Genomic DNA, 72,089 nt, shown 5'->3' on the forward strand with positions numbered 1-72,089 from the left:
GGACGTTTTCCTGCTGTTGTGAATTCGTCTGACCCAGAAAATCAGTTAATGTCTGTAAACCCCTTTAGTCACCAGGCTTACAATTCTGCCTCTGTACGTCGCTAATGGTGAAAAGAAATTAGACGTTTTATTTTGTAGATAGAATCTGCAATTTTGAGTCATATTAAAACAATATCATTTTAGAGTTTAAATGTCAAGGTGACAGAAATTGATCCCTGTGGGACACCACACAGAGCATTCACTGAAAAGGAGGAGTTCCTTACCCAAACAGACAAAAGTCTTTTATCCAAGAAAATAAATATCCGCACGATTCTGAAAGAAATCGTATAAACCGCCTTGTTGGATACGTGGCTTCAGCTGAACTGGGCCGTGTCCGTACCTCGTTTGCTGAGGGAAACCCTCCACGCTGCTGGCACCGGCCTGTGATTAGTGAGTGTTGGAGCATCTTAAGTGAGTGACAACGGTCCCGCATGTTGTCAGCAGGAGTGAGTCATCCTCAGGCGGTGATTTACAGCCGGTCAGACGCAGCTGAGCCCGGCGCCATGGAGATACAGAGCTATTCCTGGGAGAGGGAGGAAGAGCGATCCCTGCTCGGGAACGACTAACACCCCCTCACATTGTTGGCTATAAAAAGGAAAGTCCCTCTGCACCTTATCAGCCAGTCAGCTTAGTGCAGATATTCCAATATGCAATTAATGTGCATTTAATTTAAGAAAAAAGGAAAATACTTGAGTTTAAACGTTTAAGATGTTCTGCTGAATCTTAGCTCTCTGCTACTGGTCTGGTAACTGGTCGATGTGGTAACTTGTGCAGGTTGCTGGAGGCGCAGATGTTAAATCTCACTTCTAACGTGATGATGGTGAATGTACAGAACAGAAGTGGAGCAGCAGGTGATGAAACGATGATAAATAACATGAAGAGAAAGAGAGAGGCCTCTGCTGTGAAAGGCATGTCAGCTATTTGTGGAAGAGGGACGGACAGGTTGTCACTGCATGAAGACGCAGTGAGAAGCACTGACAAGTGCGCTGGCCGAGCTCCAGTGAATGTGACGAATCTGCGTTCCGTCACGTTCGCTAGAGCAAACTGTAAAGTTGTGGACGAGCTGGTGTTGAGGCGTCGGTGTCCAAGGGGAATTCTGATTTAGCTACTTGAAGTAAAAGGTAGTATTTTCTGTTTTTCTTATTTTCAGACTACAACCATTAAAAGCAGTGATTTGATTTTACTCTGTTATCTTTGTATTTAAAGTCTGAAACTGTGAAGCTCGTTCCTCTTCGTCCCGGAGTCTTCATCGTTGTCAGGAGAACCTTGACCAGTGAAGCAGTGTCGGCTCTGAGAGGCACGTTCCTTCATGGCCGTGAACTTATTTCCAGCTAATCCCATGAACACAGGAACTAAAGGCTGGAAATAGGTTGTTAAAAATATAGTGACAATGAAAAGTATGTGAGCTCTGAGGAGTCACCTGGTTTTCTGATTGGTTGATTTAGGGAAACTTTACTGCTCACAGATTTTATTTCTGCAGCTCAGGAGACAAAAGTCTGATTCTCACTTCAGCCTCAGTTTAGTTTCTACTTAGATTTTTCCCCTAAAAGTCTCTAGAAAACCAGAAACTGTCTTGTGTCCAGACATTTTCCTGAGTTTTTCTTTCACAGTCCAGGTCCGACTCGTTCACAACAACAGAAACATGTTGGGAACGTTCAGGTGTTTTCTCACAGGGACTCACGCAGACATTTTACTTCAGGGCTGCAGGAAAAGTTCTGGAAAACATCCGAAGCAACTGACTCGAACATTTACATTCTCACAGATACAGCCGCTCTGGAAAATGTCAGGAAAACACCCAAATTCAAGATTAATAACTATAATTTAATTCTAAGAGATGTGAAAATGATGAAGATAAAATGTTTACATTGTGCAGTAAAATCTTAGATTAAAAGTAGGTTATTAAAGGGAAAACAATTCAGAGAAAGGAAATAAAGTAAATGATTGAATAGAAGAATCAGACAAATAAATGAATGAAATTCAATTGAAAGTCTGGACCAAATTAAACCTGAACTCTTCAGGTGCAAAAACCTGCTAATAAGTAATCATAATAACCTTTAAACATATATTTCTGCTGTGTTTTTAAGTGTTAGAACCCAACAGACACTTCTTCACTCGTGCATTTCTTTGTTTATATATTTGACTTTTCTATTCTTGTTTCTGCGCTTTTTAATTAAATAAAAAAATGCCACTAAAACCTAATATCCCCACAGAGATCGTTATGGTTTCATGTTTTCTTCTCACCCTTGTGGACGCTGCTCCGCTAAATGTGGGGTCGTAACTCAAGCTTCTCAAAAGGCCAGGGGAAGCCCTGGAGATAGAGACCAATGGGTTTGGGCCGGAGGGGTCGGACACTATGTTTAGCTCTGAAAACAGAGAAGATGGCTTCAGGGGCTGGACGGACGGGGAAACCTTCGACCCCTGTGGTGAAGGTCCGTGGAGGACGGAGGGTTTGAATACCAGGCGGAGCTCAGAGGACGAGCTGTGAAGTTTCTCTCAGGCGCAACGTGACGGATCAGTTTTGTGTTTATATTTTAGAAATATCCACCTTTGCAGAGTGTGACGGAGCCGCAGAGAAGAGGAGGAGGACGACGCTGAAGAGTTTGTGACTCAGGAGCCAGATTCTTCAATCAGGTGCTGCAGCAGATCTCGTGAGTTAAATGTTTTTGCTGTCACTTTACCTGCACCAGGACAGAACAACAGGTTAATAGACATTTAATATTCGATGAATGCATCTTTCAGTCTTGTAAACTTGTGTCTTTCTGTCCAATTTGATCCAGAATGAAATGTCTTGATTAATCTCTGCTTGACTTCCATGATATTTGGTCCAGATGGATGAGCAGACTGAATCCTAATGTCCTTTATGTTGCTGGGGGGGAAAAGACCAAATTCTAGTACAGATTACACACTAGTGGTAATTTTAGACTGTAAATAAAGATGGAGGACGCGTCTCCACTTCCTCCCTCTGTACAAAATGAGGCCAAATTTGACTGTGACTCTTGAATCACCAGAACACTTGAACATACGTCGTATGATGAGATCTTTCTAAAATGACAGAAACCATAGATTGGTCCCATCTGTTAACATATAGATTATATTCAACCCAACATGAGCCAACATTTGCATAATAATACACAAACATACATAATGCCAATGGGATGAATATTTAATAAATAACGTTGTGGACACATTATGTACACATCCAGAAGTACTACTACTTCATGAAGCCTACGAATAAGATCCCAAAAGATCTTGAATACTACATGATCTATATAAATATATACATAAATACCTATAAGTGCAGAGAAATATAGATAAATTGTAAGCAAAACAGATTCCAGAGCCGAGCCTGAGGAGCTGAGTCTGAGTAGCGGAGGATAAATCAGCCTGATTTCCTGTCGTGCTGCTCTCAGGCCAAACTTTCTTTTTTTACCTCCCTCATGTCTAAACCCTCTGTCCCTGTGATTGTGTTTCCTTCGTGTCCAGTCCTCAGCAGACGTCCAGGGTCTGGAGACGTGGGAGCAGAGAGAGGTGGCACAGCCGGGCGTGGAGATCTGCACCATGGGAATCAAAGATGACGACGGTTGTTACAAGAGAGGTAGAATCGCTTCCTCTTAAAGATTCAACATGATTTTACTTCTTCTTAGTGGAGGACACTTTGAGAAGACGTATGAGAGGAGAAGAGGTTTTCGTCGTCTTGGTATAAATAGTGTTTAGTCAGTTATCCTGAAAGAAAATCTGACTCCTGTAACAGCTGTAAATGTATTTATACATCAGGAACTTCTTCTTCTTCTCTCTCCGCTGGTAGATGGCGATGAACCCAAATCCGACCTCCTGCAAACTGAAGGAAAGAGCGGAAGCTTCAACACACTCCTCGCCACCTCGGAAACAGAAACCTCGGTACGAGAGTCTTCTTCTTCTTCTTCATCCTCCTCCTCGTCTCTGATTGTGTACATAATAATAAATCTCAGGATCCATCATTCACTCTGAGGGTCCGAACATCCATCATGTCAATGTCCAATAAATGCGTCGTCCCTCACATGAAACATGGGATGTTTATATAAATTGTTCTTTTGCTTTCACTATTGAAATTATGAATATGAAATTATTTGGTTTTATCTTAAAACACAAGAGGACAAAACTTGTCTTCCTCATTTTCTCACACAAACCGATGTTAGACTTATGTTTACGGTTCTTTCACTTAATTCCAACATTGCTTTAACGCTTTTTAAAGTGTCTTGTCTTTGTCCACATGTCGACCTGAATGTCTCTAATGTCGACCGCCACCACAAACACCAACACGCGCCGTCGTCACTTCACCACCGACTCAGCCGGACGACACCTCGCTCTGCCTGGAATCTGCTTCTCTTGGTGACAGCGCTGTCAGTGCCGGCGGTGATGGATTGAAGAAGAGTCAGGAGGTGCAGAGCTGCGAGGAGGACGAAGAAGAGGGACACCTGGTCTATCACGTCGGCCTCGTGATGAACGGAAGATGTATTCAACGCCTTCATTTGTCTCTAAGTGTCTTTTTGTCCTTGTTGTGACTTCGTTGTGTCGAGTTTACGTCGGATTTGTATTCACACCAGCAGCGGAGAAGTTGACATTACTCTCACGTCCTAAGATTTCTACAGGAAGTTAGTTCTCAAGTGAATTGTCCAGTAGCAGTAGTTTGCTGGTGGTGTGAACACAGAGCTATAATATAATATACTACAGTAAATATAATAGTAAATTGGACGAAAGTGCCTGAACCTTAATTATCTTGACTTGTTTCTATAGAAGTCTGTGAGAAAGTGACTCTACTTCTCACTTTATAACATCAGTGAACATTCAGGAGTTTATGTCTCAATCTCGAGTTTCAAGTCTTCTTCAAACATCTGATGTTCATTTAGTGAATTCTGATCATTTAGAGTCAAACAGACCATAAAGCACCAGATGTGTTGGGGGGTGGATACCACAGTGTGATTGACAGCTGGTACCGTCCAATGGGTGCAGGTCGAAATATGTTTATATCTGGGGTTTTTTTTTAAAACAGACAAAATGCCAAACTCACTGTCTAATGATTTTTTAAATACAAAGTAAAGTATAAAACCATAGACTCTATGTAAAGATGGATGACGTGTCTCCACTTCCCCCCCAATGTGCAAAAATGAAGCCAAAAAAGTCTCGGATATGGGCGTCGCCATCTTCCGCTGTTGACAACATTTGGAGCCACAGTCTGTGGTATCCAGGCCCCGCCTTTAACATGAGCTCGACCAATCCCCAGTCAGTCTCATCTGTCAATCATGACGTCTCAGCCCGTTTCAATAGCATCTTATAGAAACGTATAGAAACTACCTCAAATGACAGAAACCATCTATTGGAATAAAATAACATTTACTTTAGTTTGAGTTTCAACGTGGAGGAGGCGGGGTTTGTGACCTCTACTGGAGCCAGCCACCAGGGGGCGATCAAGATGATTGGGCTTCGTTTTTTGTTGTTTGTTTTCATGTCGTCCATCTTTATTCACAACAAATTAAACATTAAGTGCATTAATTTGGAATCAAGTTGCAGCCTGATGCTTGAAAATAAATTCCTGAGTGAAAATATTAAAGATAAATAAAACTGTAATTTTGTTTATTAAGATAAAGGGAAGAAACATGGACTTTTCAAGTAAATCCAGTTAATTGTTGTCTTCCAGATGAGGTGGTTTCTACGCTGGGAGCTGGAGCCTTTGGACAAGTGGTCGAGTGCATCGATAGAGACAAGTCAGAAGAGCAGATTTAATGGGTTTAGTCCTCGTGTAAACCGGATGCAACAGAAATAAACGTTTGTGTCTCCAACAGAGACGAGCACGTCGCTGTGAAGATCGTGAAGAGCATCGACTGTTACCGTGAGGTCGCCAGGTCGGAGATCGCAGTTCTGGAGGAGATCAACAGTCTGGATGACGAACACAGATTGTGAGTGAAGCTGCAGGCGAGTTAATCCTGAATCATAAGTCAATAAAATAAATAACCTATTTAATTCAATTTGCTGTAGTCAAGGAAAACTTGTTTTAAAATTGATAAATGTGCAAATAAAGTCGTCAGGATCAGTTTTGTATTTGAATTCGTCAGCGTCTTTTGTTATTTAAACGCCGCTGCTCACGTTGATGGATCACTTCCTGTCTCCAGTGCCTGCGTGCGGATGCTGAACTGGTTCGAGCACGAAGGTCACATCTGCATCGTGTTGGAGCTGCTCGGCCTCAGCACCTTCGAGTTCCTGCGACAGAACCGCTTCCTGCCGTTCAGCGTGGAGCAGATCCGCCACATGGCCTTCCAGATCTTCAGAGCCGTCTGCTGTAAGTCCAGTGTGTGTGAGTGTGTGTCTGTGTGTGTGTGTGTGTGTGCGTACGCACAATAACAATATGTGTGTGTTTCTTTGTGTGTTTCAGTTCTGCACCGTAACAAACTGACCCACACGGACCTGAAGCCAGAGAACATCCTGTTAGTTTCCTCCGACTACGAGTTCAACGACGAGAAGGTAAAACTCCTGTACATGGAGGTGTCAGCTGTTAGAAAATAAGAAAGTAGAAATAAGTATGTGTGTGTCCTCTGTGTGTGTGTGTCTGTGTGTGTGTGTGTGTGTGTCTGTGTGTGTGTGTTGAAGGAGAGGAAACTGAGGAGTCTGGATGTGAAGGTGGTGGATTTCGGCACCGCCACATTTGACCATGAACACCACGAATCCCTGGTGTCGACACGGCACTACCGAGCTCCAGAGGTCATACTGGGTACACACACAACTCTCTCACACACACACAACTCTCACACACACACACACACACACAACAACACACAACACACACACACACAACTCACACACACACTTTACCATTCCAGTTTAGCTGCATGTCAGTTTGTATTAGTAACTTTGTGTTTGTGCTCAGATCTGGGCTGGAACCAGTCGTGTGATGTTTGGAGTCTGGGCTGCGTCCTCATGGAGTTTTACCTGGGACGCACACTCTTCCAAGTACGCATGCACACACACACACACACGCACACACAGACACAGAGACACACACACACAAACACACACATACATACATATACAGCAATACATTGCTCTGATTATCTGTCATTTCAGACCCACGACAGTAAAGAACATTTGGCCATGATGGAGAAAGTCCTGGGGCCGATTCCCCCGCAACTGCTGAAACAGACCAAGTAACTTCACACACACACACACACACACACACACACACACACACACACACACACACACACACACACACACACACACACACACACACACACACACACACACACACACACACACACACACACACACACACACACACACGATCTAGGTCGGCCTCGGGGTCACTGCAGGGTCACTCACGCTCAGGGAGACAGATATTAGGTGTCCTGAGTCCTGACTTACAAACATAAGATATGTCTCCGAGTTTCCATTTACTTCTTGTCACTTAAACGTGAGGAGATGCCTTCCTTACTGACCTGTGTCTAACTATAACCCACGTGTTCTGTATTGTGAGTAGAAAGCAGCATTACGTTCACAACGAGCAGCTGAACTGGGACGAGAGAAGCTCCTCTGACGATTCCATCTGGAAACACTGCAAACCACTCAAGGTACATGTCACCTGTATCAGCCAATCAGCTGCTGTCCTGAGGCAGTGAGACCACACAGACGAGAGGTCGCAAATGTTTGAACCTTCGCCTCCCGTTCACTTCCAATATGTGCGAGAAAATCATGGGTCAAAGTTCCTCTTTCGTGCCTCGCCACAGGAAGCAAATGTTTTATTCGCCTCCTCTCTCACACATATTGGAAGTGAACAGGAAGTGAATGTTGGCCACTGGAACATCTACCTGTCGTTCATCTCTCAGCAGTTCATGCAGAGGAAGAGCGAGGAGGAGCGGCAGCTGTTCGACCTGCTCGGCTGCATGTTGGAGTACGACGTCTACAGGCGCATCACCCTGGAGGAGGCGCTGTGGCATCCGTTCTTCAGCCCAATGAGGACGCAGGAGCACCAGCGCAGTTAGCACACACACACACACACACACACACACACACACACACACACACACACACACACTCAGGATCTACCTCGGACTGTTATTTAATGTGATCACACTGTGTTTGGGTTTATTTTTCTGAATCGTTGATGTGAAGGATTTGATTATTTTGTGTTGTGGAGACCATTCCAGTTTATTAGAAATACACATTAACAGTCTGCGTGTCATTGTGAAGAAATCAGAGTGATTCCATGTTTCCCTTCATTGATTCTCAGTCTTCTGTGTCTGCAGCTTGTAAATAAATATTTCCCTTTTGATTTCTCTTAATTCTCTTTTAAACTCACCAACAGCATTTTTACACTGTTTTCCACATTTTGTTAAATTTACGAGCAGCTCGACGTGAGAGTGTTTGATGGTGAACGCAGACGAGCATCAGCAGAGTGTCCATATCAATGTTTATCACAGAAAATAATCAAATATGACTCATTGGTTAATTAAAACTAAACTCAACGTTTGTCCGCCTGGTTTGCAAATGGAGTTAGTGAGAGATCCTGGGCCGAGCAGTTTACTCATTCACGAAAAGCATCATAATTATTTTCTTTAACCTTTTTCAACAAGTTCCTTGACTTCTCAGAGAATATTTCACGAATCTTGGTGAAAAGATCTGATATATTTAGGGGACTGATATTAATGAGATTCATAAAATCTGGATCTTTGAACGTGGCTGCATAAGGGAACTGGTTTGAGCTCTACTGAGTGACATTCTAGTTTCTATTGGATGAAGACTACAGGCTTCCTCTTCTTTTTATTCTTCAATTGTTTGATGCCTTTCACACCTGATACTTTGGTTCACACTATAAATTCCGGTCGTCTGGACCAAACAAGGAAGGTGTGGAAAAAGTCCCTTACGTTTCACAAACTCAAAACCAAATGAAAAGTGACGACAAAGGTTGAACGAAAGCAGAAATGTCCTTTAATGTGTGTTACAGTGACAGAAGTGACGTTTCAGTCCACAAGTCTTTTCTCACTGTTTGCACAAGGTTAAACCGATAATGCAACACATGGCAAAACAAGCACAGATAAATCAGCTGCATTTTCCACTTCTGCTCCTCTGATTACACTTTATAGACTCTTCACGAGCTGAAGTAAATGTTTGCTGTGTGACCCCCACGTAGAAATCCCAGACCTCATCTGGTGTGAGTGCTTCGTCGATACACTCGTTAAGTGGACGGTAATCATTAGCCAGCGGCAAAACAAGTCCTGTGCAGACAAACCGCTCGTCTGTTATCTGACCAACATCGGCTCAAAGCTACTTAATCTCACGGATGTAATAAAGCAGCATAAAGCAAAGCGTCCGAGGGTCTGGGCTCGTCACTCGTGTGTAATGCTGCAGGTTCCAGTCTGTCTCGTGACCTTTTGATTCACTTGACTTTGCACAGACGAGGCTTCAGAAATCTTAAAAACTGATTCAGTAAACACTGGAGGATGAAGTTTTTCTTTTGGTTAGCCTGGAAATATCCATTGTTTTCTAGATTATGATCAAAACGATGCATCAGTGAAGCCCCTGCACATTTTCATTATTTCAGCTCCTCATTGTGTTTAAAGTCCTCGTTTGTTGTTGTTGTTGTTGTCATTGTTTTATGTTGTGTACTGTTTGCTGCTTGTTGCTCTGTAGTTTGTTTTGTGGGACGTGGTTTGTGGGACTGTATTTATTACATATTTCTTTAGTTATGTCCCTTTTTTCAAACTGTCTGCGTGTTTAGTATCTTGTAATTTAAAGGTGTTCTATGTGTTTAATGGTTTTCTATTCAGCAATCGAATCTTGAATTATTTATGATCAATGTATAATTTATGCAATAAATGTGTTTTAGATGATGTTACATTAAAGGTTTAAAATTAGTAGAGTAAGGCTCAAACCTGAACTAAGGCCAAACAGGCCCTGTAACAAAAACACATTTAAATTCATTAGATCCAGATTTGTATTTGGATCTGTCACCTCAATATGTTGATTGTTTTCATCAAGATCCATTAATTAATCTCTGGGAAATAAATCGTCAAACACTGTTTCAGGAATGAGTTCTTTCCGGATCATAACGAATCCTTAGTTTAGTTTGGGCGGAGTTAAAAACTCTGAGCTCCATCATTCTCATTCATTCTTGTTAGACGAGAGAAAAATGAATATGAATATCGTCTAATTCCTTTTTTAGTTTTGGTGGAAATTGCGCACATGATGAAAAGATTAGTAAACAGTGGCTCAGAAATCTGCCCAACCACAGCAACAGCCACCGGCTCAGAGGCTTTTATTAACGCTGGACTCCCACATTTACGACTTTTCATGTGCGTCATTGGTCACCTGAAGATGCAAAACTCAAGAGCCAGTAATGTGAAGGACATAAATACTTTTCATGGTTGGCATAGTGCGGCGCTCATTGAGTTACCACAAAAACAAACATGCAGTTCTCCATGTTTGTTTGTATTTTCAGATATTTGTATATTATTTCGCGCCAAATCGGATTCATTACAGCTGTTAGAAAAATGTGAGACCCGGCCGTTGACGTAGATGCACTGAAGCGTCAGTGTAAATGAGACGAGGTATCGGGGGGGGGGTTTCCTGTTTAAATTTATAAATAACATTCTGGGAAAGAAATGGCTCAAATCCGGCTGAGGCTCAGTGGCACTGTGAGATATTATGAACAGCGTAAAATTTAATTTCTTATTTTAAATTTATTTTAAATTAAAGAACTTAAAGGTTCAGTGTGTAGGATTTAGTGGCATCTAGTGGTGAAGTGTCATCTTGCAGCTGAACACCCCCTCACCTCACCCTCTCCTTCCAAACATGAAAGAGAACCTGTGGAAGCTTCAGTCGCCATAAAAACTCAAGGTTTAGTTTGTCCAGTCTGGGCTACTGTAAAAAAACATGGCGGCCTCCATCGAGAGGACCCCCCCTGATGTATATATAAAGTATTTAAATATAAATTATTTAAATATAAAGTATTTAAATATAAAGGGCCAATTCTAGGATAAAGAAAACAACAATTCGTACAATTTAGATGAAACACACTAGTGAAAACATCACTAGGGTTATTTTATATTCAGTTTCTGCCATTAGATCCTTTCACCTAAATCTGACACACTGGACCTTTAATATATTTTATGGTAATATTATTATTTTGTGCTAAGCATCGTACACATTAGCTGTGTCTTAATTCAGGGGCTTCATCCTTTGGAGGACGGCCCCTTCGTGGGCCGTGTAAACCGCGAAGGCCGAATCAAAACGAGACGTCCTGGTCTACAGAGACTTTCCGTGATCAGCGTCACCAACTCGTCCCGTATCTTATTTCTGTTGCATCAGAGTTGACAACGTTTTAATGCCCAATGGTTCCCTAACATGTGTACCAATGAATGTTGGGATAGGTTGGACCAGGAAGGTTCTGCCCTTTGGAAGGACACATTTGTCGGCTGCGTTTGAAGGAGCCCTCGAAATGGGAAAGTCGAGTTGCGCCACTGCGATGCAATCTGTCCCCAGAGGATACAGCCCCTGAATTGAGACACAGCCATGGACAACATTCAAGTTTTCTGGTTTCTTTTATAAACTGGTCGTGGCAGATCGTGCCGAAGCGTGAGCCTCATTGTTGCGGGTAATTTGCCGCAGCAGAATGGGGTTTACCGTATCTCCACCACAGACATAGGCTTGAGTCGGCACAGCTGCCTGAGAGTCGTGTCTTCCTGCGATTCCTGGAGGTCCGGCAGCCAGCGACCTGCCCTTAAAGCAGGAAAACATGGCGGTCAACTGCAGCCGCACCTCCCTCTGCCAGAAGGCGTACACCAGGGGGTTGATCAGTGAGTTGGTCAGTCCCAGGAGCCACAGATGATTCTCCAACACTTCGGTGAGCTCACAGCTTTGACACAGAATATGAACGATGCACACCACGAAGAAGGGGCACCAGAGCACCGAGAAGCAGCCAACGAGCAATGCCACCGTCCGCAGGGCCTTGACGTGAGTCCAGTAGCCACTTCTCAGCTGCTGATGATGCTGAGGATGTTGATGGCCGTGGCCGTGGCCGTGGTCGGTCGTCCGGGAGCCCGCTTGTCTGACCTGGAAGATCTGCTTCTGGTGGCTGCAGGCGATCTTCAGGATGTCCAGGTAGATGTAGATGAACATGGAGAGGATGGGGAAGAAGCACACGCTGAACAAGACGATCACACCCACCTCATGAATGACGGAGAAGAAGGCACAGAAGCCGTTGTAGCCCTCGGCCTGTAGCTGCCGCACCATGACTGGGTGGCAAGGGACACGAGTTACTTTACAGATCATCAAGTTCTCAGTTCTTTCAATCGTTCAGTTTGACATTTTTAAATCTCACCTGGCGAGAATCCCACAGTGAAGGAGCTGATCCACAGAGTCAGCAAGGACCCGACCGCCGTCCCCCTCCCCGACAGCAGGGAGTACCGCAGCGGCCTCTTGATGGCTGCGTACCGGTCCAGTGAGATCAGGAACATGGACATGATGGAAGCTGTGCAGGGCGACATCACAAACGCCATCCGCATCAAACAGCGGGTCCTACCCTGAGCAGGAGGCGTGGCGTTGGTGGGCGGGGCAGCAGGGACGTGGCTGTGTCGGCCCTGAGGGACTTTGTCGCTGTTGAAGTCCTCTGTGGCCAGGCCGGTGATGGCCACACCCACCAGGGCGTCGGCCAGTGCCAAGTTGAGGACGAAGCACCAGCTCTGGCTGTTCTTCTTCAGGAGCAGCTTCAGCAGAGCGACCGCCACCAGCAGGTTGGTGGAGATGATGAGGCAAGCGGCGAAGCTCAGGATCGAACCCATCACCCGGGGCCTCGTGTCGCTTTGGGCGTCGGGCTGGATGGAGTCCACGCAGTCTGGAGTCATCCTCACTGAAGACTCAGTGCTCACTTGACCAGTCAAATATGACATTCTATCAAAAAACTAAAGATTTTAAGGTGAAACTCTCAAAGCGCAAACAGGATTGTCTGTTTTAACCGTTACTGTCGTCCATCATAACCCGAAAAGTTGCAGTTGCACTTAAATTCCATCAGGTTTAAAACCGTGAAAACAATATATCCCAAAATATCAAATAACTTCCAGAAGTTTAACATGTAACTGCACTTGAGTAGAAAAGATTTAAAGCATCAAAGTGTTTTCATGAAGAAGTTTAGCAGCTAAAAATCCTCCTGTAACATTCTTCTCCTGCCTCATGTTCAGGTTTTAGAAAATGAGCTTGTTCCAGTCGATCTCATCCCAGAATAACAAACACAGGACAGAAACACTCACAAGACTATCAGCAGCTCTCGCTCGTCCCCTCCCCTCTCTCTCTCACACACACACACACACACACACACACACACACACACACACACACACACACACACACACACACACACACACACACACACACAGGACTGACCCTTGCCCCAACAATCCTCCTGCTGGCTCTCGTCCGGGAAGATTTCTATTTTTATACTCAATTAACTGTATTTATCATTTAAATAAAACTTTGGTTATAGTCTTGATACGTGTAGATAAATGAAATGCTGAATGAAAGGAAGCTTTTAATGAACGATGTTAGTCCTGTTTGAGGCTCAGTCTTTTCTCCTTTAAAACCAAACCATCAAATTGATTTTCCAACTTTTCCAGTTAAGCCAGAGGTAAAAGTTTTTGCAACTTCCTCTTTTTAATGCTAAACTTTCCTTTCAGATTTTTTACGTGCAGAATTTAAAACATGGACAAAACAGGTGGATGCAAATGCACCAGATAAAGACAAGGTAATAAAACCCTGAAACAAACAGACTCTCTTTGTGCATAAGCTCAAGAATGTATAGTTCATGTTCTTTTTCAGAGTCGTGTGTCTTCTATAAGGAAGTTTACATTTAAAATGACAGAATCAAAGACACAAACATTGTCATTTTTTTCTCTTTTTCTTTTTTATATCACTGTCATTTCTTGACAAACAAGATTTGTTGCATTGCGTTGATATTTGTATATTAAAATACTTTTCATTGATAGAATCACAAAGCTTTATGCTTTTAAATAAATCCATTTAACAGGTTTAGCTGCTGTAAATAATACTTTTAAAGAGTTGTTTTGTTTATTCAGCTTTTAAAACCTTAAAATAAATCAGTCAGGTATTGTCTTTTATAAGAACAGCATCCTGTAGTAGCACCTTATCACCGTGTGCATTGCAGAAAGCTGTGTGCAAGTTGCAGCTTTATTTGAATCCATACAGTCTATGTTGCATCATTATCATATTAAAATATAGTTTATATACAGTTTAACCACCAGCTCTAATATTTACATTAATTAGACTCTACACTATCTACCTGAGGAGCCTTGAACCTCTTGAGGGGCCCATCTGTAACATCCAGGACATTCATCCAGATGTTGATCGCTGATACAAACAGTGTCACATTAAAAACTCTTTGTTAAAAGTATAACAAACATGGAGCTGCAGATTGTGTGTGTGTGTGTGTGTGCAGATGTGAGTGGGTTTAGTTAAACTCTAACCCTGATGGCTGCCGTTCTGCTCAGGCCCCACGAGAGACATCTGGCACGATGGGACCATTTTCCACCAGGATTCACACACAAACACATCTGGCTAATGACGCTCTCTCACTGCACACGCTCAGAAAACATCGTCTGACACCGCACCAGCTTCTCAAAGTGCAGAGCAGCAGCCACAGGGAAGATCCAAAGATTAATCATTAAAATGTCTGAAAACAATGAGACCTATGTGATTATTTAGTTGTTCTTACATCATCCAAAATGTTTCCAACAGGGTTCAAACCCAGAGAAATTCACTAATTCAAGGTAACAAGAAGATATATGCCTCATATCCTCTTCACATGTGGCTTTGTCCATAACTTTAAAAGACATATGGACATAAAGACATAAGGAAAAACAAACTTAAGCACAAACAAACAGGGGAAGCAGACAACCCAAGAAGAAACTGGGACAAGAAGTGGTGGTGAAGACTACAACTCCCATGATCCCGCGCTGCTTCACGACATCATGGAACAAGGTGTTTTGTTCTGGTTCCTTGTCTTGTTTTGATTGAGCGAAGTTACGTGTTGTTCGTTTAACGATGGAGCGAGACGTCCCTGAACCTGAGATGTTTTATTTATCGTGTTTGATGATGAACTTTCAGCTTTAACTCATGTACTCAACATTTCAGTTTCACTTCCATATGAAGTCTAAAAACACAACTGAAGCTTGGGGGGAAATTTGCCGCAGAGATTTTTCTTTTAAACAATTGATCAGTGAGAATGTGGATGTGTTAAATCAATCTGATTCTTCGTCCTTCATCCTGAAACCTCAGCACTGAGCTCTAGGCCTGAGCAGCAGAGCCCAGTTTCACCAGGTTCAATACGAGTCCAGATCAACCTGAGAGGAAAGATCCTCTTTTTATTACCTCGCTCCCCCCCTCCCCCCCTCCCCCTCCCTCCCCTGAAAATAGCTCCAGCAGACACACAATGTCCGAATGTTGTTCACCCCTGCTAGACCTTTCAGGACCTTTCAAAACAAAGCCTGGGTCAGCAGTAATTGTGCCCAGTGCCCAGCAGCGCCCAGGGAGCCGGGGTCTTGTTTACACCTCTGCCAACGCCGTCCTCCACCGGCCGTGACGGGAAACTTGTGACTCCACCTCGGCTCCGGGGATCAGGTCTGAGGAACGTCTGAGAACCGAGGAGTTCTCCACTTTGGGAAGATCAAGCAGTCTGGAAGCAAAAGGTTCCTCAGGCAGGTTTGTTCAGGTAATGGTGAAGTTATGTGATGGGATGTTGTCATGGTGATGTGTGGTGGGCAACATTATCAGGGTTTGGCTGCTGGTGATGTTCCACATCAGGTCACAGTGGCCTGCTGCCCAGTTCAAGGTCTTTGGGTTGTTGTAAGATTACAAAGAAAATCCAAAGTGTTTTTTAACCCTGTTCATCTAAGGGATAAAACACCAAACCTGTAAAATAAGAAATCAGGAAAGGAGGTTATTTCTTTCTTTGTGTCTCTAATTAACTTAAATTGAATTGTTCCTAACTGTATGAGTGTTCCTGTCAGAGAGAAGATGTCTTTAAAGAGACGGCTGCTGTCCATGTTGTTGTGCTGTGTTTACTGCGTGGCCTCGCTCTTCTGCCTCCACCCCAACCGCAACAACTGCTTCTCTGTCGGAGCTCGGTGAGTCCGTGCGTTTTCTGTAACTTGCAAAAATGTTTAAGAACTTTCTTTGTGGAATTGACTGATGATGACTGAAGGAGACTTAGACCTTTGTCTTCATCGAGAATGGAGGAGTCTCTGTGGGATCCTGGGAGATTTATACAACTTCACCCAGACCAGAGAAACCAGGGCCCTCTGCTGACCCACATTTCTGAGGGCAGCTAGACAGTGGGAATCTGGTGACTGGGCCTGAACCCATGAGGCCCAGTCGGGTAACGGCATGAATAAAGTTGATGGAGGCCACATCCTGTAGGCCCACCCCTGGCAGGAATAGGATAGACAAGGCAAAGGCGAGGATATAGCCTGTCTGATCCCTGTGATCGTAGACCAGTCCTACGTGGAACACTGGCTTCGACTGGGAAGGAGCCGATGCTGAAGACGGGAAGATGGAACGTTTCAAACCAGATAAAACTGAGCTCATCTCCAGCTTGACTTGCCCCTTGGATAATTCTTATTTATAGAAGGAAGAGCAAAATGGTTGTCATGGAAACAGGACAATTTCTTGTTCTTTTCCAAGTTTCAGGAGTTTCTTTGGGAATTTCCCGTGTAGCTGGAAATTGCCCCAGATCTCTACCGTTATTTTAAGTTATTAACAAGAGAAATACTAGATATTTGAATATGAGTGCAAAAGTTTAACCTGCCAGGTGTCAGAGTTTTAAAATATTGTTGAGTCAGATCATTGTTAAACCGTTAATAGAGCAATGACAAGATCAGAAAAAGACTCCTGATCCACTGGGGGGCGCTCTCCAGGAGATCTTGATTTCATTTTGATTAACAAACCAGTGAATGAGATAATTTTTACTCTATAATGAATTTGATGAAAGGAATACAAATGATATGCTGATTAGAATTTTAGTTTCATTTTTATTCTCAAAACACATCGTGCAACAGTTGATTTCTCATTATTTACTCAGTAATCTTACTTTTCCGCTCTCTGCAGCTCTTTCCTATAAGTCGCTCTATATCTTTTCACCACTTACTCTCACTTGTCTCTCTTTAGGAATCTGGCGTCAGTCGTCCAGCAGCTTTACCAGCGCGTCATCCGACTGCTCCGCACCACTCTGTGATCCACAGCGCTTCCCGAACCCTGAACGTGTCCTGTGGTCATGGCGGCTGTCGTCAAGCATGTCCCCCTGTAGTGCACTGCCAATTAAAGAAGAAAGAGAACAAAGAGAGGAGAAGAATGGTGTCCCTCCACCTGTGGACAACGAGGGGTTTCCATTTACTCGTTATTCTCTGAAGTGCAAGAACCATCTGCATTCGACTGCATTTCCCCGACTCTGAGGAGAGTCTAAAAATGTCTATTTCTTCTCCTGATGAATGTTCACATTATGGATCTTTGCAGTGTGAGGTGGAGAGGACACCTTCAGTCCTCTGTTAGATGCATATTGAGGGTTCTCACTGTTCTGCTGTTTACTGCACAGGCTGAGAAACGTGCCCCTGATCAGAAGGATGGAGGCTGTTTGAAACCCCTGGACAGGTTCAGAGAACTTGAAGGAGAAAATTCTTCTCTCTTCTCTACCACAGAGGTTTTCATGTTCTGTGGGTGGCAGTCGGACCTTTGTGAGCAGGGGTGTTGCAATAGGGTAGGCAGAGCAAGCAATTATGTGGGGCCCCAAGCCGAGAGGGGGGCCCCTGATGTCTGAATACCTCAGTCCACAGAGTTTACAAATTTGTGAGAAATGTTATGATCTGCTAGGTACAGGAGACTGGTCAATGGTCGGAAAACCCCAAATGTGGCCCCATGCATTCGTAATTTTAGAGATTTGGCTTGAAGGGTTGCTCTGAATATGTCGACATAGGCCCCCCCACGTCTTCTGAAAGGCCCCTGGGTGTGAGAGGGACTGTTATAAAGAGTGAAGTATAAAAACAAACACATCAGAGGTCGCCACGGGTTCATTTGGCGAAACCATAGACCGTAAATAAAGATGCGACGCAACCATCTTGTTCCGATTAAATGGAGCCAGAGTCTGTGCACTAGCAAACATACGTCAGTGTGATAAGAACTACTATTATGGAGGGGACAGGGTTTATGACATGTGACAGGGGAGGCGACCTTCTGGTTTGTGGATGACCCGCTCTACTTCCTGAGCCTCAGCCGCTCGATCAAGATTCTTTGGCTTCACTTTTGTGAATCCGTCATTTCGTCTAAATTCATACACAGTCTGTGGGTGAAACCAAGAAGCACAAATTCATTTTAAAGAAAAGAGTAGAAATCGGATCAGAAAGGGATCTGTTGAAAGTATTGATCGGTCTGAAATAGTCCTGAGATAATCAGATCGATATCAAAATATTGTTGAAACAAACCCCCTCGAGTCAGCGAGCAGATGCTTTAGCAATTAAGTGTCATTTGCAATCAGTCAAAGTTGAGATGCAAGAAGAAAACTACTTGGTAACTTCCTACAGTGAAGGTTTATGGTGAAAGAGCAGATTTTATTTGAGTTGGAATGCTTGAGTGAAGTGAACGGGCCATAAAACTCTGTGCCGTCTAAAAAGAGGTCGTACTGGTGGTGAAAAACTTCTTAAAACTTCTTCTTACAAAGTTCTTTGGACACTTGTGTACGAGCTGAGTGTCCTCCTCCTGAGAGATGATCTACTCCAGTGGAGGTTAGAACTCAGTGTTACTGCGTCAAGAGGAAGAATCCTGTGGTAAATGGAGTGTGAACATTTGTCCATTGAGGTGAAACGATTGATGACTTCTGACGTACAGCAGCTGTGTCTGGACATTTATTTATTCACTTATTACCTCTCTTACTCGGCTATTTGATTTAATTCTACTGTCGACGTGTACGCTCAAATAAAACAATAATGAACTATATAACTTTACAATAAATCTGAGTTGTTTAATTACATATTTTGAGACATGAAGATGTAGCAAATAGGCTTCGCGTCAAGCTTTTATTCTGAAACCCCCACTGTGTTTCTATGGTTACGGGACTGCCCAACCCTGTGTCCTTTGCAAGAGCGTGCTGCGTTCAGGGTGTGTGGGAATAAAGCCTTCACATGACCTCAACGTGTGTGAAGGACAATAGAGAGAAGAATTAAAACCGAGATGTTATATTTTAGATTAAACAATACCTGCTTTTAATGGAAACTTTGAGACTTAATAATAATTATTATTAAATGTAAATTAAAATAAATAAACTACATATATATATATATATAAAATATAGAAATCGTCACAATATTAATAATAAAAATATTTTTTTATAAATAAAAGTAAATACTATTAAATTACAAAATAAAAATTGTCATTATAATAATAATAATAATAATAAAGATCATTATAATTACCATAATAATAATAATTATTATTATTATGGTGAAAGTGGTGAAAATGTACGTATTCTTTAGTGGCCATTTTGGCCATATTCCACATTTTTACTTTGACGTACTTGTCCCAGGGCTTTCATCAGATCAACTTCAAATTGAGATGAGTGTCATCACAACAAGACGGAGATGAAAACGAACTCAAAGATCGATTGTTCGTCACACGGTGTGACCGTGGCGTGGCGTCAAAGTTTGATTACACGCTGTCAAAACACAAGGTTCTGTATCTCGGACATTCATGGACCATGAATCCTTTGATGCTGAGCCGTCAACAAACACACAAACAAACACACAAACAAACACACAAACAAACAAATGCAAACGAAAACAACCTCCCTGAAGTAATAAAACTGAGGAGAAACCGAAACGAAAAAATCAACCCTACTAGAAGTTGTCAGCAAAACATATTCTATGCCAAGCACATGTTTAGTTTAACTATCTGTTTGTTCTAAATGGATTAGATTCATTAATTAATCTAAATACGAATTTATGTATAAATTACTTAATTGCTACTAATAAATGTGTATTTAGGTTTTCTTTTGATGTCCGCCCTTTAAAAACAATATTGTCATTATTATTATTAATTCTCTGCCGGTTTTCCGGAGGAGAATCTGGACAGAGGTCACACAAGGACACGAGAAACACAAACACGAGTTGGTCTTGAATAAGCTTTTGGTTTTATCTGGGTGTGATGAGTCACCATTGCTGCATCAAAAAGTTCACAGCCCATGTTTACATATACTTTTAACATGCAAATATTCTGTATGAGATTATTGCATCACATATTTTCCTTTATACGATGCAGTGTCTTGTCATTTTTAAGTGAATGTCCACGTGTGTGTGTGTGTGTGTGTGTGTGTGTGTGTGTGTGTGTGTGTGTGTGTGTGTGTGTGTGTGTGTGTGTGTGTGTGTGTGTGTGTGTGTTACATGACAAAGTTTGATCACTGTTTACCTTTGATTGTGTTTGTGCAGGAAGTATTCTGTTGGACACCAGAGGAATGTGGACAAACGAGGAGGACAAGAAGCCTCAGTGTCCTGAAAGAGACAAATGAAACCATCAGTGTGATCCGCCCTCAGATCAAGCATCAAGACTCAGCGTCATATAACCAAAGAAAAGCAAACAGTCATGGGGTTTACCAGAAACAGGGATGTGCTGTTTGTGCCTGGTGGGGGCGCTGTGGCACTGTGAGAACTGAACAAGAGATCTAACCCGTACACACACACACACACATATAAACACTGTCCTCCTCCAGGATTTCAGAGGACATTATATGGACTTACATTGATTTTCTGGAGACTTACTCAAAACCTTCAGTCCTACCTTTAAACTAAACCTTCAGTAAAACCTTATCCAAAACCAAAATATCATATAATATACTGTATATATAAAACAACACATCAAGTCTGGTTTGGGCCACTTAAGATTAGTCGTCTCTCTTTAAACTTACATTATTTCCCTAAAACAACTGTTCAAGGCTCAATCTGGTGTAATGATCCAATGTTCCTCTAAAAGAAATGATTGGAGAAGAGAAAACATTTAGAATGAGCAGGAGAACTTTGTTGTTTCTTTCATCCTCTCACACACGACCCTCAGGTGTGTGTTGGGACCTTTAAAGTGGGACAGAGCCCAGGTTCTCAATGAGTGGACATCACTACCTCACAGTATATTTGTTTAACTGTCTCGGTGAACTCTTATGGTCGAGTGTGGGATGAGCCTTCGTCAACCAAGCCTCGGTGTCAAACATCGATTCAGTGGAACACGAATGATGCGACATTTTACAAAGTGCTTGGTGAACAGAAAGTCGAGAGTGAAACAGAAATGAAACACGACATCAGCTGTTCAAACATCAACAGAAGAGTCAAATTTCTCTCGTCTGAGCAGTTTTCAGCAACACAACAGAACTGAGTCTGATCTGATGCTTGTGTTCTCTTTCTGCTTTGGTTTTATTATTTATCTTGTGAGTGAAACAGACGTAAAATATGGCTTCACGTTCACTATCTTGTGTTATTATATTGTCTGTCTTAACAATGGGGCTCATCTGTGTTAGTTAGTTGTTTGCCTCTGTGGGGGGGGGCTTGTTTTCAGGTTGTCTGTCCGTCCGTCCCATACTCATGACTTGAGATATATCTGGGATTCCTTGAGGGAGTTTCTTAAAATTTGGTACAAATTTGGATTCTGGACGAACTGATTAGTTTTGGTGGTCAAAGGTCAAAGGTGAAGTTCACCTGGACTCACAAAATATGTTTTTGGCCTCTTGAATGTGACCTCTGACCTCTGGGAGGGAATTTCTTCAACTTGAGATGAACTGGTTAGATTTCAGAGGTCAAAAGTAAAGGTCATGGTGACCTCGTATGAATCTGGAAAAATAAATGTGTAGAAAGATGTAGACAGAAACTGCACTGGTACAAATACATGATCCTACAAGTACAATAATCCTATAAACAGATTATCTTACAAATGTGTTGCACTACGTATAAATGATCTTAAAAATATATTATCCTACAAGTACAATATCCTACTAATACATTATCATACAAGTACATTATCCTACAAGTACAATATCCAATACATTATCATACAAGTACAATATCTGACCAATACATTATCCTACAAGTACAATATCCTACAAATACATTATCCTACAAGTACAATATCCTACAAATACATTATCATACAAGTACAATATCCTACAAATACATTATCATACAAGTACATTATCCTACAAGTAAAATATCCTACAAATACATTATCATACAAGTACAATATCCTACAAATACATTATCATACAAGTACAATATCTGACTAATACATTATCCTACAAGTACAATATCCTACAAATACAATAATACAATAAACACATTATCTTATAAATGTGTTGCTCTACGTATAAATGATCTTAAACATATATTATTCGACTCTACAGGGTGTGAAGTTATAACACTACGCAGTTCGTTACTTTCACTTTTCCTTCTACAACCTCAGTGGCTGAGTTTCACCCAGTTTTAAGTGACGTACAGGCTGATCCTAAATTCCCATTGGCTCAGAGGATGTCCCCGCCCCACAGTTTGTCCTCGTCTCCCCTGGTTTCGTCTCTTGTCTCCTCAGTCCGTCTCTCTGTGGAGAAAAGAGCTCATCTACCTTCAGCCCAGCAAAGAGGAATACACCACCGCTCACCATGTTCACTGTACTGTCCCTGCTTCTCCTGGCAGGAGCACACAGCGCGACGGCACGTGAGTTAAAGTCCACGTTTCTACTTTATTTGATTGTGTTTGGTCGATTTGAAGTGAAAGTAAAAATGCTCCATGTTTCTAAAAGACACTAAAATGATTTGAGGTCTATTGTAATGTTTGATGTTTGGTTCCTTCGTTGCAGATTTGAGAAGTTTAGTAACGTTTCAAAGACATGATTTAAAAGTTCATGTTAGTGAATGTCATCGATCTCATGGAAGAAGGAAAGATTATATTCTATTTCTGAAAAGATCAACTGAACAGGGACTTTTCTTTCTTTGGATCCTGACCGTTATTTGACTTCTTACTCTGGTCAGAACCATTAAGATCGACACGGTCCGAGCTGGTTCTGGACGAAATGACGCAGCGATTCTGAAGCGAAAGAGTCCAACAGACTCCGATGAATCAGGAAACAGTGAAAAACGAAGCCACGTTTAAACTCAGCGATGAAACAAAGAGTTTCTTGTCTTGTGCACATTATGAACTTTATTGTTTCAGACTTATTTATTCATGACGTGTCTCATGTTTCATGTTGGTTTATAAAAAGTTGTGAAGAAATAACAGGTTCAGTCTGTTGATATGAATCAAGACTGTTATTGATGTAAATATATATATTTTAAATTATCATTTTAGTTATTTATGATTCATCTCCCAGCGACTCAAACACCTCAGTTATTCATCTAAACTGTGAAAACTGACAAATAAGGCGACGACTCAGGTTTCAGTTTGTTATTGTAGTCAGTAGATGGCGCTGTTTCCATAGTAACAGGAAGCTGCTGAGGACAAACAGCTTCCTGCTTTGTTGGGACAATGTTCAACATCATTTAGTCTGATAAAGACCGTGAGTAACATCACTGACATGAGATATTACTAAGTAATGATCTGTTATCAATGTGACCTCCTCCTCCAATACAATCAACACACATTGTTACTAACACAAAACACAAATTCATCTCTAATGTAAATGATGTCAGTGAAAAGAAGCAGGGAGACAAAGAATCAGGACGAGGCTGCCTCCATGATGAATACATGACAGATGTCTGTTAATACTTTCTAATGTGATAACATCTGCACTGAAGCCGGACTGCTTGATGTGAGTCTGTCACAGATATGAAGGTATCAGCCTTTATGTTTGCTCACATGCACCAAGTGTATTTTTACAGAATAAACAAAGAATAAGTGCATTTATCACATCTTCTTTAAAAAAAACAAACATACATTTTATTTTCTTAATTCAAGTTCTGTTTGGACACATCCGATTTATAGTTATTTATAATGAAGCTTGTGTTCAACATTGAAACATCAAGTCTCAATTACATGTCGTTGTCATAAGTATTTGACTTTGACATCTTAGGAATCAGAGCCAAACGTACAGATGAATTATTTTCAGTCGATGGATCTGAATCAGAAATGTTGTTGACAACCTAATGAACAAGTTGTCATATTGTTATTGTTGTCAAATATTTTCTGAGTCTATACATTTAAAAAATAGTCAAGCCCTTCCTGTAACAATGTCCCACTTTGTTTTGTTCACTGGGTCCAGTATAAATGTATATGTGTATATATGGATACATATATATTGATATATAAAGAGAGAGAAACCAACTATTTAAGGACTTTAAGAATAAAAGTCTCATCGAGTAACTGGAAATTGAAGTAGTTTTCACTTCACATTAAATACTCTGCAGTAGAAAATATTATTTTCTAATATTAAATATTTGAGTCGTTAGATTGAATCCATTTTTAAGACGTAGCAGAATATTCAAAGTAAAGAGAGTCTGGACTCTGGAGCAGACGTTTTCTCTATGAATGTGTTTTTGTGTTTGTTTACCTCACAACAGCTGAAGTTGTCTTGAATGTGCTTCATGTCTTCTTGACTCTCAGTGATTTATAAAACAGTCTGAAAACTAAAGTCATGACTTGAAATTTTTCTTGCAGGGATTCACTCTCTGAAGTATTTCTACACTGCGTCCTCTCAAGTCCCAAACTTTCCAGAGTTTGTGGCTGTTGGTTTGGTTGATGACGTTCAGATCGATTACTATGACAGCAACACAAAGAAAGCAGAACCCAAACAGGACTGGATGTTAAACGCAAATGATGCAAAGTACTGGGAGAGTCAGACTCAGATTTATTTGGGTTGACAGCAGCTCTTCAAAGTCAACATGGAAACCTTAAAGGAACGCTTCAACCAAACTGGAGGTTTGTTTACATTTCACTCTCTAATAATAACACAACACACACACATACACACACTCTCTCTCACACTCTCACACTCTCACACATGCACACACTTACACTCGCACACATAAACACACACACACACATACACACACAGTCACACTCACACACATAAACACGCACACACTCAAACAAACGCACACACACAATCTCACACACACACACACAATCACCCTTGCTTATTAAAACACACACACTCAAACAAAGGCAATCACACTCACAAACATAAGCACACACAAACCAAAACATACACACACTCTCTCTCACAGACACATTACGCTAACACACCAAAACATGCACACACAATCACAAACATGCACACAATCACGCACACACAAAAAAGCACACAATCACACTTACACTCACACAAACGCGCACACACAATCACACCCACACACATAAACACACTCACACACTATACAATCTCACTACACACATAAACACATGCACACACTCACACACATGACACACTCACACAACACACACACACACATACACACACAATCACACTCACACACCAAAACATACACACAAACGCGCACACACAGTCACACTCACACACATAAACACGCACACACTACACACAAGCACACACACAATCACCCTTGCACATTAACACACACACACAAACACAATCACTCACACACAAACACAATCACACTCACACACATAAACATACACACACACACACACACACACAATCACTCTTGCTTATTTAAACACACACGCACACTCAAACAAAGGCAATCACACTCACAAACATAAGCACACACAAACACACAGACACACACACACCAAAACATACACACACTCTCTCTCACAGACACAATTACGCTAACACATCAAAACATGCACACACAATCACAAACATGCACACAATCACGCACACACAAAATCGCACTCACACAAACGTGCACACACAATCACATTCAGACACACGCACACAATCACACTCACACATAAACATGCACACACAATCACACGCACACTCACACAAACACGCACACACAATCACACACACACATAAACACACACACAATCACATTTACACAAAATCACACCCACACACACATAAACGTACGCAAACACACACATTCACACACATAATCACACATACACATTAACACACTCACACACAATCATATTCACACACACAAACAAAAACACACATTCAGACACACACTCTCACACTCACAAACACACACACTCAAACATACACATACAATCTCACTCACACACATAAACACACATACAATGATATACACACACACACACACAATCACACATTTAAACACACACACACACACACACACACACATATAAACACACACACAATCACACTCACACATTTAAACACACACACTCACACATTTAAACACACACACACACACATTTAAACACACATACAATCACACATTTAAACACACACACACACACACTCACATTTAAACACACAACCTCACACACACACAAACATTTTCATTAATTAGATTTGATCCAAAATATTTACTAATTAATCAAACTTGTGATCAATAGATTTTTAAATGATCAGAATTTTTTTTATCAAGTAAAAATCTCAAATGTTTTGTGATGTTTCTTAAATATTAGAGTTTGTTGCTTCTCGTACTTTCTGATGAATTAAAAACAGTCACAGACATTTTCATTACTTTCTGATATTTTCTTCAGTTTAAACTTGTAATTGATTAATTTAAAAAATACATAATCAACAAGAATGATAAGTTTGAACCTTAAATATATGAAATAAACAGCAGAGCAACAGGTGAACGTCCCTGTGCTGACCACAGTGTGTCCACAAAGTAATAAACACAGCAGAGAATTACACCTTAGATCAGATTCACCCAAACACAGAGTCAAAGCCAGAAGACATTTAGATACTGTAGAGCTGAAAAAGACATTTAACTTCTGACCTGATCAGCAGAAAATAATAAAGATCAACAACTGTGAATTAGTTGTGATCAGTAAACTCTGTGGAAGGATGTGTTGTGGGTCAGAGAAGAACTCATGAAACTCAGGAGCAGATCAGGGGCTGATCCAGGAACAGCTTGTATCTCTTTGGGCTTTTCAACGTTTTCCTTGATCTTCAGAGAGTGTGTGTCTGTGTGCGTGAGTGTGTTTGTGTGTGTGAGAGAATGTGTGTGTGTGTGTTTATATGAGAATGTGTGTGTTTGTGTGTGTGTAAGTGTGTGTCTGTTTGTGAGTTTGTGTGTGAATGTGTGTTTGTGTGTGTGTATGTGAGTATGTGTGTTTGTGTGTGTGTGTGTGTGTGTGTGTGTGTGAGTTTGTGTCTGTGTGCGTGAGATTGTGTGTGAGAGAGAGTGTGTGTGTGAGTGTGTTTGTGTCTGAGTGCGTGAGTGTGTGTGTGTGTGTGTGTGTGTGTGTTGTGTCTGTGTGCGTGAGATTGTGTGAGAGAGAGTGTGTGTGTGTGGTGTGTGTCTGGGTGCGTGAGTGTGTGTGTGTGTGTGTGTTTATATGAGAATGTGTGTGTTTGTGTGTGTGAGAGAGGTGTGTGTGTGTGTGTTTATATGAGAATGTGTGTGTTTGTGTGTGTGAGTGTCTCTCTCTGTGTGTTTGTGTGTGTGTCTGTGTGTGTGTGTGTGTGTGTGTGTGTGTGTGTGTGTGAGTATGTCTGTGTGTGTGTGTGTGTGTGAGTATGTGTGTTTGTGTCTCTCTCGTGTGTGTGTGTGTGTGTGTGTCTGTGTGTGTCTGTGTGTGTCTCTGTGTGTGTGTGTGTGTGTCTCTGTGTGTCTCTCTGTGTGTGTGTGTGTGTGTCTGTGTGTGTCTGTGTGTCTGTGTGTGTGATAACAGCTCAGATCTCTGTCTCTCTCTCAGGTCTTCACATTTACCAGTACATGTCTGGATGTGAATGGGACGATGAGACTGGAGAAGTTAAAGGTTTTCAGCAGTATGGTTATGATGGAGAAGACTTCATATCATTGGACCTGGAGACAGAGACGTGGATCGCTCCAACATCACAGAGTGTCATCACCAAACTGAAGTGGGATCAGGATAAAGCTGATCTCTCTCATCATAAGAACTACTACACCCAGGTGTGTCCTTCCTGGCTGAAGAAGTACCTGGATCAGGGGAGGAGCTCTCTGCTGAGAACAGGTGACATCACAGAACCTCCATCAACTTAATGTTCCTCTTTCTTCCTCTGTGGCAGCGAACGAGAGAAATACACAGAAGCTCTCTCTCTCTCTCCCTCTCCTTCTCCTCTCTCTCTCTCTCTCTCTCTCTCTCTCTCTCTCTCTCTCTCCTCCTCCTCCTTCTCCTTCTCCTCTCTCTCTCTCTCTCTCTCTGTCTCTCTCTCTCTCTCTCTCTCTCCCTCTCCTTCTCCTCCTCTCTCTCTCTCTCTCTCTCTCTCTCTCTCTCTCTCTCTCTCTCTCTCTCTCTCTCTCTCTCTCTCTCTCTCTCCTCCTCCTCCTTCTCCTTCTCCTCCTCCTCTCTCTCTCTCTCCCTCTCCTTCTCCTCCTCCTCCTCCTTCTCCTCTCTCTCTCTCTCTCTCCTTCTCCTCCTCCTCCTCCTTCTCCCTCTCTCTCTCTCTCTGTCTCCCTTTCCTTCTCCTCCTCCTCCTCTCCTCCTCCTCTCTCTCTCTCTCTCCCTCTCCCTCTCCTTCTCCTCCCTCCTCTCTCTCTCTCTCTCTCCTTCTCCTCCTCCCTCTCCTTCTCCTCTCTCTCTCTCTCTGTCTCCTTTCCTTCTCCTCCTCCTTCTCCTCCTCCTCCTCTCTCTCTCTCTCTCCCTCTCCCTCTCCTTCTCCTCCTCCTCTCTCTCTCTCTCTCTCTCTCTCTCTCTCTCTCTCTCTCTCTCTCTCTCTCTCCCTCTCCTTCTCCTCCTCCTCTCTCTCTCTCTCTCTCTCCTCTCTCTCTCTCTCTCTCTCTCTCTCTCTCCCTCTCCTTCTCCTCCTCCTCTCTCTCTCTCTCTCTCTCTCTCTCTCTCCCTCTCCTTCTCCTCCCTCCTCTCTCTCTCTCTCTCTCCCTCTCCTTCTCCTCCTCCCTCTCTCTCTCTCTCTCTCTCTCTCCCTCTCCCTCTCCTTCTCCTCCCTCCCTCTCTCTCTCTCTCTCCCTCTCTCTCCTCCCTCCTCTCTCTCTCTCTCTCTCTCTCTCTCTCCCTCTCCTTCTCCTCCCTCTCTCTCTCTCAGCTCTTTTCATGCCTCCTCTCTGGAGACACCTAGTGGTCACAGGCATCAAGCTCTCAGCTCGTCCGTCCCTTTGCTCTGAACGCGATATCTCCAGAATGTCTTGAGGGAATTTCCTCAAATTTGGTGCAAACATTCACTTTGACTCACAAATGAACTGAAAACATTTTAGTGGACAAAGGTCAAAAGGTCAAGGTCACGGTAGCCGCACAAAGTAACAGAGTGTCCTCCCTCCTCACTCACTCACTTTGCACTTTAACAAAAATACCAACATTAATCAGAAGTGATCAGGACCTGTCCACTACAGGAAGTTTACTTAATACATATTGTGATATAAAACCTGTCAATAAATACTGTGATATTACTTTTACGTCATATCGTCCACCCCGGTGTCTTTGCATCACTTCAGCCTCTGTCTCTCACTCACATCTCACAGTTTGTTCACTTGTCTCGTATATTAACACACATGACTAATGCAAAATAAATGGAATCAAACAGGAATGATATTATTAGTGTGCAATACATTATAATAACCCATAAACTGTCTTTCTTTATCCTCCCCAGAGCTTCCCAGGATTTCTCTCCTCCAGAAGTCTCCTCCTCTCCAGTCAGCTGCCACGCTACAGGTTTCTTCCCGACAGCGTCATGTTGTTCTGGAGGAAAGACGGGGAGGAGCTTCATGAGGACGTGGACCTCGGAGAGGTCCTCCCCACCCATGACGGGACCTTCCAGATGAGCGCTGACCTGAAGGTTTCATCCATCTCCCCTGAAGACTGGAGGAGGTACGACTGTGTGTTCCAGATCTCTGGTGTGAAGGAGGACATCGTCACCAAACTGGACAAAGACTCCGTCGAGTCCAACAGAGGTGAGACTTGAACCAGTGAGGACGCTGGGACACACATTTCATCTACAGTAACAGTCCTGCAGGTCATGTTTGCTGATGTGTAGCAGGAGAAGTTTTCTTTCATCAATGTATATAAATACATTTAGATCAGTGTTAAACCAGTGCATGTGCCCCCTTCATCATCATGTGACCCTGAAAAATTAAGTGAGTTTTAATGTGTCTGCAACAGTGTCTGAGGATTTTATTACTGTTATTATTATCATTGATCAATTAGATTTACACATTTATAAATGTTTAAATTGACTTGTATGATTGTATGATTTTATTCCATGAAGTGTTTCTGCAGGTCTCAACTAGAGCCAGACTGATTTATCATGGGTCAGATGTGAGCCTTTCACAGACACACTGGGATCAGGGTGGATGTTTGATATGAAAACTTTTATTCTACAGAATTAATGAAGCAGAAAAAACAAACAAATCTCTCGTTCTTTACCTCGAGCAACAACAGACATTTAGGGACATTTCTTCAGGCAGTTTATAACCATTTCAACCATTGACTGTAAATAAAGATGGACGACATGACGGCTCCTCAAAAGTGAAGCCAAAGCGTCTCAGTCGCTGATTGATGCTATAAAAACAGGGTGAAATGTCATGATTGACAGCTCATGACTGACAGCTCATGATTGACAGCTCATGATTGACAGAGCATGTGTATGGGCGGGACCTCGTTACCGTGGCTCCATTCCTCCGTTCACTACTGCACAGAGTCCAAATGTGAAAGATGGCGCGTTCGTATCCGGGATATTTTAGCTTCATTTGTGGAAAGTGGGAGGAAGTGGAGACATGTCGTCTGTGTTTATTTCCATTAGTCTATGATTTCAACATGTGAACATTATAGTCACTGTTAAGACTCGACTGCTGCTCTGTTGTAGAAGATGAGTCCATGAAATGATTTAGTTACTGGAAGTAAAGTTTAAGACAAACCAGCGTGAATAAGCACAGATACAGTCATTATGTACAGAAGAAAACTGAAAGTAGAAACACCAGCAGGACAAACTCACACGTTTAGTGTCTGTGTGTGTTTGTTGTGTCTCAGGACAGGATTGTGGTTTCACAGGAGATTCTTGTCGTCCAACCTGCTTCATCTGTTCAGGTTGTGATGCTTTTTTTTTATTCCGCTCAACAGAGAAGCCCATCAGCGTGACCACCATCATCAGCATCGCTCTCGCTGTCGCTCTCGTTGTCGTCAGCGCTGTCATTGGACTCATCGTGTACAGGAGGAAGAAAGGTGAGAGACCAACACAGAAGCTTTGTCCAATATTTTTCTGGTGTTTTGATTTTAGACTTTCTAATTAATGCTCGTTCAGATCAAACCTCATGAAACAAACTTCAGCTCCTCACACACCAACATCTGTTTCAAGAGCTGCAGGGTTCACACAAAGTTTTCTAACTTCCCTCTGCACCACAGACTGTTTATAAAAAGCTCTGCACACAGCGTCCAGCACACAAACAATAAGAAGTGACAGTATGTTGTCGATCGTTTGAGGAGGATCGCCACTCGAGAAAAACATGACACAATTCAGTTTGTGTTTTTACTGTAATAACTGAAATCATTTGTATTTTCTTCTTATTTCAGCCCAATGTACCTCACCTGGTAAGTAAAACTTCTATTTCTGTTCTGTTTTCTTTTTATACTAATGTGCTTCATGAGGACATCACGTCACGTTTGCACAGCAGCTGAAAATCCGAACATGTCCAGTTTTATAAAACACCCCCAACACCTCTTTGGTCCACTTTGTACTGGTCCACTTTGTACTGGTCCACTTTGTACTGGTCCACACCGGCGACAGTCAGGGAGGCGTTATGTTTTCAGGCTGTTCATCCGTTCGTCCCCATCTCGTGAACACGATATCTCAGGAAGGCCTTGAGGGAATTTCTTCAGAATTGCCACAGCTGTTCACTTCTGCCCATTTTTATTTCAGTGGATATGAGGCTCCCCACAGGAACCTGACCCAGTGCAGGACTCTAGTAAACCCTCTGTAGATTAGATAGGGTTCATTTCGTGCTGAAGAGAGTTTTCAGGACGGTTCCCTGCAGTGTTGGTTGTTTGTAATAAAAGTGTCTGTTCAGAGGAGGATGGACTAACGATGTGTTTCTGACCTCACAGCTGTAAAGATCCAGGTGCCTTAGAGCCGCTGAAATCAGGTGAACGAGGTTCTAATTCTCCAAGTGAGACGTCCTCCTGAACACAGTGAGTTGCTTCATCTGTTAAACAAAACTGCCTCAAACTAAGTGCAAAGTAACATATGTGTGATCATGTGTAAAACCTCTGTTTTAATTAGAAATAAAAAAATCTGCTGAGAGCAAGGCACAGATCAGAAACCTTCACGTTAATAGGACAGATTAAATGTTGAATTCAAACTCAAATATCAGCAGTGACACAACAATTCAAATGTTAATAAACCCAATATTTAGGGCTTATCAATTTAAGATCAGTGTATTTTTTCTGAGTAAACTTTAATTTCACTGAGAGAATGATGGAAATATTAGGTCTCAATACTGTAAATACATAAAATATGTGGCTTTGTGGAACTGAACATTTCATTTTAATTTCTTTTTTCTCTCTTCAGGTTGATGGACGAGAAGCAGTGTCACCACAGTCTCCCCCTTACGCTGGGAACTCATTGATTATTCATCACTCAAATCATAAACTGATATTCAGGGTCAGACATTGATTGAAATACAAATAATACAAATTTTTTAAAAAAACGACAAATATGAAAATTAAATGGTGGCGTTGATTAAATTTGATCTTTTAGTTAAAAATAAGAAATGTAAACTTCCCTCTGATAAATGTTTGTTTAAATATTGGTAAATCAAATGAGGATTATTACTTTTTCTTTACCTGGAGTGAAGTAAAACACATTTTAAAAAACAATGAAAGTGTCACAACACTGTTCACATGCAGTTAATTTATAGATCATCTTAGTTACAGTTTTATATTTAAATATACATATATAGACACCCACACATCCACATCTTAGGGTCTGGAAATATGATCTGTCTCATGATTCCATAAATCTGTTGCTATGTGACTCACGTATCTCGAGAACCGTTCATTTTATCAGCTTCACACTTGACCTGTGTGTTGTTAAGGGCCCAAGGAAGTGCAGTGTTGAATCTGGTGGGATTTGGACAAGTGATACAATCAATGTTAATGGAATTAAAATAACTTTATAAATTACACACAATAATGAGTTGTTGTCACACACGGACACACAACACGAGCATCAGTACAAAATTAGTTTTCCAGTTAAATATTCTGATTTTATTTTATTTCTAATTTGGCCTGAACAAGAAATGAATTAATCCAGAGTTGCTTTTTGTTTGTTTGTTTGGTTATATTCATGCTTTGCTGTGTTCTTAACCTTTAAAGTTCATTTTAGTGGAGATTATCAAAGGGTTGTGGGATGTTTTAAGTATCTCATATGAAATGTTAATATTTCCTGTTAGTTTTTAGGGACAAGGGACTTTTCTGTTTTAGCCTTGTTAACATTTACACTGCAAAAATGAAAAGGTTCGAACAGCGCAAAATTACTGAACTTATCTTTCGTAAGTTTAAAAACTTCACATTTTCTCAAAGCTGCGAGTTCCAGTGTCCCTGCTCGTCAGGCTCCAGAGGATTCAAGCAGTTTACTCCACATGCAGACGTGAAGTTGATCACCCTGAGCAGTGATGTTCTCCATATGAACATTTGAATACATTGATATCGTCTTGTTGACCACTCGGACACTTTACCGTACTCACTCAGTCACATTCACTCATACAGTGTTTTTCCTGTCACACGTCAATCACACACATTGTCCACGAAGCTGTCAGGGGTAGTTTTAGCATTCTGTGTCTTGCTTATGGACACTTGGGCATGCGGACCGGAGTAGCTGGGGATCGAACCTGTGCCCCTCTGGTTAGTGGACAATCCAGTCTACCTCCTGAGCCACAGCCGCAGAACCAGAATTTTTGTCCTGTATTCAAGCTAAACACTCACCTTTATGACGTTAGGTCACGTTTCCCCTGATGAGACATGAGACGTGTCATATCACAAACGTACCATTTTGTGTTTTGCCAACATAACTTCAGCAACTTTACAAATTTAACTTAGCAAAGTTAGTTGAAGCAAATACGTTTACAAATCCATTAAATATTCTCTGTTGATTATATTTAGAAATCGCAGTAACACAATTTCAAGTTTTCATTTTTACAGTGTAGAAACTGAACGTTGAGGCTCAATTTCTCTTCTTGTTGGGTTTTTATAGATAAATGTTCAATTAAGCTGATTTGCTGTTTCATTCCCTTTGTACTTCTGTTTTTAATAAAGTCTCTGATGTTCTCTGGGATTTCTGCCTCTTTGTGATTCAACGTGTAGAAAAGTTCAACACATCTGTGAAAGTTCAAATGTTCATTATTGTCCCAGAGAATAAACTAATGTGGATTTGACCTGTAAGAGCAGCAAGGAAAAAGCTATTTGGTCAAACCTGTGACTCTCAACAGGAAAATGACAAAGACATTTTACACATGACAAGAAAATGATTGTGGTGGTTTTATTATGAAGTAAATTCTCATGTTTGATTTGCTGCTGTCTTTAATAATCTCATTATTATTATTATACAGTAGTTTTTTTTGTAGTCGTGTGTAAAACCACTTTGTGATTGAGTGTGTTTTCATTATCAGACATGAGCAGATCCACTGATCTCTCGCTGACACTCACTCAGATCAGAGCGGTGCTTTGCTTCTTCCTGGGAAAACTGAAATCTGCCCGGAAACTGATGACATTGGAACTGTGAAGGAATTCGTTTTTAGGCTGCTTGGACTCAGCTAGATGTAATGTGCTGTGGGACCCATGGGCCGACACATTTCATTATCTCATTTGTATGCCTGCTACACCGGTGTTTGTCTGATTTGATATCTGCAAGAGAACTGAAGCCATCAATGCAGTCCTGGTAATGGCACCTGCTCAGACTCTGCTAAATAATTGGACTAACACTTTTCCAGTCCAACTTGTTGAACACTCCTTCAGACTGAGAGATGGCAAGACGTTAGCCTTGATAATTGTCGCATTGTCATAAGCAACTTGCGTAAGAACATATCAGGATAGATGCTTTTGCACGTCCTGTTTGTCGTAGTATTTCTCTAGATCCTCCTGTAATGATCAGGTGATCTAATTATTATTATTATTGTTAGTAGTAGTAGTAGATGTAGTAGTAGTTGTATTAGTGGTAGTAGTAGTAACAGTAGTATAGTAGCATAGCAGTAGTAGTAGTAGTAGCAGTAGTAGTAGTAGTAGTAGTAGTCATAGTAGTAGTAATAATAGTAGTAGTATTAGTGGTAGAAGTAGTAGTCGTTGTAGTAGTAGTAGATGTAGTAGTAGTTGTATTAGTGGTTGTAGTAGTAACAATAGTAGTAGTAGTAGTAGTCGTAGTAGTAACAATAGTAGTAGTAGTAATACTAGTAGTAATACTAGTAATAGTAGTAGTAATACTAGTAGTAGTAGTAATAATAGTAGTAGTAGTAGTAGTAATAATAGTAGTAGTAATAGTAGTAGTAGTCGTAGTAACTGTAGTAGTAGTAGTAATAGTAGTAGTAGTAGTAATACTAATAGTAGTAGTATTTCTACTCTGATGACCGTTGTGACCTAACACCGCAGCTCGTCAACAGAGGGTTTTATTTTGAAGGTTTCAGCGGATATCCTGTTCCGGTGACTTGTGGGTGTGTTGCCATTAGCAGAGAAGCTAACCGGAAGCTAACAGCGGGACAGAAGTTTCTGAGCTGGTTCTTCACCGGAGTCACGTCACACTCCCTTTCAACCCTCCTCCCCCCCACTACCAGATCTTCCCTCCACCACACCGGAGGAGGAAGACAGAAGAAACCACAACCTGTACAATATTCGTACAGTGAGGTCTGGCCGACAGGGATTTCGTATAATGTTATAGATATTCTATTTGTCTAGTTACTCTCCCGAACACGACAGGTGATGACATGTTGAGCCGCTTGTTGTCTTTTACCCGCTGGCTGTCCAGGTGCTGTCCTGTAAACGGTTCCGGGCTTTGTAGATAATTGGCAAACTCTTTGGAGGAAACCTGGTCTTGTTGGGAGAGACGCGTTCCTCCCACTTGGGATGGAGCAGCTCTCTTATCTAGGAATATTACCCAGTGTATTAAAGGACAACCCAGAGGTGGGACCAGGACGCAGAGCTGCAGTGCTACACACTTCTCTGCGCTCCCTCTGGACCAGTCACACAACCACAACCCATAGAGACTGTGTCTGTCCCCGTCCCGTTACATTGTTTAAATCAAACAATAACAGAGGGAGAATTCCACAAACAAATCTAATACAAATTAACACAACCTCTGCAACAACTCAGGAAACAAAGACTTTTAAATGTGGTCTTTTAAACATTAGATCATTGTCATCAAAGGCTGTTTTAGTTAATGAACTAGTCTCAGATCAAAAAATAGATTTATTGTCCCTCACTGAGACCTGGCTGCATCCTGATGAATGTGTCAGCCTAAATGAATCAACCCCCAGTCATATAAATTCACATGTTCCCAGAGAATTCGGCCGAGGAGGTGGAGTTGCTGCTATTTTTAACTCCAGTCTATCAATTCATCCTAAACCTAAACTAAGCTACAACTCATTTGAAAGTCTTGTTCTTAGTCTTCCACACCAATCAAAGAAACACCAACAGCCAATCATATTTGCTGTAGTTCACCGTGCTCCTGGGGCTTATACGGAATTTTTAACAGAATTCCCTGAGTTTTTATCAAACCTAGTCCTAAAGACCGATAAAATTATTATTGTTGGTGACTTTAATATTCATGTTGACAATAGGTTTTTGGTGTTTATATGTGTTGTCTGGTTTTAGTTCTGTTAAAAACTATTATTGAGGGATTAATCATTAATATTTAGTAGTAGTGTCATATTTTAGTAAGTATTTTAAGTTCGTTCTATGACGTTTTTTGTCATAATAGAGATACAAATATGTTAAATACATTTAATAAGAAGAATTTAAAAAATATATATTTTGATGTCATGTAGAGTATAAAACGCTCATAGTTTGTACTTCAATGGAAGTTTGACAAAAACATTTTATTAATATGACTTGGAAGAATATTTATTATTGGTGTTTGAAAAAGTTACCTTTTCCACTTTATCTGCCACATCAGTGCCTGTAAACAGTGAAATAAACAACAGACAGATAACAAGACAACAATTAAAAACATATTGACATATCTCCCACTTTAAAAAAAAAAAAGTCTTTTATTAAATTGTATTAATATTAATGCAGTGTCCGTTCTAAACCTGTCTATTTGGCCTGTTATGATTTCTCTGAAACTGTAAAATTACCTGCAGTAATTGAGCCACAGGAAATAAAGATCTGCTGCAGGACTCAGTCCACAGAAGCTGGAGTAAAGACCTGCTGCTGCTGCTCAAAGAGCTGTTCACCTGTTTATTTAAAGTTCAGAGAAGTTCGACTCCATGTGCAGAACCTGAACTGCAGAATCAGTGTTCGTTGCCCTGAACCTGTTGTTGTCATGATCGACAACGTCACTTTTGTTGATGAGGCTCAGAAGCTGCTGCTACAAGCGCCGGTCGCCTGTTTAGTCAAAGTTTATTAATATCGAAGGTATCAAATTGCTCCAAATTCGACACAACACTTAACAGGACCTTCAACAATTCACATGACGGACAGAGATGTCTGGAATTAGTAGATAGATGGTAAGAGAGTATCAAACCCTCAAAGTCCAGTGTGGCCCCTTCCTCCTGGGTGTCAGCCACACGGTCACTGAGACCTGGCTGCATCCTGATGAATATGTCAGCCTAAATGAATCTACCCCCTCCAGTCATATAAATTCACACGTTCCCAGAGAATTCGGCCGAGGAGGTGGAGTTGCTGCTATTTTTAATCCTAAACCTAAACTAAGCTACAACTCATTTGAAAGTCTTGTTCTTAGTCTTCCACACCAATCAACGAAACACCAACAGCCAATCATATTTGCTGTAGTTTACCGTGCTCCTGGGGCTTATACGGAATTTTTATCAAACCTAGTCCTAAAGGCCGATAAAATTATTATTGTTGGTGACTTTAATATTCATGTTGACAATAATAAAGATAGCCTTAGCGTAGTGTTGTAGTAACCACACTTGACCTTTGTATTATCATACGGTGTCAAAATTGAACATCTAACAGTACTCGAGCATAATCAATTCTATCAGACCATAATTTAATAACCCAACCAACTTTCATTATCAGAATATATACGCTAATAAAAAACTAATTTTCCTGAATGTCTACCTGATGCTGTAGCTAAATTTAAGGAAATAATTCCGATTACATTTAAACCCGTATCCGTCGATATAAACAACAAATTCATTAAAACCCCAGCTCCACTAAAGTTGACCATCTCGTCGATAGCTCTGTAGACTCATTACGATTAACATTAGACTCAATAGCGCCTCTAAAGAATCGTGAAACATAGTAAATTAGCTCCGTGAAATTTATGAATTCCAAGACACATGAGTTAAAACAAGTATCAAGAAAACTAGAAAGGAAGTGGCACTCCAGCGCCGTGTTGAATATCTCCTAGACTGGAAGAGCAGTGGTAAAGCATATAAGAAGGCCCTCCCACAAGCAAGAGCACCTACTACTCAAAACTAATAAGAGAGAGAATAAAAACAACCCCAGGTTTCTCTTCAGCTCTGTGAGCTGACAGAGAGTCACACCTCCACCCCGAACCCATTCCTCGATCCCTAGGAGTGCGATCCCTTCTCTCTTTCCTGATCAGCCTTGATCAGCTGACCAAACTAATGTTGTGCCATAATGCATCAAACGTGATACCATAAAATGGTGTGCCTTTCGGCATTCAATAAATTTAGTTATCTGAATAAAATATAATGTTTATTAATAATATTAAATAATAACTTTAATTGATTAAGTTATAAGACTTCACCCTTCAAAGGAAGAGGAAAAAGATAGCCAATTTATTGAATAAGTCTCTCATAAAAGTACTAACTCATTGGAACTCTGATTCACAATTAATTAATAACTATAGCCCAAATTACCATATAGATAGTTAGCTAAAGTTGAAAGATATGGGGTTCTTGACAGTGTAAGAGGTTATGAAATTCACTTATGCAACATTAATAAAAAAACATTTGTGAAGAAAAACATTTATTATGAATATAACAAAGTATAAAAACACAAATTACTAACGGTCTAATTGCTAAACAAAGATAGGTATGTGCGTGTGTCTGTGTGAGTCAGGCGTTAGCTTTCCAAGATGGTCGCTGACTGAGGAATAACACCAGTCACTCACCTATTGGAATGTTTACGACCTGTAGAGATAATGAGTGAAGAGTTATCGTGTGTCTGTGTGTGTGTGTGTGTGTGTGTGTGTGTGTGTGTGTGTCTTTGTGTATTGTGTGTACCAAATTAGACAAAGTTAGTAGATTGGATCTGACGAAAAGACTGTGAAGAGCATAACAGACTAACATTACTTTCTCAATAACTTGTACCAAAATATCACAACACCACAAATCAAATTTATAAACATCACGAATCGAATAAACAGTCTTGCTTAGCCTAGTATAATTATTAAGCTGGTGTGTTCTTACCCGTCCGTGGAAAGGGGGAAAAGGAAGTTGCTGTGCAGTTCGCAGTTTGTGTTGTCTTGCAGAGTCTGTGGCTCTTGCCTTGGTGATTCTGTTGAGCTGTAGCTCAGTTGCTGGTTGAAGTTTTCCTGCAGGACATCATCGCTGCTAGGAGGTTGGTAGAGCTTGGAGTATGAGAGGGTTTCATGAGTGAGATGAGCTGGAAGCTGCACCTTTGCTCCTCTCGAAGAGTTGGATGGAAAAAGAGGATGTGAGCTGGAGAGAACACCTTCCCTCCTGTGGAAAGGATTGTAGAGCGAGGGCAGAAAAAGAGACAGAAAGAGGAAGTACAGCCTTATATTGGCCGGTGACCTCACAGGTCATGGGGTCAAGTGACCAATAGAGTTAGGCCACCTGTGTCCCTGGAGGTTTTCACACCTCTGTGTGATGTTGATGGCCCCTGAGAGACTGAGTCTGGAGGGACATGCAGCTTCAGGTTTTGGCTTATGTTAGACTAAAAATCTATGTTTTTCTTTGAATATGTGTCTGTGAAGATGGCAATGAAACTGAACTCTAAACAAATTACAGTATGTTGGACAGGGTGGGGGCAGGGCACTTTGGGCTGAATAGCCATTGAGAGAATGTGTGACCTTCACATAGTGACTGATAGTAGCCGTTGCTGGCTGGTTTTAATCTTGAAGTTGGTTGTTGTGTGTGTGTGTGTGTCACATCGCAGTTCCAGTCTTGCACCTGTCTGATAATACCTGTTTGAGAAGACTGTACATCTGTAGCGTACAGCCACTACTTTGACTTGTTCTCATACCTAACACTATGTGCAGCATAAACTCCATTAGCTTTATTTCAAACATCACACATACATGAATGCACTGTTTTCTTAAAAAAACTGTGACATACCCTTAGAAAAAATTCAATCAGCTGCCACTAGGGTCTGAAGGACAAATAGGAAAGCGCATGCCATACTGAAAACTCACAAGCTGTCAACCGATTCAGGCTTGTTTTAAAACACCAAACCAAACACTGTCAGAATGTGAAGATTTTCCCAGCTACTGTCAAGAGGCAGAAACTAGGAGCTCCTCATCATTGGCAGATTCCAGTGCCTAGAGGCTGGGACCAGCCTGTGCACTAGCCACATGACTCCCCACTCCCAATGAAGTTCTACCTATTATTATAAATATTGCACCTGTCGTCTGCTCGGGGCGACTCTTGACTTCCCCGAGCGGTATTAGCTGGCTCCAGGGCTATGCTGAGTGCCCATAGCTATGTAGTAACGACTCATTGCTTCTAAATATACATTTTTAGACAAGACCGACTCTACCATCTCTACCTAAGGAAAAAAGACACAACACTGCACATATAGGCAGAGCTTTGGTCTCCCAAAAACCAGGTCCCAACACTAATCTCATGTTCTAAACCAACAACCTGTATCTTACATCCCATTCTAAAGTACTTAAAAATTCTGCCCCTAATTATTAATATCGAAGGTATCAAATTGCTCCAAATTCGACACAACACTAAACAGGACCTTCAACAATTCACATGAAAAGCTGATAAGATGAACGGTTCTCGAGTATACAAAACACAGACAGACAGAGATGTCTGGAAGTAGTAGATAGATGGTAAGAGAGTATCAAGCCTTTGCAGCTTGAAACCACTAAATGGTTCAGATCATTCACAACATGAATAATATTATTATTGTCAGTTTAGAAACAATGTTTCTGTTCAGTGCTGTTGTTTTATTAGATACCTGAGCTGGAAAGGTCAGGAGACCAGCACCGATGAGACCGTGAGATACGGCGCCACACCATCCATCGCCATCGAGTCCTCCAATAGGCGGAGGAACGAATCCTGTAAAGAAGAACACACAATTCAGGCCTTAATGGATTCTCTCATATCAGATTTGCTTCTTTATTGTCAATCAGGATGAAAAGTATTCATTTAATCTTTAACATTTCACTGTCACATGTAGCAAGCGAGTTAAAGCGACGTATCCCGATAAAAGCTATTTCTCTCAAGTTATGAAAAGGGTGAACATCAGTTTTACCTCAACGTACTTTGACTCTTGCTTTATTTCATACTTTACCCGTATCTTATATGAACAAAACCAAATTCTTCCACATTACCGATGACACTGAGGGACGTGCTGGCCGGTCGTGTGCCTCCAGGGTGGTGAAGGCCACACAGGCCCCGTGCCCAGGTTAGGAGTGTCGGCGACTCAGCTGAACACTCTGGCCGTAGGTGCCATCCGCCACCTGTGGCCCGTTACGCTGGCTGATTCCAGAGGTCTGGACTTCCCATCTGCCCAAACTCCCAGCTCGCTCAGGAAGCGGGGCGAGCAGACCGCTTCACACTGGACAGCCAAGAGTCTGTCCGGGGCGAGGGGCAGAGGGGAGGGGTGGATGGAGAGGGATGGAGGTTCTGAAAACAAAAGAAAGTTAATCATTTTACTCTTGTTCCCAATGATATCACGTTTATTACAGAGCTGGTGCTTATTCTATAACTTGTGTATTTCAGTGTGGTTTGGCGAATGCTGGTAATCTGGGACAATTTCCAGGCACCCAGCGTGCAAGGGGTTTCATGCATATGGTATAGACGGAGATTAATACTGATTGAAAGCCAAAATGTTCGAGTGGACAGAGATGATTCCGGACTCCAAGCCACATCCTTCCACCATTACTGAAAATCTGTTCCGTTGTTTTTGTGCGATCTTGTTTACAAAAATAAATAAAAACCAAATAACAAACAACAGGGGTGAGAACATAATCTTTTCCTCACCTACAATCTCAAGCTCCACATACCACCTGAGCCTGAAGATCTGGCCCAGTGCAGTGCAAATATACGTCCCGGAGTAGCCAGCACTTTCGTCTCCTGCAGGATCAGGGATGCATTTCCTTTCTGGTGCAAACCCTCAAAGTCCAGTGTGGCCCCTTCCTCTGGGTGTCAGCCACGGTCTGTCTTCCCGTCGTAGCCAGAACCAGTCGTCCTTTGCCTCTGAACTGGTAACGCCACTCGGCGGCGAAGCCCGCTCCCGGACAGAGGCGAGGAAGGATTGACCCAGAAACCACAGTCCCAGCAGCACTGGCTTCCCGGGCCGGGCCTGCACTGGAGGCAGTTTTACTGCTGACACTGAGGATCACTGAGGGAAACAGACAGAAGTGAGGAGAGAGATTCAAACTACCACATACGAGCTCAGGTATGATAAACATGTTCCTCAGTGTTACCATTTGGCTCTTTGGTTGCCGTGGGAGCCCGCATGATGCTGGAAATGACCAGCTGTTTGTTGAGCTGATGGCGCGGCGAGAACCAATCAGCTTGCAGGTACACAGGCTGAAGCCAGTGACTGTAGGTGGAGCAACCCATTTTAGTGTGGAGGGCTGATGCAGGAAGGGGCTGATCTCACTGGGCCTTCTGCAGCAGGCTGGTGGGAGGCGAGGACTGGTGGCAGAGCGTGGCAGGGTCTGAGGACAGAGTCAGAAAGTTAACATGTAACCATGGACTGTAGTTGAAGGCAGACCAAGCGCTTCTCCACTTTCTCCAAAGGTCCAGAAATGAAGCCAAAACATCCTGAATCTGACAGCTGCCATCTTGTGCATTTGGAGCCAGGGCTGCGTAGTAGATATCGGAGGACAGGCATGACAGCAAGGTCCCGTCAGTCTCATTCTGAAGCTCACCTGTGATAAAGAAGACTCTGTCAGGTTGATGTCGGAGAATCTGTTCTGCGCTGCATCTCGGCTGTTTCGTCTGTCCTGATATAACAGGACAAGTAGCTCCTCATCGCTCCTCCTCGACCACATGGTCCTGTACTAACCAGCACTCCACCGCCGGACACCTGCTGCTGCTGCTGCCAAGGCTTGGGTAATTTAACAAGAAAATGACTTGAAATAATATAAATAAAGTGTTAAACATGAGTTTAACAAGATTACCTAATGCTGATATTATAGCCAGTATTATTGTGTAATCAGTGGTGGGGGAACTCTCCATCAGTCCCCCTGTATTTACCAGTGAAACACAGAACCTGCTATAGTTACATTCACTAATAAGTCTGTTGCAGTTTCAGTGTCATAGGAAATGAAAAATGAAAATGAATTATACATAATGTCTTCTGGGAAAATATTAAAATATATTTGTTAAAAATTACAGTAAAACTCTGATTAACTCCAGGTAACAACAACAACAATATTATTATTATTATTATTATTATTAGTAGTAGTAGTAGTAGTAGTTTTTTTGTTCACTCTGCACTTTCGTTTTCTAGCTTGGTGTAATAACATTTTCCACCACGAGAGGGCCCCGGGGTACACAACGTCACTGCACGCTGCAAACCAAACTCCATTCGAAATATACTAAAAGTTTAAAGTGATCTCACATGGGCCATCATTAAATAAGATATTTGACAAGTAACTGTGTCTTTATGCTAAATTCGGCTCATATATATGACTCCACACACACACGTTTTACTGTATTACAATAGAAAGCTGAAACTGTCTGTTTGTTCTAAATGGATTAGATTCATTAATTAACCTAAATGCAGATTTATGTATAAATTACTTAATTGCTACTAATAAATGTGTATTTAGGTTTTCTTTGTGTCGCCCTTTAAAAACAATATTGTCATTATTATTATTAATTCTCTGCCGGTTTCCGGAGGAGAATCTGGACAGAGGTCACACAAGGACAGAAACACAAACACGAGTTGGTCTTGAATAAAGCTTTTGGTTTTATCTGGGTTGTGATGAGTCACCATTGCTGCATCAAAAGTTCACAGCTTAGCATTTTTACATATACTTTTTAACATGCAAATATTCTGTATGAGATTATTGCATCACATATTTTCCTTTATACGATGCAGTGTCTTGTCATTTTTAAGTGAATGTCACGTGTGTGTGTGTGTGTGTGTGTGTGTGTGTGTGTGTGTGTGTGTGTGTGTGTGTGTGTGTGTGTGTGTGTGTGTGTGTGTGTGTGTGTTTGTGTGTGTTACATGACAAAGTTTGATCACTGTTTACCTTTGATTGTGTTTGTGTGCAGGAAGTATTCTGTTGGACACCAGAGAGAATTTGGACAAACAGGGAGGGGACCGGCCTCAGTGTCCTGAAAGGGCAAATGAAACCATCAGTGTGATCCCGCCCTCAGATCAAACATCAAGACTCAGCCGTCATATAACCAAGAAAGCAAACAGTCATGGGGTTTACCAGAAACAGGGATGTGCTGTTTGTGCCTGGTGGGGGCCTTTGTGGCACTGTGAGAACTGAACAAGAGATCTGCCATGCACACAGACACACACATATAAAACGCTGTCCTCCTCCAGGATTTCAGAGGGCATTATGGACTTGTTGATTTTCTGGAGACTTACTCAAAACCTTCAGTCCTACCTTTCAAACTAAACCTTCAGTAAAACCTTATCCAAAACAAAATATCATATAATATACTGTATATATAAAACAACACATCAAGTCTGGTTTGAGCCACTTAGATTAGTCGTCTACTCTTACAAACTTACATTATTTCCCTTAAACAACTGTTCAGGAAATAATCTGGTGTAATGATCCAATGTTCCTCTAAAAGAAATGATTGGAGAAGAAAACATTTAGAATGAGCAGGAGAACTTGATTGTTCTTTCATCCTGCACGACCCCTCAGGTGTGTGTTGGGACACTTCAAAAATGGGACAAGAGCCAGGTTCTCAATGAGTGGACATCACTACCTCACCCAGTATATTTGTTTAACTGTCTCGGTGAACTCCTTGTGGTCGAGTGTGGGATGGCCTTCGTCGGCAAGCCTCGATTGTCAAACATCGATTCAGTGGAACACGAATGATGCGGCATTTTACAAAGTGCTTGGTGGACAGAAAGTCGAGGAAGTGAAACAGAAATGAAACACGACATCAGCTGTTCAAACATCAACAGAAGAGTCAAATTTCTCTCGTCTGAGCAGTTTTCAACAACACAACAGAACTGAGTCTGATCTGATGCTTGTGTTCAGTTTCTGCTGGTTTATTATTTATCTTGTGGTGAAACAGGCGTAAAAAATATGGCTTCCACGTTCACTATCTTGTGTTATTATATTGTCTGTCTTAACAATGGGGCTCATCTGTGTTAGTTAGTTGTTTGCCTCTGTGGGGGCTTGTTTTCAGGTTGTCTGTCCGTCCGTCCCATACTCATGACTTTGAGATAGATCTGGGATTCCTTGAGGGATTTCTTAAAATTTGGTACAAATTTGGATTCTGGAGCAAGATGATTAGTTTTGGTGGTCAAGGTCAAAGGTGAAGTTCACCTGGACTCACAAAATATGTTTTTGGCCTCTTGAATGTGACCTCTGATGACCTCTGGAGGGAATTTCTTCAACGAGATGAACTGGTTCGATTTTCAGAGTCAAAGTAAAGGTCATGGTGACCTCGTATGAATCTGGAAAAATAAATGTGTGTAGAAAGATGTGGGCAAGCTGCACTGGGTACAAATACATGATCCTAAATACAATAATCCTATAAACAGATTATCTTACAAATGTGTTGCACTATTATAAATGATCTTAAAAATATATTATCCTACAAGTACAATATCCTACTAATACATTATCATACAAGTACAATATCCTACAAGTACAATATCCTACGAATACATTATATACAAGTACATTATCCTACAAATACATTATCATACAAGTACAATATCTGACTAATACATTATCCTACAAGTACATTATCATACAAGTACAATATCCTACAAATACATTATCATACAAGTACAATATCCTACTTGTACAACATCCTACAAATACATTATCATACAAGTACAATATCCTACAAATACATTATCATACAAGTACATTATCATACAAGTACATTATCCTACAAGTACAATATCCTACAAATACATTATCATACAAGTACAATATCCTACAAATACATTATCATACAAGTACAATATCTGACTAATACATTATCATACAAGTACAATATCCTACAAATACATTATCATACAAGTACAATATCTGACTAGTACATTATCCTACAAGTACAATATCCTACAAATACAATAATACAATAAACACATTATCTTATAAATGTGTTGCACTACGTATAAATGATCTTAAACATATATTATTCGACTCTACAGGGTGTGAAGTTATAACACTACGCAGTTCGTTACTTTCACTTTTCCTTCTACAACCTCCCAGTGGCTGATTTCACCCAGTTTTAAGTGACGTACAGGCTGATCCTAAATTCCCATTGGCTCAGGACTCCCCGCCCCTGGTTGTCCTCGTCTCCCTGGTTTCGTCTTGTCTCACTCAGTCAAATGTCTGTGGAGAAAGAGCTCATCTACCTTCAGCCCAGCAAAGAGGAATACACCACCGCGCTCACCATGTTCGCACCTTTATCCTGCTTCTCTGGCAGGAGCACACAGCGCGACGGCACGTGAGTTAAAGTCCACGTTTCTGCTTTTTGTTGATTGTGTTTGGTCGATTTGAAGTAGAGAAAGTAAAAATGCTCCATGTTTCTAAAGACACTAAAATGATTTGGTCTATTGTAAGCAACGATGTTTGGTTCCTTCGTTGCAGATTTGAGAAGTTTAGTAACGTTTTAAAAGACATGATTTAAAAGTTCATGTTGAGTGAATGTCATCGATCTCATGTGAGAAGGAAAAGATTATATTCTATTTCTGAAAAGATCAACTGAACAGGGACTTTTTTTCACACGGATCTGACCGATTATGACTTCATCTCCTGGTCAGAACCATTAAGATCGACACGGTCCGAGCTGGTTCTGGACGAAATGACTGCAAACGATTCTGAAGCGAAAGAGTCCAACAGACTCCGATGAATCGAAACAGTGAAAAACGAAGCCACGTTTAAACTCAGCGATGAAACAGGAATCTTGTCTTGTGCACATTACTTATGAGACTTTATTGTTTCAGACTTATTTATTCATGACGTCTCATGTTTTCATGTTGGTTTATAAAAAAGTTGTGAAGAAATAACAGGTTCCAGTCTGTTGATATGAATCAAGACTGTTATTGATGTAAATATATATATTTTAAATTATCATTTTTAGTTATTTATGATTCATCTCCAGCAGCTCCAAACACCTCAGTTATTCATCTAAGCTGTGAGAAAACTGACAAATAAGGCGACGACTCGGGTTTCAGTTTGTTATTGTAGTCAGTAGATAGCGCTGTTTTCCATAGTAACGGGAAGCTGCTGAGGACAAACAGCTTCCTCTTTGTTGGTACAATGTTCGGCATGTTTAGTCTGATAAAGACCGTGAGTAACATCACTGACATGAGATATTACTAATTAATGATCTGTTATCAATGTGACCTCCTCCTCCAATACAATCAACACATTGTTACTAACACAAAACACAAATTCATCTCTGATGTAAATGATGTCCAGTGAAAAAGAAGCAGGGAGACAGAGAATCAGGGCGAGGCTGCCTCCATGATGAATACATGACAGATGTCTGTTCATACTTTCTAATGTGATAACATCTGCACTGAAGCCGGACTGCTTGATGTGAGTCTGTCACAGATATGAAGGTATCAGCCTTTATGTTTGCTCACATGCACCAAGTGTATTTTTACACAATAAACAAAGAATAAGTGCATTTATCACATCTTCTTTAAAAACAGACATTTTATTTCTTAATTCAAGTTCTGTTTGGAATAGCATTATCAGATTTATAGTTATTTATAATGAAACTTATGTTCAACATTTAAACATCAAGTCTCAATTACATGTCTTTGTCATAAGTATTTGACTTTGACATCCTTAGGAATCAGAGCCAAGCGTACAGATGAATTATCTTCGTCGATGGATCTGAATCAAATGTTGTTGACAACCTAATGAACATGTTGTCGTGTTATTATTGTTGTCAAATATTTCTACCGAGTCTATACATTTAAAAAATAGTCAAAGCCCTTCTGTAACAATGTCCGCTTTGTTTTGTTAACTGAGTCAGTATAAATGTATATGTGTATATATGGATTAATATATATTGATATATAAGAGAGAGAAACCAACTATTTAAGGACTTTAGAATAAAAGTCTCATCGACTAACCTGGAAATTGAAGTAGTTTCACTTCACATTAAATACTCTACAGTAGAAAAATATGATTTCTATTATTAAACATTTAGTCGTTAGATTGAATCCATTTTGAAGGCAGTAGCAGAATATTCAAAGTAAGAAGTCTGGACTCTGGAGCAGGCGTTTATCTATGAATGTGTTTTGTGTTTGTTTACCTCACAACAGCTGAAGTTGTCTTGAATGTGCTTCATGTCTTCTTGACTCTCAGTGATTTATAAGGCAGATCTGAAAACTAAAGTCATGACCCGAACTTTTTCTTGCAGAGATTCACTCTCTGAAGTATTTCAACACTGCGTCCTCTCAAGTCCAAACTTTCCCAGGTTTGTGGCTGTTGGTTTGGTTGATGACGTTCAGATGATTCACTATGACAACCCAACACAGAGAAAAGCAGAACCCAAACAGGACTGGATGTTAAAACGCAAAATGATGCAAAGTACTGGGAGAGTGAGACTCAGGGTATTTGAGTTTCAGCAGTGGTACAAAGTCAGCATGAAACAGCAAGGCAGCTTCCAGCCAAACTGGAGGTTTGTTTACATTTCACTCTCTAATAATAACACAACACACACACATACACACACTCTCTCTCACACTCTCACACTCTCACACATGCACACACTTACACTCGCACACATAAACACACACACACACATACACACACAGTCACACTCACACACATAAACACGCACACACTCAAACAAACGCACACACACAATCTCACACTCACACTCACACACATAAACACGCACACACTCACACAAACGCACACACACAATCACCCTTGCACATTAACACACACACGCACACAATCACACTCACACACATAAACACACACACACACAATCACCCTTGCTTATTAAAACACACACGCACACTCAAACAAAGGCAATCACACTCACAAACATAAGCACACACAAACAAACAGACACACACACACACACACCAAAACATCCACTACTCTCTCTCACAGACACAATTACGCTAACACATCAAAACATGCACACACAATCACAAACATGCACACAATCACGCACACACAAAATCGCACACACATAAACATACACACACAATCACAAGCACGCACAAAATAACACACAATCACACTCACACACCAAAACATGCACACACAATCACACTTACACTCACACAAACGCGCACACACAATCACACCCACACACACAATCACACCCACACACACATAAACGTACACAAACACATTCACACACACAATCACACTTACACATTAACACACTCACACACAATCATATTCACACACACAAACACAAAAACACACATTCAGACACACACTCTCACACGCTCACAAACACACACACTCACACCTTTACACACACACACACACAAATATACAATCTCACTCACACACATAAACACATGCACACATTCACACACACACACACATGCACACACTCACACAACACACACACACACATGCACACACACAATCACTCACACACCAAAAACATGCACACTCACACAAGCATAACACACAGTCACACTCACACACATAAACACACACACACTCACACAAACGCACACACACACAATCACCCTTGCACATTAACACACACACGCACACAATCACACACACACAATCACACTCACACATAAACACACACACAATCATAACGCATTAAAACACACACGCACACTCAAACAAAGGCAATCACACTCACAAACATAAGCACACACAAACAAACAGACACACACACACACACCAAAACATACACACACTCTCTAAGACACAATTACGCTAACACATCAAAACATGCACACACAATCACAAACATGCACACAATCACGCACACACAAATATACGCACATAAACATACACACACACAATCACAAGCACGCACAAAATAACACACAATCACACTCACACACCAAAACATGCACACACAATCACACTTACACACAATCACACCCACACACACATAAACGTACACAAACACATTCACACACACAATCACACTTACATTAACACACTCCACACAATCATGTTCACACACACAAACACAAAAACACACATTCAGACACACACACTCTCCTGACTCTAGAAACACACACACTCACCTTTACACACACACACACACATATACAATCTCACTCACACACATAAACACATGCACACATTCACACACATGCACACTCACACAACACACACACACACATACACACACAATCACACTCACACACCGGCAATACACACTCACACAAGCGCGCACACACAGTCACACTCACACACATAAACAACGCACACCTCACACAAACGCACACACACAATCACCCACTTGCACATTAACACACACGCACACAATCACACACACAATCACACTCCCACACACATAAACACACACACACAATCACCCTTGCTTATTAAAACACACCACTTTCCCTCAAACAAAAGGCAATCACACTCTGAAACGCATACACACACAAACAAACAGACACACACACACACACACACCAAAACATGCACACACTCTCTCACCAGACACAATTACGCTAACACATCCAAAACATGCACACACAATCTGAAACATGCACACAATCACGCACACACAAAATAGCACACACACATAAACATACACACACAATCACAAGCACGCACAAAATAACACACAATCACACTCACACACCAAAACATGCACACACAATCACACAGCACACTCTGACACACACAGTCACACTCACACACATAAACACGCACACACTCACACAAACGCACACACACAATCACACACACACACAATCACCCTTGCACATTAACACACACTCACACAAACGCACACACACAATCACACTCACACACATAAACTCATAAACACACACACACAATCACCCTTGGTTATTAAAACACACACGCACACACAAACAAAGGCAATCACACTCACAAACATAAGCACACACAAACAAACAGACACACACACACACACATCAAAACATACACACACTCTCTCTCACAGACACAATTACGCTAACACATCAAAACATGCACACACAATCACAAACATGCACACAATCACGCACACACAAAATGGCACACACATGAAAACATACACACACAATCACAAACACGCACAAAATAACACACAATCACACTCACACCAAAACAATACACACACAACGCGCACACACAGTCACACTCACACACACATAAGCACGCACACACTCACACAAACGCACACACACAATCACACACACACACACAATCACCCTTGCACATTAACACACACACACACACAATCACACTCACACACATAAACACAATCACACTCACACACATAAACATCACACACACACACAATCACACTTGCTTATTTAAACACACACGCACAACACACTCAAACAAAGGCAATCACACTCACAAACATAAGCACACACACACACCAAAACAACCACACCTCTCTCTCTGAACACAATTACGCTAACTTGCATCAAAACATGCACACACAATCACAAACATGCACACAATCACGCACACACAAAATCGCACTCACACAAATGTGCACACACAATCACATTCACACACATAAACATGCACACACAATCACACGCACACTCACACAAACACGCACACACAATCACACGCACACTCACACAAACACGCACACACAATCACATTTACACAAAATCACACCCACACACATAAACGTACGCAAACACACACACACACACATTCACACACACAATCACACATACACATTAACACACTCACACACAATCATATTCACACACACAAACAAAAAAACACACATTCAGACACACATTCACACTCACAAACACACACACTCAAACATACATATACAATCTCACTCACACACATAAACACACATACAATGATATACACACACACACACACAATCACACATTTAAACACACACTCACACATTTAAACACGCACACACTCACACAAACGCACACACACAATCACCCTTGCACATTAACACACACACGCACACAATCACACACACACAATCACACTCACACACACAAACACAATCACACTCACAAACATAAGCACACACAGACACACACACACCAAAACATACACACACTCTCTCTCACAGACACAATTACGCTAACACATCAAAACATGCACACACAATCACAAACATGCACACAATCACGCACACACAAAATCGCACTCACACAAACGTGCACACACACTCACATTCAGACGTATACAATCACACTCACACACATAAACATGCACACACAATCACACGCACACTCACACAAACACGCACACACAATCACACACACACACATAAACACACACACAATCACATTTACACAAAATCACACCCACACACACATAAACGTATGAAACACACACACACACACACACATTCACACACACAATCACACATACACATTAACACACTCACACACAATCATATTCACACACAAACAAAAAAACACACATTCAGACACACACTCTCACACTCACAAACACACACACTCAAACATACACATACAATCTCACTCACACACATAAACACACATACAATGATATACACACACACACACACAATCACACATTTAAACACACACACACACACACACTCACACATTTAAACACACACACAATCACACTCACACATTTAAACACACACACTCACCCATTTAACACACACACACACACATTTAAACACACACACACACACACACTCACACATTTAAACACACACACACACACACACACATTTAAACACACACACACACACACACATCACATTTAAACACACACACACACACACACAAACATTTTCATTAATTAGATTTGATCCAAAATATTTACTAATTAATCAAACTTGTGATCAATAGATTTTTAAATGATCAGAATTTTTTTTATCAAGTAAAAATCTCAAATGTTTTGTGATGTTTCTTAAATATTAGAGTTTGTTGCTTCTATTTTTCTGATGAATTAAAAACAGTCACAGACATTTTCATTACTTTCTGATATTTTCTTCAGTTTAAACTTGTAATTGATTAATTTATAAAATACATAATCAACAAGAATGATAAGTTTGAACCTTAAATATATGAAATAAACAGCAGAGCAACAGGTGAACGTCCCTGTGCTGACCACAGTGTGTCCACAAAGTAATAAACACAGCAGAGAATTACACCTTAGATCAGATTCACCCAAACACAGAGTCAAAGCCAGAAGACATTTAGATACTGTAGAGCTGAAAAAGACATTTAACTTCTGACCTGATCAGCAGAAAATAATAAAGATCAACAACTGTGAATTAGTTGTTATCAGTAAACTCTGTGGAAGGATGTGTTGTGGGTCAGAGAAGAACTCATGAAACTCAGGAGCAGATCAGGGGCTGATCCAGGAACAGCTTGTATCTCTTTGGGCTTTTCAACGTTTTCCTTGATCTTCAGAGAGTGTGTGTCTGTGTGCGTGTGTGTGTGTGAGTGTGTGTCTGTGTGTGAGTGTGTTTGTGTGTGTGAGAGAGAGTGTGTGTGTGTGTGTTTATATGAGAATGTGTGTGTTTGTGTGTGTGTAAGTGTGTGTCTGTTTGGGAGTTTGTGTGTGAATGTGTGTTTGTGTGTGTGTATGTGAGTATGTGTGTGTTGTGTGTGTGTGTGTGTGTGTGTGTGTGTGTGTGAGTTTGTGTCTGTGTGCGTGAGTTGTGTGTGAGAGAGAGTGTGTGTGTGAGTGTGTGTGTAAGTGTGTGTGTTTTTGTGAGTTTGTGTGTGAATGTGTGTTGTGTGTGTGTATGTGAGTATGTGTGTGTGTTTGTGTGTGTGTGTGTGTGTCTCTCTGTGTGTGTGTGTGTCTCTCTGTGTGTGTGTGTGTGTGTGTGTGAATTGTGTGTGAGAGAGAGTGTGTGTGTGAGAGAGTGTGTGTGTGTGTGTGTGTGTGTGTGTGTGTGTGAGTGTGTGTTTGTGTGTGTGAGAGAGTGTGTGTGAGTGTGTTTGTGTGTGTGTGTGTGCGTGTGTGTGTGTGTGTGTGTGTGTGTCTGTGTGTGTCTCTCTGTGTGTGTCTGTGTGTGTGATAACAGCTCAGATCTCTGTCTCTCTCTCAGGTGTTCACATTGCCCAGTACATGTCTGGATGTGAATGGGACGATGAGACTGGAGAAGTTAAAGGTTATGAGCAGCATGGTTATGATGGAGAAGACTTCATATCATGGGACATGGAGACAGAGACGTGGATCGCTCCAACATCACAGAGTGTCATCACCAAACTGAAGTGGGATCAGAATAAAGCTCTACTCGCTCAGAATAAGAACTACCTCCTCCAGGAGTGTCCTTTCTGGCTGAAGAAGTACCTGGAGCAGGGGAGGAGCTCTCTGCTGAGAACAGGTGACATCACAGAACCTCCATCAACTTAATGTTCCTCTTTCTTCCTCTGTGGCAGCGAACGAGAGAAATACACAGAAGCTCTGTCTCCCTCTCCTTCTCCTCCTCCTCTCTCTCTCTCCTCCTCCTCCTCTCTCTGTCTCCCTCTCCTTCTCCTCCTCCTCTCTCTCTCTCTGTCTCTCTGTCTCTCTGTCTCTCTCTCTCTCTCTCTCTCTCTCTCTCTCTCTCTCTCCTCCTCCCTCCTTCTCCTTCTCTCTCTCTCTCTCTCTCTCTCTCTCCTCTCTCTCTCCTCCTCCTCCTTCTCCTTCCTCTCTCTCTCTCTCTCTCTCTCTCTCTCTCCTCCTCCTCCTTCTCCTTCTCCTCCTCCTCTCTCTCTCTCTCCCTCTCCTTCTCCTCCTCCTCCTCCTTCTCCTCTCTCTCTCTCTCTCTCCCTCTCCTTCTCCTCCTCCTCTCTCTCTCCCTCTCCTCCTCTCCTCTCTCTCTCTGTCTCCCTCTCTCTCTCTCTCTCTCTCTCTCTCTCCCTCTCCTCTCCTTCTCCTCCTCCTCTCTCTCTCTCTCTCCCTCTCCTTCTCCTTCTCCTCCCTCCTCTCTCTCTCTCTCTCTCCCTCTCCTTCTCCTCCCTCCTCTCTCTCTCAGCTCTTTTCATGCCTCCTCTCTGGAGACACCTAGTGGTCACAGGCATCAAGCTCTCAGCTCGTCCGTCCCTTTGCTCTGAACGCGATATCTCCAGAATGTCTTGAGGGAATTTCTTCAAATTTGGTGCAAACATTCACTTTGACTCACAAATGAACTGAAAACATTTTGGTGGACAAAGGTCAAAAGGTCAAGGTCACGGTAGCCGCACAAAGTAGCCGGAGTGTCCTCCCTCCTCACTCACTCACTTTGCACTTTAACAAAAAATACCAACATTAATCAGAAGTGATCAGGACCTGTCCACTACAGGAAGTTTACTTAATACATATTGTGATATAAAACCTGTCAATAAATACTGTGATATTACTTTTACGTCATATCGTCCACCCCGGTGTCTTTGCATCACTTCAGCCTCTGTCTCTCACTCACATCTCACAGTTTGTTCACTTGTCTCGTATATTAACACACATGACTAATGCAACATAAATGGAATCAAACAGGAATGATGTTATTAGTGTGCAATACATTATAATAACCCATAAACTGTCTTTCTTTATCCTCCCCAGAGCTTCCCAGGATTTCTCTCCTCCAGAAGTCTCCCTCCTCTCCAGTCAGCTGCCACGCTACAGGTTTCTTCCCCGACAGCGTCATGTTGTTCTGGAGGAAAGACGGGGAGGAGCTTCATGAGGACGTGGACCTCGGAGAGGTCCTCCCCAACCATGACGGGACCTTCCAGATGAGCGCTGACCTGAAGGTTTCATCCATCTCCCCTGAAGACTGGAGGAGGTACGACTGTGTGTTCCAGATCTCTGGTGTGAAGGAGGACATCGTCACCAAACTGGACAAAGACTCCGTCGAGTCCAACAGAGGTGAGACTTGAACCAGTGAGGACGCTGGGACACACATTTCATCTACAGTAACAGTCCTGCAGGTCATGTTTGCTGATGTGTAGCAGGAGAAGTTTTCTTTCATCAATGTATATAAATACATTTCGATCAGTGTTATCAAGTGGAGACGTGTCGTCTGTGTTTATTTCCATTAGTCTATGATTTCAACATGTGAACATTATAGTCACTGTTAAGACACAGACTGCTCTGCTCTGTTGTAGAAGATGAGTCCATGAAATGATTTAGTTGCAGAGTAAAGTTTAAGACAAACCAGCGTGAATAAGCACAGATACAGTCATTATGTACAGAAGAAAACTGAAAGTAGAAACACCAGCAGGACAAACTCACACGTTTAGTGTCTGTGTGTGTTTGTTGTGTCTCAGGACAGGATTGTGGTTCAGGAGATTCTTGTCGTCCAACCTGCTTCATCTGTTCAGGTTGTGATGCTTTGTTTTTTGTCCGCTCAACAGAAGCCCATCAAGCGTGACCGCCTGTATCATCATCGCTCACCAAGCTCTTCGCTCTCGCTGTCGTCAGCTGTCATTGGACTCATCGTGTACAGGAGGGAAAGGTAGAGACCAACACAAACTTTGTCCAATAGTTCTCTGGTGTTTTGATTTTGTTTCTAATTAATGCTTTCGTTCAGATCAAACCTCATGAAACAAACTTCAGCTCCTCACACACCAACATCTGTTTCCAAGAGCTGCAGGGTTCACACAAAGTTTTCTAACTTCCCTCTGCACCACAGACTGTTTATAAAAAGCTCTGCACACAGCGTCCAGCACACAAACAACAGAAGTGACAGAATGTTGTCGATCGTTTGAGGAGGATAGCCACTCGAGAAAAACATGACACAATTCAGTTTGTGTTTTCACTGTAACTGAAATCATTTGTATTTTCTTCTTATTTCAGCCCAATGTCCCTCACCTGGTAAGTAAAACTTCTATTTCTGTTCTGTTTCTTTTATACTAATGTGCTTTATGGGGACATCCTCCGTTGCACAGCAGCTGAAAGTCTGAACATGTCCAGTTTTATAAAACACCCCCAACACCTCTTTGGTCCACTTTGTACTGAGTCCACTTTGTACTGGTCCACTTTGTACTGGTCCACACCGGCGACAGTCAGGGAGGCGTTATGTTTTCAGAGCTGTTCATCCGTTCGTCCCCATCTCGTGATCACGATATCTCAGGAAGGCCTGGGGAATTTCTTCAAAATTGGCACAAATGTTCACTTCTGCCCATTTTTATTTCAGTGGATATGAGGCTCCCCACAGGAACCTGACCCAGTGCAGGACTCTAGTAAACCCTCTGTAGATTAGATAGGGTTTCATTTCGTACTCCAAGAGAGTTTTCAGGACGGTTTCCCTGCAGTGTTAGTTGTTTGTAATAAAAGTGTCTGTTCAGGAGGATGGACTAACGATGTGTTTCTGACCTCACAGCTGTAAAAGATCAGGTGCCTTAGAGCCGCTGAAATCAGGTGAGCGAGGTTCTAATTCTCCAAGTGAGGCTCCTCCTGAACACAGTGAGTTGCTTCATCTGTTAAACAAAACTGCCTCAAACTAAGTACCCAAAGTAACATATGTGTGATCATGTGTAAAACCTCTGTTTTAATTAGAAATAAAAAAATCTCTTGAGAGCAAGGCACAGATCAGAAACCTTCACGTTAATAGGACAGATTAAATGTTGAATTCAAACTCAAATATCAGCAGTGACACAACAATTCAAATGTTAATAAACCCAATATTTAGGAAAACTATCAATTTAAGATCAGTATATTTTCTGAGTAAACTTTAATTTCACTGAGAGAATGATGGAAATATTAGGTCTCAATACTGTAAATACATCAAATACGTGGCTTTGTGGAACTGAACATTTCATTTTAATTTCTTTTTCTCTTCAGGTTGATGGACGAAGCAGTGTCACCTGATCTCCCCCTTACGCTGGGAACTCATTGATTATTCATCACTCAAATCATAAACTGATATTCCAGGTCAGATATTGATTGAAATACAAATAATACAATTTTTTTTAAAAGCGACAAATATAGAAAAATAAATGGTGGCGTTGATTAAATTTGATCTTTTAGTTAAAAATAAGTAACAAACTTCCCTCTGTTAAATGTTTGTTTAAATATTGGTAAATCAAATGAGGATTATTACTTTTTCTTTACCTGGAATTGAAGTATTACATTTTAAAAAACAATGAAAGTATCACAACACTGTTCACAAGCAGTTAATTTATAGAACATCTTAGTTACAGTTTTATATTTAAATATACATATATAGACACCCACATCCACATCTTAGGGTCCCGGAAATATGATCTGTCTCATGATTCCATAAATCTGTGCTATGTGACTCACGTATCTCGAGAACCGTTCATTTTATCAGCTTCACACTTGACCTGTGTGTTGTTAAGGGCCCAAGGAAGTGCAGTGTTGAATCTGGTGGGAGATTTGGACAAGTGATACAATTCAATGTTAATGGATAAAATAACTTTATAAATTACACACAATAATGAGTTGTTGTCACACACGGACACACAACACGAGCATCAATCAAAAATTAGTTTTCCAATGATTAAATATTCTGATTTTATTTTATTTCTAATTTGGCCTGAACAAGAAATGAATTAATCCAGAGTTACTTTTGTTTGTTTGGTTATATTCATGCTTTGCTGTGTTCTTAACCTTTAAAGTTCATTTTTAGTGGAGATTATCAAAGGGTTGTGGGATGTTTTAAGTATCTCATATGAAATGTTAATATTTCCTGTTAGTTTTAGGGACAAGGGACTTTTCTGTTTTAGCCTTGTTAACATTTACACAAAAATGAAAAGGTTCGAACAACAAAATTACTGAACTTATCTTCGTAAGTTTAAAAACTTCATTTCTCAAAGCTGCGAGTTCAGTGTCCCTGCTCGTCAGGCTCAGAGGATTCAAGCAGTTTACTCTCACATGCAGGCGTGAGTTGATCACCTGAGCAGTAGTGTTCTCCATATGAACATTTGAATACATTGATATCGTCTTACATTGACCACTCGGACACTTTACAGTACTCACTCAGTCATTCACTCCTTGATGTTTTTCTGTCACCGTCAATCACACATTGTCCACGAAGCTGTCAGGGTAGTTTTAGCGTTCTGTGTCTTGCTTATGGACACTTGGGCATGCGGACAGATGGCTGGGATCGAACCTGTGCCCCTCTGGTTGGTGGGCGATCCGGTCTACCTCCTGAGCCACAGCCGCAGAACCAAATTTCTGTCCTGTATTCAAGCCTAAACACTCACCTTTATGACGTTAGGTCACGTTTCCCCTGATGAGACATGAGGCGTGTCATATCACAAAGCGTGCCATTTTTGTGTTTTGCCAACATAACTTCAGCAACTTTACAAATTTAACTTAGCAAAGTTAGTTGAAGCAAATAATATACAAATCCATTAAATATTCTCTGTTGATTATATTTAGAAATCGCAGTAACACAATTTCAAGTTTTCATTTTTACAGTGTAGAAACTGAGCGTTGAGGCTCCAACTTCTCTTCTTGTGTTGGGTTTTTATCAATAAATGTTAATTAAGCTGCTTTGCTGTTTCATTCCTTTGTACTTCTGTTTTAATAAAGTCTCTGATGTTCTCTGGGATTTCTGCCTCTTTGTGATTCAACGTGTGAAAAGTTCAACACATCTGTGAAAGTTCAAATGTTCATTATTGTCCCAGAGAATAAACTAATGTGGATTTGACCTGTATATGTAAGAGCAGCAAGGAAAAAAGCTATTTGGTCAAACCTGTGAGTCTCAACAGGGCAGAGCAAAGACATTTTACACATGACAAGGAAAATTTATTGTGGTGGTTTATTATGAAGTAAATTCTCATGTTTGATTTGCTGCTGTCTTTAATAATCTCATTATTATTATTATACAGTAGTTTTTTTAGTCGTGTGTAAAACTACTTTGTGATTGAGTGTGTTTTCATTATCAGACCTTGAGCGAATCCACTGATCTCTCGCTGACACTCACTCAGATCAGACGGTGCTTTGCTTCTTCCCTGGGAAAACTGAAATCTGCCCGGAAACTGATGACATTGGAACTGTGAAGGAATTCATTTTTAGGCTGCTTGGACTCAACTAGATGTAATGTGCTGTGGGACCCGTAGGCCGACACATTTCATTATCTCATTTGTATGCCTGCTACACGGTGTTTGTCTGATATCTGCAAAGGAACTGAAGCCATCAATGCAGTCCCTGGTAATGGCACCTGCTCAGACTCTGTAAATAATTGGACTAACACTTTTCCAGTCCAACTTGTTGAACACTCCTTCAGACTGAGAGATGGCAAGGCGTTAGCCTTGATAATTGTCGCATTGTCATAAGCAACTTGCGTAAGAACATATCAGGATAGATGCTTTTGCGTCCTGTTTTATGCATGTATTTCTCTGAATCCTCCTGTAATGATCCAGGTGATCTAATTATTAATGTTGTTAGTAGTAATAGTAGATGTAGTAGTAGTTGTATTAGTGGTAGTAGTAGTAACAGTAGTAGTAGTAGCAGTAGCAGTAGTAGTAGTAGTAGTCATAGTAGTAGTAATAATAGTAGTGGTGTTAATTGGTGGAAGTCGTTGTGGTAGTTTATTGATGAGTGGTTTGTAGTAGTAGCATTGGTAGTGGTAGTAACAATGGTAGTGGTAGTGGTGGTAGTGAGTAATGCTAGTGACATGGTAGTAGTAGTAATGCTAGTGGTAGTGAGTAATAGTGGTAGTGGTAGTGGTAGTATTGCTGAGTAGTAGCAGTGAGTGGTAATAGTAGTCGTAGTATTAGTATTAGTAGTAGTAATGCTAGTATTGGCAGTAGTGGTAAATAGTAGTCGTAAGTAGTAGTAGTCGTCGTAATAATAGTATTGGTAGTAATAGTAATGGTAGTGGTAGTGGTATTTCTCTGATGACCGTTGTGACCTAACACCGCAGCTCGTCAACAGAGGTTTTATTTTGAAGGTTTCATGGATATCCTGTTCCGGTGACTTGTGGGTGTGTTGCCGTGCCAGAGAAGCTAACCGGAAGCTAACAGCGGGACAGAAGTTTCTGAGCTGGTTCTTCACGGAGTCGTCACACTCCCTTTCAACCCTCCTCCCCCCACTACGATCTTCCCTCCACCACACCGGAGGAGAAGTTGAAGAAACCACAACCTGTACAATATTCGTACAGTGAGGTCTAGCCGACAGGATTTCGTATAATGTTATAGATATTCTATTTGTCTAGTTACTCTCCCGAACGACAGGTGATGACATGTTGAGCCGCTTGTTGTCTTTTGCCGCTGGCTGTCCAGGTGCTGTCCTGTAAACGGTTCCGGGCTTTGTAGATAATTGGCAAACTCTTTGGAGAGGAAACCTGGTCTTGTTAGGAGAGACGTTCCTCCCACTTGGGATAGACAGCTCTCTTATCTAGGAATATTACCCAGTGTATTAAAGGACAACCCAGAGGTGGGACCAGGACGCAGAGCTGCAGTGCTACACACTTCTCTGCGCTCCCTCTGGACCAGTCACACAACCACAACCCATAGGGCTGTGTCTGTCCCCCGTCCCGTTACATTGTTTAAATCAAACAATAACAGAGGAGAATTCCACAAACAAATCTAATACAAATTAACACAACCTCTGCAACAACTCAGAAACAAAAGCTTTTTAAATGTGGTCTTTTAAACATTAGATCATTGTCATCAAAAGGCTGTTTTGGATTAATGAACTAGTCTCAGATCAAAAATAGATTTATTGTCCCTCACTGAGACCTGGCTGCATCTGATAGATGTGTCAGCCCTAAATGAATCTACCCCCAGTCATATAAATTCTACGTTCCCAGAGAATTCAGCCGAGGAGGTGGAGTTGCTGCTATTTTTAACTCCAGTCTATCAATTCATCTAAACCTAAACTAAGCTACAACTCATTTGAAAGTCTTGTTCTTAGTCTTCCACCAATCAACGAAACACCAACAGCCAATCATATTTGCTGTGGTTCACACGTGCTCCTGGGAGAAACATACGGAATTTTTAACAGAATTCCCTGAGTTTTATCAAACCTAGTCCATTTATTTCAATACTAGACTCAATTGGTTCAGTCAGTGTACACAACCTACTCATTGTTGTAACCACACATGACCTTCATATTATCATACGATTGTCAAAATTGAACATCTAACAGTACTCAGCGCAATCCAATTCTATCAGACCACAATTTAATAACCTTCAACTTTTCATTATCAGAATATATACCACTAATAAAAACTCCATTTTCTAGATGTCTACCTGATGCTGTAGCTAAATTTAAGGAAATAATTCCGATTACATTTAAACCCGTGTTATCCGTTGATATAAACAACAAATTCATTAAAAACCCGAGCTCCACTGAGATTGACCATCTCGTGATAGCTCTGTAAGGTCATTACGATTAACATTAGACTCAACAGCGCCTCTAAAAAAGAAACATATAAAACATAGTAAATTAGCTCCGTGGTATAATTCCAGACACATGAGTTAAAAGAAGTATCAAGAAAACTAGAAAGGAAGTGGCCTCCAGCAGCCGTGTTGAATATCTCCTAGACTGGAAGAGTGAGTATTTAAAGCATATAAGAAAGGCTCACAAAGCAAGAGCTGCCTACTACTCAAAACTAATAGAAGAGAATAAAAACAACCCCAGGTTTCTCTTCAGCTCTGTAGCCAGGCTGACTGAGAGTCCCACACACCTCCACCGAACCCAGTATTCCTCGATCCCTAAATAGCAATATCTTTATGACCTTCTTTAATGATAAAATTCTAACTATTAGAAATCAAATCAACCATCTCCTGCCCTCAATTGGCACTAATACCTTATCAAGAACAGAAATCTCAGAAACGGCTGAGAATCTTACCAATTATTTAGACAGCTTCTCTCTGATCAGCCTTGATCAGCTGACCAAACTAATGTTGTGCCATAATGCATCAAACGTGATACCATAAAATGGTGTGCCTTTCAGCATTCAATAAATTTGGTTATCAAAATAAAATATGAAATATTAATATTTTATTATTAATATTAAATAATAACTTTAATTGATTAAAAAGTTACCTCGGAACACCACCCTTCAAAGGAAGGGGAAAGATAGCCAATTTATTGAATAAGTCTCATAAAAGTACTAACTACAAATTTGGAACTCTGATTCACAATTAAAATTAACTCTAACCAAAATTACCATATAGATAGTTAGCTAAGTTGAAGGATATGGGGTTCTTGACAGTGTAGAGGTTGGCAAAATTCATATGCAACATTAATAAAAGCATTTGTGAAAGTAAAACATTTATTATGAATATAATAAAGTATAAAACACAATTACTAACAGTGTGATTACTAAGCAAAGATGTGTATGTAGTATATGTGTGTGTCTGTGTGTCTATTATTGCTTCCAAAGTAGCGCTACAGCCAAGAGATAACACCCTCCCCCACCTATTGGAATGTTTCACGACCTGTAGAGATAATGAGGTGAAGAGTTATGCGTGTGTCTGTGTGTGTACCACAATTAGACAAAGTTACTAGATTGGATGCAGCAGAAAGACCTGTACAGAGCATAACAGACTAACATTACTTTCTCAATAACTTGTACAAAATATCCCCCAACACCACAAATTAGACTTATAAACATACACCGAATCGAATAAACAGTCTTGCTTAGCCTAGTATTATAATTAACCTTAAGCCCAGTTGTGTTACCCGTCCGTGGAAAGGGAAAAGGAAGTTGCTGTGCAGTTCGCAGTTTTCTGTCGTCTTGCAGTCTGTGGCTCTTGCCTTAGTAATTCTGTTGAGCTGTGTGGCTCAGTTGCTGGTTGAAGTTTTCCTGCAGGACATCGCATCGCTGCTAGGAGGGTTGGTAGAGCTTGGAGTATGAGAGGTTTCCTTGAGTGAGATGACCTGGAAGCTGCACCTTTGTGCTCCTCTCGAAGAGTTGGATGGAAAAAGAGGATGTGAGCTGGAGAAGAGGCTCGACAGACTTCCCTCCTGTGGAAGGATGGTAGGAAGAGGGCAGAAGAGGGGAAGACCTGGCCTTATATTGGCCCGGTGACCTCACAGAGTGACCAATGGGAGTTGAAACCTGTGTCCCTGGGGGGGTTTTCACACCTCTGTGTGATGTTGATGGCCCCTGGGAGACTGAGTCCTGGAGGGACATGCGGCTTCAGGCTTTTGATGGCCCCTGGGAGACTGAGTCCTGGAGGGACATGCGGCTTCAGGCTTGCACATATAGGCAGAGCTTTGGTCTCCCAAAAACCAGGTCCCAACAGTAATCTCATGTTCTAAACCAACAACTTGTATCTTAGATCCCATTCCTACAAAATTACTTAAAGAAATTCTGCCCCTAATTGATAGTTCGTTTACTGAACACAATCAATCTGTCATTATCATCGGGATATGTACCACAGTCCTTTAAAATAGCTGTAATCAAACCCCTTATCAAAAAAACACCTAGACCCAGAGGTTTTAGCCAATTACAGACCATTATATAATCTCCCTTCTAGCTCTGAAATCCTAGAAAAGTTGTAGCCAATCAGCTGTGTGAGTTTCTCAGGAAAATAATATATATGAAGACTTTCAGTCGGGATTTGACCAATCTGTGGCACAGAGACAGCCTTGGCAAAGTCACTAATGACCTTCTAGCTTCGAATCGGGGTTTGTGTCTGTCCTCGTTCTAATTAAGATCTTAATTGCAGCATTTATTTAATTGACCATCAAATTTTATTACAGAGACTAGAACAGTTAATTAGCCTTAGGAACCGCCTAAACTGGTTTAAATCTATTTTTCTGATCGCTTCAATTCGTTGCAAATCAATGATGAGTCATCTCTTGGCGCACAAAGTTACCCATGGTGTTCCACAGGGCTCTGTGCCAAGGCCCAATTTTATTCTCACTATATATGCTGCCATAGGAAACATTATCAGGACACACTGGGTAATTTCACTGCTATGCGGATGACACCCAGTTATACTTGTCAATAAAGCCTGAACAATGTAATCAACCAACTAAACTCCAAGCATGTCTCAGGACATAAAAACCTGGATGACCCTCAAGTTTCTCTTATTAAACTCAGATAAAACAGAGGTTCTAATACTTGACCCTAAACACCTTAGAGCAGAATTGTCAAACTTTTTTCCGAGAGCCACATACGAAAAATATACGAGACTGGGCCACTCACTAGACGTGAGGTATACTGCCTCACTTCTCATGCACTAATATTGGCAAAATCAATCAAATGCAGGTAAATTACGTTTGATAATTGAACATGTTTGAAGAAAAAAAGCCTCCATCTTAGCTCTCCATTAGTAGATTTTAATTTAATTTTTTACAAAAAGGTTGGCAGCTCATTCTCTCAGTGACTTCATTGTCCTGTATGAAGGAGGGAACAAGAGGAAATAAGGGGATGTATGAATATTTCAAACATTACACAAATAAATTATTGGGCTTGTTAACACATCAACTAACGTTGTTAAATTGTCATCAACTTTAATTGACTGAATTTATTAAGTAATTGGGCTTAAGATGCTAAGGGCGTGCTTTGCAACCATCGCCATGAGTCCTCAATGACCAGAACCGAATCCTGTAAAAGAGAAGAAGACACAATTCAAGCCTTAATGGATTACTCTCATATCAGATTTGCTTCTTTATTGTCAATCAGGATGAAAAGTATTCATTTAATCTTTAACATTTCATGTCACATGTAAACAAGTTAAAGCGATCGTATCCCCGATAAAAGCTATTTCTCTAAAGATGAAATGAAAAGAGGTGAACATCAGTTTTACCATAACATTACTTAAACTCACTTCTTTTATTTCGCCACTTTACCCGTATCTTATATGAACAAAACAAATTTCCACATTGCCAGTGTGGCACTGAGGACGTACTGTGTCGTGTGCCTCCAGGGTGGAGCGGCCACACAGAGTGAAACCCCCGTGCCCAGGTTAGAGTGTCGAGCTCCAGCTGAGCACTCTGTGGCCGTGAAGTGCCATCACATGCCTGCCATGGCCCGTTACGCTGGCTGATTCCAGGGTCTGGACTTCCCATCTTTAAACTCCAACAGTTCCAGGGAGAGCGGGGCGACGGGCCTTCACAGCACTGGACAACAAAGTCTGTCGGGGAACAGCAAGGGGCAGAGAGGGAGGGTGGATGGAAGGAAAGGGATAGGTTCTGAAAACAAAGAAAGTTAATCATTTTACTCTTGTTCCCAATGATATCACGTTCATTACAGAGCTGGTGCTAATTCTATAACTTGTGTATTTCAGTGTGGTTTAGGCGAATGCTGTGCAATCTGGATATTTCAGGCTTCCCAGCGTACGAAGTTCATGCATGTGGTATAGCGGAATTAATACAGTTGAAAGCAAAATGTTCGGGTGGACAGAGATGATTCTTCCGGACTCAAACCACATCCTTCCTAGAAATTACTGAAAATCTGTTCCGTTGTTTTGTGCGATCTTGTTTTACAAAAAATAAATAAAAACCAAATAACAAACAACAGGGGTGAGAACATAATCTTTTCCCTCACCTACAATCACAAGCTCCACCGCCACCTGAGCCTGAAGATACGGCAGATGCAGTGCAAATATACGTCCGGAGTAGCGCACTTTCGTCTCCTGCAGGATCAGGGATGCATTTCCTTTCTGGTACAAACCCTCAAAAGTCCAGTGTGGCCCCTTCCTCTGGGTGTCAGCCACGGTCTGTCTTCTGATAAATGTAGAACCAGTCGTCCTTTGCCTCTGAACTGGTAACGCCGCTCGGCGGCGAAACCCGGAAACCGGACAGAGGCGAGGAAGGATTGACCCAGAAACCAACAGTCAGCAGCACTGGCTTCCCGGCAGGCCTGCACTGAGACGGTTTTACTGCTGACACTGAGATCACTGAGAAACAGACAGTGAGGAGGAGAGATTCAGAAACTACCACATACGACTCAGGTATGATAAACATGTTCCTCAGTGTTACCATTTGGCTCTTTGGTTGCCGTGGGAACCGCATGATGCTGGAAATGACCAGCTGTTTGTTGAGCCCCAGTAGCGCAGCCGAGAACCAATCAGCTTGCAGGTACACGGGGCTGAAGCCAGTGACTGTGAGTGGAGCAACCCATTTGAGTGTGGAGGGGCGGCTGATGCAGGAAGGGGCTGATCTCACACTGGGCCTTCTGCTTGAGCCTCTGGTGGGAGACCGGGACTGAGTGGCAGGGCGTGGCAGCCGGGTCTGAGGACAGAGTCAGAAAGTTAACATGTAACCATGGACTGTAGTTGAGAAGACGGGCGGCCTTCTCCACTTTCTCCAAGGTCCGAAATGAAGCCAAAACATCCTGAATACGAACGCTGCCATCTTGTGCATTTGGAGCCAGAGACTGCGTAGTAGATATCGGAGGATGAGCCCCGTGGCAGGTCCCGTCCAGTCTCATTCTGAGCTCACCTGTGATAAAGAAGACTCTGTCGGGTTGATGTCGGAGGGAATCTGTTCTGGCGCTGCATCTGGCTGTTGCGTCTGTCCTGATATAAAGCAGGACAGACGCTCCCTCATCATCCTCTCGGCCCCACATGGTCCTGTACTAACCAGCACTCCACCGCGGACACCTGCCACTGCTGCTGCCTGCAGGCTTTAGACAATTTAACAAGAAAATGACAGAGAAATAATATAAATAAAGTGTTAAACATGGGTTTAACAAGATTACACAATGCTGATATTATGGCCGTACCAATGTGGCCAACGTCAGTGTTGGAGACTCTCCATCAGTCCCCTGTATTACCAGTGAAACACAGAACCTGCTATAGTTACATTCACTAATAAGTCTGTTGCAGTTTCAGTGTCTATAAGAATGAAAAATGAAAATGAATTATATAATGTCTTCTGGAAAATATTAAATATGAAACATTCTAAATTACAGTAAAACTCCTGATTATTAACTCAGGTAACAACAACAACAACAATATTATTAATTATTATTTGTTTTTAGTTCCTCTACTTTCGTTTTCTAGCTTGGTGTAATAACATTTTCCACCACGAGAGGGCAGGGGTGCACAACGCCACTGCACGCTTCCAAACCAAACTCCCATTCAGAATAAAAGTTTAAAGTGATCTCACATGGGCCAAATAAATTAAATAAGATATTTGACAAAGTGACTGTGTCTTTATGCTAAATTCAGCTCATATGACTCACACACACGTTTTACTGTATTACAATAAACTGAAATGTCTGTTTGTTCTAAAATGCTGGATTAGATTCATTAATTAACCTAAATACGAATTTGTATATAAATTGCTTAATTGCTACTAATAAATGTGTATTTAGGTTTTCTTTGATGTCCCCCTTTAAAAACAATATTATCGTGTGTATTAATTCTCTGCGGTTTTCGGAGGAGAATCTGGACAGAGTCACACAAAGGACCTGAGAAACTGACACGAGTTGGTCTTGAATAAGCTTTTGGTTTTATCTGGGTGATGAAGTGCATTGCTGCATCAAAAGTTCACAGCCCATGTTTACATATACTTTTAACATGCAAAATGTTCTGTATAGAATTATTGCATCACATATTTTCCTTTATACGATGCACGGTATCTTGTCATTTTTAAGTGAATGTCCACACACGTGTGTGTGTGTGTGTGTGTGTGTGTGTGTGTGTGTGTGTGTGTGTGTGTGTGTGTGTGTGTGTGTATGTTGCAGCCAAAAGTTTGATCACTGTTTACATAGTTGTGTTTGTACAGGAAGTATTCTGTTGGACACCAGAGGAATGTGGACAAAGGAGGAGGACAAAAGCCTCAGTGTCCTGAAAGAGACAAATGAAACCATCAGTGTGATCCGCCCTCAGATCAAGCATCAAGACTCAGCGTCATATAGCAAAAAGAAAAGCAAACAGTCATGGGGTTTACCAGAAGCAGGATGTGTAAACATTGCTAATTAGAACTGTGGCACTGTGAGAACTGAACAAGAGATCTAACCCATGCACACACACACACACCTCATAAACTGTCCTCCTCAGGATTTCAGAAGACATTATATGGACTTACAGTGATTTTCTAGAGAGAGACGACTGCTCAAACCTTCAGTCCTACCTTTAAACTAGGCCTTCGGTAAAACCTTATCCAAAACCAAAATATCATATAATATACTGTATATATAAAACAACACATCAAGTCTGGTTTGAGCCCTTCTAAGATTAGTCGTCTCTCTTTAAACTTACATTATTTCCCTTAAACACCCTGTTCAAGGCTCAATCTAGTGTAATGATCCAATGTTCCTCTAAAAGAAATGATTGGAGAAGAGAAAACATTTAGAATGAGCAGGAGAACCCGTTGTTTCTTTCATCCTCTCACCACGACCCTCAGGTGTGTTGGGACCTTTAAAGTGGGATAAGGCCAGAGTTCTCCAATGAGTGGACATCACTACCTCTCAGTATATTTGTTTAACTGTCTATAGAGTGAACTCTTATGTAATTCGAGGTGTGGGATGAGCCTTCGTCAGCAAGCCTCGGTGTCAAACATGATTCAGTGGAACGAATGATCGACATTTACAAAGTGCTTGGTGGACAGAAAGTCGAGTGGAAACAGAAATGAAACACGACATCAGCTGTTCAAACATCAACAGAAGAGTCAAATTTCTCTCGTCTGAGCAGTTTTCAGCAACACAACAGAACTGAGTCGATCTGATGCTTGCATTTCTTTCTGCTTTGGTTTATTATTTAACTTGTGGGTGAAACAGGTAAATATGGCTTCGTTCACTATCTTATTGTTATTATATTGTCTGTCTTAACAATGGGGCTCATCTGTGTTAGTTGGTTGTTTGCCTCTCTGTAGAGGGCTTGTTTTCCAGGTTGTCTGTCCGTCGTCCCATACTCATGACTTGAGATATATCACAGGATTCCTTGAGGGGGAGTTTCTTTAAGAATTTGGTACAAGTTTGGATTCTGGAGCCCGAACTGATTAGTTTTGGTGGTCAAAGGTCAAGGTGAAGTTCACCTGGACTCACAAAATATGTTTGGCCTCTTGAATGTGACCTCTGACCTCTGGGAGATTTCTTCAACTTGAGATGAACTGGTTCGTTCAGAGGTCAAAAGTAAAGGTCATGGTGACCTACGTATGAATCTGGAAAAATAAATGTGTAGAAAGATGTAGACAGAAACTGCACTGGTACAAATACATGATCCTACAAGTACAATAATCCTATAAACAGATTATCTTACAAATGTATTGCACTACGTATAAATGATCTTAAAAATATATTATCCTACAAGTACAATATCCTACTAATACATTGTATACAAGTACATTATCTCTAAGTACATTTATCCTACAAGTACAATATCTACAAGTACAATATCTGACCAATACATTTATCCTACAAATTATTATCCTACAAGTACAATATCATACAAGTACATTTATCATACAAAGTACAATATCCTACAAATACATTTATCCTACAAGTACAATATCCTACAAGTACAATATCATACAAGTACATTATCTAGCCACCATTTTATTATCCTACAAATACATTATCCTACAAGTACAATATCCTACAAATACATTATCATACAAGTACAATATCCTACAAATACATTATCATACAAGTACAATATCCTACTAGTACAATATCCTACAAATACATTATCATACAAGTACAATATCCTACAAATACATTATCATACAAGTACAATTATCCTACAAGTACAATATCCTACAAATACATTATCATACAAGTACAATATCCTACAAATACATTATCATACAAGTACAATATCCTACAAATACATTATCATACAAGTACAATATCCTACAAATACATTATCCTTCAAATGCATTATCCTACAAGTACAATATCCTACAAATACATTATCATACCAAGTACAATATCCAAACAAATACATTATCATACAAGTACAATATCCTACTAGTACAATATCCTACAAATACATTATCATACAAGTACAATATCTGACTAATACATTATCCTACAAGTACAATATCCTACAAATACAATATTTCAATAAACACATATTTATCTTATAAATGTGTTGCTCTACATCAATGATCTTAAACATATATTATTCGACTCTACAGGGTGTGAAGTTATAACACTACGCAGTTCGTTACTTTCACTTTTCCTTCTACAACCTCAGTGGCTGAGTTTCACCCAGTTTTAAGTGACGTACAGGCTGATCCTAAATTCCCATTGGCTCAGAGGATGTCCCCGCCCCACAGTTTGTCCTCGTCTCCCTGGTTTCGTCTCTTGTCTCCTCGATCCGTCTCTCTGTGGAGAGAAGAGCTCATCTACCTTCAGCCCTTGAAGAGATACACCACCGCTCACCATGTTCACTGTACTGTCCCTACTTCTCCTGGCAGGAGCACACAGCGCGACGGCACGTGAGTTAAAGTCCACGTTTCTACTTTATTTGATTGTGTTTGGTCGATTTGAAGTGAAAGTAAAAATGCTCCATGTT

At 41.2% G+C, this 72,089-nt stretch overlaps 3 protein-coding genes and 3 pseudogenes across 8 annotated transcripts in view; 3 read left to right on the forward strand and 3 right to left on the reverse strand.

Annotated features, from left to right (window-relative positions):
* The window catches only part of LOC118122549 (dual specificity protein kinase CLK4), a 12,319-nt gene extending 2,234 nt beyond the window's left edge, over positions 1–10,085 (forward strand). The window contains exons 1-14 of one of the 6 annotated variants that reach the window (XM_035179322.2): positions 814–1,160; positions 2,575–2,687; positions 3,523–3,634; positions 3,845–3,936; positions 4,368–4,530; positions 5,714–5,780; positions 5,859–5,972; positions 6,186–6,352; positions 6,446–6,534; positions 6,661–6,781; positions 6,938–7,020; positions 7,135–7,214; positions 7,544–7,637; positions 7,893–10,085. In XM_035179322.2, coding sequence (XP_035035213.2) covers positions 3,598–3,634; positions 3,845–3,936; positions 4,368–4,530; positions 5,714–5,780; positions 5,859–5,972; positions 6,186–6,352; positions 6,446–6,534; positions 6,661–6,781; positions 6,938–7,020; positions 7,135–7,214; positions 7,544–7,637; positions 7,893–8,048 — 1,263 coding nt within the window. In that variant the 5' untranslated portion in view covers positions 814–1,160; positions 2,575–2,687; positions 3,523–3,597 and the 3' untranslated portion in view covers positions 8,049–10,085. Of the gene's footprint in view, positions 1–813; positions 1,161–2,574; positions 2,688–3,522; positions 3,737–3,844; positions 3,937–4,367; positions 4,531–5,713; positions 5,781–5,858; positions 5,973–6,185; positions 6,353–6,445; positions 6,535–6,660; positions 6,782–6,937; positions 7,021–7,134; positions 7,215–7,543; positions 7,638–7,892 lie in introns of those variants that run through there. The other 5 variants (XM_035179321.2, XM_035179317.2, XM_035179319.2 and 2 more) reach the window with 5 other exon arrangements.
* Positions 10,086–11,607: 1,522 nt separating this feature from the next.
* LOC118122499 (glucose-dependent insulinotropic receptor) lies at positions 11,608–13,217 on the reverse strand. The gene is made up of 2 exons (XM_035179220.2): positions 12,386–13,217; positions 11,608–12,299 (listed from the first exon to the last, which is right to left on the reverse strand). Exons 1-2 carry the CDS (start codon positions 12,951–12,953, stop codon positions 11,608–11,610), a joined length of 1,260 nt encoding a protein of 419 aa, XP_035035111.2. The 5' UTR covers positions 12,954–13,217.
* A 9,421-nt stretch (positions 13,218–22,638) lies between these two features.
* LOC118103787 lies at positions 22,639–32,795 on the forward strand (annotated as a pseudogene).
* A 9,100-nt stretch (positions 32,796–41,895) lies between these two features.
* Positions 41,896–45,488, reverse strand: LOC124854892 (annotated as a pseudogene).
* A 1,500-nt stretch (positions 45,489–46,988) lies between these two features.
* LOC118122500 (H-2 class I histocompatibility antigen, Q9 alpha chain) lies at positions 46,989–56,676 on the forward strand. Its single transcript, XM_047343585.1, is given in 8 exon segments — positions 46,989–47,107; positions 47,251–47,264; positions 49,040–49,075; positions 49,078–49,185; positions 49,188–49,280; positions 49,283–49,300; positions 54,836–55,114; positions 56,311–56,676. Coding segments are annotated over 8 exon segments (981 nt in total). The 3' UTR covers positions 56,625–56,676.
* A 9,530-nt stretch (positions 56,677–66,206) lies between these two features.
* On the reverse strand, positions 66,207–68,191 carry LOC118103790 (annotated as a pseudogene).
* Between the last annotated feature and the right edge of the window lie 3,898 nt (positions 68,192–72,089).

This window comes from Hippoglossus stenolepis, chromosome 15, assembly GCF_022539355.2.
Source record: "Hippoglossus stenolepis isolate QCI-W04-F060 chromosome 15, HSTE1.2, whole genome shotgun sequence".
NCBI classification, from domain to species: Eukaryota; Metazoa; Chordata; class Actinopteri; order Pleuronectiformes; family Pleuronectidae; genus Hippoglossus; species Hippoglossus stenolepis.

Bases quoted from the DNA above. Each gene is read 5' to 3' on its own strand.
- LOC118122499 (XM_035179220.2), bottom strand. From the start codon at position 12,953: ATGTCATATTTGACTGGTCAAGTGAGCACTGAGTCTTCAGTGAGGATG. The intron at 12,300-12,385 runs GTGAGATTTAAA...CTTGCCACCCAG, and splicing joins CACTGTGGGATTCTCGCCAG to TCATGGTGCGGCAGCTACAG.